General features: G+C 48.2%; 4 protein-coding genes across 4 annotated transcripts; 3 read left to right on the forward strand and 1 right to left on the reverse strand.

The window, feature by feature from the left end:
* Positions 1-25793: 25793 nt before the first annotated feature.
* On the forward strand, positions 25794-26605 carry LOC100277330 (uncharacterized). The gene has a single exon (NM_001150925.3). It carries the CDS (start codon positions 25907-25909, stop codon positions 26441-26443), a length of 537 nt encoding a protein of 178 aa, NP_001144397.2. The 5' UTR covers positions 25794-25906; the 3' UTR covers positions 26444-26605.
* A 1136-nt stretch (positions 26606-27741) lies between these two features.
* Positions 27742-29889, reverse strand: LOC100381805 (uncharacterized). The gene is made up of 3 exons (NM_001174601.1): positions 29665-29889; positions 28939-29565; positions 27742-28091 (listed from the first exon to the last, which is right to left on the reverse strand). Exons 1-3 carry the CDS (start codon positions 29737-29739, stop codon positions 27885-27887), a joined length of 909 nt encoding a protein of 302 aa, NP_001168072.1. The 5' UTR covers positions 29740-29889; the 3' UTR covers positions 27742-27884.
* Positions 29890-33625: 3736 nt separating this feature from the next.
* LOC103648573 (beta-glucosidase 12) lies at positions 33626-43403 on the forward strand. Its single transcript, XM_020548270.1, has 10 exons — positions 33626-33692; positions 33815-33892; positions 33975-34062; positions 34257-34512; positions 34626-34741; positions 34877-35097; positions 42565-42596; positions 42695-42797; positions 42882-42990; positions 43094-43403. Exons 1-10 carry the CDS (start codon positions 33641-33643, stop codon positions 43260-43262), a joined length of 1224 nt encoding a protein of 407 aa, XP_020403859.1. The 5' UTR covers positions 33626-33640; the 3' UTR covers positions 43263-43403.
* Positions 43404-45210: 1807 nt separating this feature from the next.
* LOC109943987 (polygalacturonase inhibitor) lies at positions 45211-46503 on the forward strand. The gene has a single exon (XM_020548269.2). It carries the CDS (start codon positions 45217-45219, stop codon positions 46276-46278), a length of 1062 nt encoding a protein of 353 aa, XP_020403858.1. The 5' UTR covers positions 45211-45216; the 3' UTR covers positions 46279-46503.
* Positions 46504-71313: the final 24810 nt, after the last annotated feature.

Here is a 71313-nt window from a genome sequence, read left to right on the forward strand (position 1 = left end):
AAGGTCGGGCGAGGCGAAGACTTCTCCTGAGGCCGAGGCCGTGGTCGGGCGAGGACGCGATTCCTCCCGAGGCCGAGGCCGAGGCTGAGGCCGAGTCCTGGGGTCGGGCGAGGCGGAGACCTCCTCGCGAGGCCGAGGCCTAAGGTCGGGCGAGGCGGAGCTTCCTGTTGCGCCCGAGGCTGAACTCGGCTGTTGTCAGTCTTACCCCGGTGGGTGGCATAGCAGTCGGAGCGGGGCGAGCGGTGATGTTTTCCTGTCAGGTCGGTCAGTGAAAGGGCGAAGTGACTGCGGTCACTTCGACCTTGCCGACTGAGGCGCGCGTGTCAGGATAAGGTGTCAGGCGATCCCCGCATTAAATGTGCATGCGATACAGTCGGTTGGTGAGGCGATTTGGCCAAGGTTGCTTCACAACGAAGCCTGCCCGAGCTGGGCTTCGGGCGAGTCGAGGGTACGCCCACTGCCTGAGGAGGCCCTCGGACGAGGCGTGAATTCATCCGGGACTACTGTTCCCGCCCGAGGCCGGGCTCGGGCGAGGCGAGATTGCGTCCCATGGTAGACAAGGCCTTGACCTGAACCGTGCCATCAGTATTTGCGGTTTGTGCTGAGGGTGGTTATCAGCCGTGTTTAGGAGTGTTGGGGGTACCCCTAATTACGGTACCCGACAGTAGCCCCCGAGCCTCGAAGGGAGTGTTGGTACTCGCTTGGAGGCTTCGCCGCATTTTTTGTGAGGGGACCGGCCTTTCTCGGTTATACTTTGTTCCGGTGGGTGCGCGCGAGCGCACCTGCCGGGTCTAGCCCCCGAGGCCTCGGAGGAGTGGTTTGACTCCTCTAAGGTCTTAATGCTTTTCGTGATGCTTCGGCCGGCCTGGTTGTTCCCTCATGCGACCTGGCCGTAGCCCGAGTGCATGGTCAGGTTCTGAGTTTTTAGGCTGGTCTGTTGACGCTGTCAACAGTTTGGCCGTAGCCGGGTTGCGAGAACAGCCCCTGAGCCTCTGCACGGAGCGAGAGAACGATCAAGGACTGTCTCGACTATTATTATACGCCCCTTCGTCGCCTTTTCGCAAGGAGGAAGGGGGGAAAGCGCCATGTTGCCCTCGGGGGGCGCCGAACATGGTGTTTCCAGTGAGTTGCTAACGGGTGATCCGAGTGGACGCCCGTGCCCCGTTCGATAAGGGTCGGCTAGTGGCCCAGAGGCGCGCTCCAAAAGTACCTGCAGGTGATTTACCGGACCCGGTCCCATTCGATAGGGTCCGAGGGCTCGATGCCTCCCTCCGGTGGGATTCCGTTACAAAATCATTCCCACTGGTCTCGGAAATGTCCTAGGGTACCTCGGGAGCGTAGCTCGAGCCTCGGCCATGTAACGTACGCACGCAGGGTCATCCCTGACTCTACGTGCTCTGGGGCGGCTGTCGAACCCTTTCGAGGGGCCAGCCTTCGAACCCCTGATCAGTAAAGGGCACGGAGCCTGAGTGCTCTGGGGCGGCTGTCGAACCCTTTCGAGGGGCCAGCCTTCGATCCCCTGATCAGTAGGAGGGCTCGGGGGCCCGTTTCCTTCGCTGAGAAGGATCCCTTTCGAAATATCCTCTTTCCCGGTCCCTGTAGCAAGAGAGAGAGAAAGAGGAAGAGGAAAAGGATATGAATTTAAATGGTGTGGCGCACCTTTTTTGACGCGGTCATCATGGCGGAGGTGAAACGACGCTCGCTTCGCCTGCCAAAGGTGTCGCTTGCCCTGCCGAGTAGTTAATGCGACGGAACGGGCGATTCGTGGGGCGGCCGCGTGCGCGAGTCGTTCGAGGAACGGAACACGGGCGCGTCGTCTTCATGCCGTGGGAGAGGGCTCTCCTGCCGCTGCAGGAGGGGACGCGAGCCTGCAGGCGATTTGACCGCTGCTTCCGCTCGTCTGTTGCCACAATTACTGCCGGCCCTCTTTTGACCATATCAACCGCCGTGCCTATCCCTGCGGCTGACTGACCCATGATCGTTGCACTTAATTGGTAATGTTGGGTCACACGCAGGGCTGCCTCGAGTCGCGGCACTGGTTCCATAGTCAAGAAGACGCGGCATTGGCGCAAGTGGCGGTGCGGTTTTTCGCACGTAGTAACCGGCGCGTCGGTTACATGACATGTGGGCCCAGGCCTTCATGCTGGACCGCCAGATGCGACGAAGCCGAAAGGGTGCACAATCGCGGTGCGGTTGCACGCCACTTGCATGGCGGTCCGCCCTTTCGACCGCTGGTTTCGGCGAGGATGGAGGAGTGCTTATAACCGCGGGGCGGTTACATGCTACGCGTGCGGTGGTTTGGCTTCTTCCGTTTCGGGTCAGCTCGCATGACGTGTGGGACCTAGCCCCCGCGTCGCAGGGTGGGAACCCTAGAGCACGTCAGTGGAGACTTTGCCCGTGACGCTTGAGGATGTGAGTGGGGAGAGCCGCCTTTGAAAGGGGGTCGATCCCCCGGGCAGTAGCCATGCCTTCATACTTCTCGCATTCATCACGCCCTTCCACCTTGCGAGCCCCTAGATGGGGTGCACCTGCGTTGCCTTCTCCTTGCCGGTGTTGGAGGAGCGCGACCTCGTGGGGGTTGGCGCTCTTCAGACATCGCTCGGCTTCAGGATTTTCATCATGCAGCCCGGCTACAGTCCCTCACCAATGGTCATCCGTAGGGATGACCACCAGCCTTGTGGTGGGGAGAAGCAAGCCGGGCTGCGGCCTCTACCCCGCCCTCAGCTTCAAGGATGTTCATCATCCGGGCTGGGGAGGAGGGTGTACCGAGTTGGGGCCTGCCTCCGCGTGGGCCGGTGACCCGCTTCTTCCTTCCGCATTCGAGGGAGAGGGGCATCCTCCAGCTGTGCGAAGGAGGCGTCCTCCAGCCATGCGGGGGAAGGCGAACTGCTGCTGCCTAGCCAGGGTGCAGCTGTTCGTCCTCCATCCGGGCAACGGTCGCGCCGTGCGCAGGCGGCTGCTGTCGCTGGCGCTGAAGCGGCGGCCGCCGCTGGAGAGGCTTCCCACCGCAGCGGTGGTTGCTTCCGCCTGACGAGACTGTCAGTGCCACCTATGCTTGGGGCCTCCGGCTCTTTGGCTTTAATGGCTGGTTCTCGTCCCCCGTGAGGGGACGTGAACGAGGGCCCTTCAGCAGTAGCGTTTGCCCTGAGGCCATCGCTGCTGCTGTCTAGCCGCCCGAGGCGGAGGTCGTTGTCGCGCTGCTGGTGCGGTGGTCGCTAGCGAACCACCTGGAGTTTTTATCCCACAGGCCTTCCGGTGTGGAGGTTGTTCATACCTGCGGGAGTGGAACCGGAGTCCCATTTGTAATGGTACCCTGGGTATGGGTGTTTGTTCTTTGCGGCTGCTAAGGCCTGAACATTTGGGCATTTGAGCGCGATGTCGTGTTTCTTCCTCATTTCGAGCACTAGGACTTGCCTGTCGGCTAGCTGAACCACTTAACCGAGTGTGAGTTGCCTTGTGCAGAAGGTGACGAGTGAGGTATCCGTATCCCGGAGGCGTAGGAGTCCCTCGGCTCGGTCGACCTTGCCGCTCAAGGCCTCTCTCGCTCAGCTTTAAGACCTTCGGCCGCTCTTCGATGAGCTGAAGCCGGAGGCGGCGGTGTCAGCGCGGACGGAGGCGGTGTCAGCTCGAATAGAGGCTTCGTCAGCCCAGGAGCAGGTGGCTTCCCAGGCCGAGGAGGTGCAGCAGCGGCGGCTGGAGCTTGGCCAGGTCGTCCGTGAGCGGGACCAATCCCGGAGTCACGCCGCCGAGGCCGTGAGCCGGACTGAGGTCCTCGGGGGACAAATGGCTGAGGCTACAGAGCGGCTAGCCGGGGTGTCTGCTCGGGCCGGGGCCCTTGCGGAGAGCCTGGCCGTGAGGGTCCAAGCGCGGTGCTGGCATCCTCCTTCGAGGTGGAGATCCTTCCGTCCGTGTCGCCGTCCGAGGCTGGGCCAGGTTCCGCCGAGGGTGGAAATGTCGCCAAGGGTGCTGCTGCTCCCCCTGCCTATGTCTGAACCTACAGGAACAGTTTGTCTGTAGTATGCGTATGTTTTTTGTGGCCGTTGAGGCCTAAACATCTTATTATCGTGTTATAAAGTTGTGTTTCCTTTCCTCTCGTTTCGAGTATCAGGACTTGTTCGTCGGTAGAAGAATCGCTTATCCGAGCGAGAGTTACTTTTCGCGGAAGGTGATGAGTGAGGTATCCGTATCCCGGAGGCGTAGGAGTCCCTCGGCTTGGTCGGCCTTGCCGCTTACATGCACTCTCACTCGTTTGCAGGATTCTGTTATCGATATAGTCGAGAAGTCACGAAAGTCGTTTTCTACCCGAGCGTTAGGACTTGTTCGGTAGCAGGATCGCTTATCCGAGCGTGAGTTACTTTTCACGGAAGGTGATGAGTGAGGTATCCATATCCCGGAGGCGTAGGAGTCCCTCGGCTCGGTCGGCCTTGCCGCTTACGTGTACTCTCGTCGTTTTTAGGATCCCGCTATCGATATAGTCGAAAGCACGAAAGTCGTTTTCTACCCGAGCGTTTAGGACTTGTTCGATAGCAGAACCGCTTATCCGTGCGTGAGTTACTTTTCGCGGAAGGTGATGAGTAAGGTATTCGTATCCCGGAGGCGTAGGAGTCCCTCGGCTCGGTCGGCCTTGCCGCTCATGGTCCCTCTTGTCGTTTTCAGGGTTCCGTTATCGATATAGTCGAAAGTCGTTTTGGTAGAAAACTTTTCCTTTGGTAGAAAACTTTTCCGAGGAAAATTTTGACGCAGAGGGGGTTCCCCCCTTCTAGCCCCCGAGGGAGGGTCGGGCTTTGCCAAGGCAGGGCTGATCCTTCCTTGACGGTTAGACTTTATTTACGTATGTAAAGAAAACGAGGTACATGAACGACTTGAAACATTTTAAGGGTAGAAGCGACGTAGCTGTTGGATGTTCCAAGCGTTGCTATAGACCTCGCCTTGATCGTTGGCCAGCTTGTATGTCTCGGGCTTCAAAATCTTGGCGATGATGAACGGCCCTTCCCAGGGAGGAGTGAGCTTGTGGCGTCCTCGGGCGTCTTGCCGCAGCCGAAGTACCAAGTCTCCCACCTGGAAGCCTCGGGGCCGAACCATTCAGGCGTGGTAGCGTCGCAGAGACTGCTGATACCGCGCCGAGTGTAGTAAGGCCACGTCCCGAGCTTCTTCGAGCTGGTCCAGTGAATTTTCTCGGCTGGTCTGGTTGCTTCGGTCGTCGTACGCCTTTGTCCTCAGGGAACCGTATTTTAAGTCCATGGGTAGGACGGCCTCGGCCCCATAGACTAGAAAGAACGGCGAGAAACCCGTGGCTCGGCTTGGCGTCGTCCTCAGACTCCAGACCACCAAGGGTAGCTCTTTCATCCACCGCTTGCCAAACTTGTTGAGGTCATTGTAGATCCTCGGTTTAAGTCCCTGCAAAATCATACCGTTGGCACGCTCCACCTGCCCATTCGTCATGGGGTGAGCTACGGCGGCCCAGTCCACACGGATGTGGTGGTCCTCGCAGAAGTCCAGGAACTTCTTCCCAGTGAACTGCGTGCCATTGTTGGTGATGATGGAGTTCGGGACCCCAAAGCGATGGATGATGTTTGTGAAGAACGCCACCGCCTACTCGGACCTGATGCTGGTTAAGGGTCGGACCTCGATCCACTTGGAGAATTTGTCAATGGCGACGAGCAGGTGCGAGAAGCCCCCGGGTGCCTTCTGCAAGGGACCGACGAGGTCCAGACCCCACACGGCAAACGACCAGGTGATGGGTATTGTCTGCAGGGCCTGAGCAGGCAGGTGCGTCTGTCTTGCGTAGAATTGACACCCTTGGCAGGAGCGTACAATCCTAGTGGCGTCGGTTACCGCGGTCAGCCAGTAGAAACCTTATCGGAAAGCGTTTCTGACGAGGGCCCGAGGTGCTGCATGGTGACCGCAAGCCCCCGAGTGTATTTCTTGCAACAACTCCTGTCCTTGGGCGACAGATATGCATCGTTGGAGAATGCCCGAGGGGCTGCAGTGGTAGAGCTCCTTTTCATCACCCAGTAAAACAAACGACTTGGCGCGCCATGCCAGTCGTCGGGCTTCGGCCTTGTCGAGGGGCAACTCTCCTTGGAGGAGATATTCCAGGTACGGGGTCTGCCAGTTCGGGTTTGGCGTGACCCCATTCCGCTCCCCCTCGATGCGCAGGGTTTCACCCTCGGCGGCCGAGGATGCCTCGGGCTGGGCCGAGGTCTCCTCGGGCTCGGGCGTGTCGTCGATCTTGACGGAGGGTTGATGTATGTCCCTGGAGAAGACATCCGGGGGAACCGTCGTCCGCCCCAAGGCTATTTTCGCCAGCTCATCCGCAGTCTCGTTGTACTGTCGAGCGATATGGTTGAGCTCCAGCCCGTAGAACTTGTCTTCCAAGCGCCGAACTTCGTCACAGTAGGCCTCCATCTTCCAGTCGCGGCAGTGGGAGTTCTTCATGACTTGGTCAATGACAAGCTGCGAGTCGCCACGAGCGTCGAGGCGCCGAACCCCTAGCTCGACGGCGATGCGCAGCCCGTTAACCAAAGCCTCGTACTCGGCCACATTGTTTGACACCAGAAAATGGAGGCGCAGCACGTAGCACACATGTTTTCCGAGGTGTGAAACGAAGAGCAAGCCAGCGCCTACTCCGGTTTTCATGAGCGACCCGTCGAAGTACATGGTCCAAAGTTCGGCCTGGATCGGAGCTGTTGGCAATTGGGTGTCGACCCATTCAGCCAGGAAGTCTGCCAAGACTTGAGATTTTATGGCCTTCCGAGGGACGAATGAGAGTGTTTTGCCCATGAGCTCCACTGCTTACTTTGCTATCCTACCCGAGGCCTCTCGGCACTGGATGATCTCCCCTAGTGGGAAGGATGACACCACAGTCACCGGATGAGACTCGAAGTAGTGTCGCAACTTTCGCCGCGTCAGAATTACCGCGTATAGTAGCTTCTGAATTTGCGGGTAGCGGATCTTGGTCTCGGATAGCACTTCGCTGATGAAGTAGACCGGCCTCTGGACGAGCAGTGCATGCCCTTCTTCTCGTCTCTCGACTACGATCGCGGCGCTGACCACCTGAGTGGTTGCGGCTACGTAGATCACGAGGGCTTCTCCTGCAGCGGGGGGCACCAAGATGGACGCATTGGTAAGGAGTGCCTTAAGGTTTCCGAGGGCTTCTTCGGCCTCGGGGGTCCAAGTGAAGCGTTCGGCCTTCCTTAAGAGGCGGTACAAGGGCAGCCCTTGCGACGGAACCTCCCAAGTAATTAGGCCCACCTACAGTTGTCCTTGTCTAACAGACATCAGACACCCTGTAGATGTTCCTAAGACACTTGACAAGTTCGGTATCTTTCCTTACCTTACCAGGAACGTTTCACCCATCTTGCAGACATTACAGAACATCGGAGATAAAGAAATGCGGAAGCGATTACATTTATTTTAAAAGCAAGCTTAAGTTATTTTATTACAGACCAGAACTAAAGCGAGTGCAGAGTAGTAATATTATACAAACCAAGGAAGGCACAAACTCCTCCCGATAAGTTCAAGCAAAAGATCCTATGTGGAGGACCAAGTCCTCCCGCACTTCAGTCTTGTTTTTCTTCATTTGGTACCACCTTGGAGCAAAAGCAACAAAAATTTGTCGCTTCCTCACCTAAAAACAACAAAGGGATAAACCCTGAGTATGGAATTACTCAGCAAGTCTTACCCGACTAAGGAAAAGACTCTCAAGGGTATGCTGGATAAATAGGAGTCAAGGAGAGGCTTTAGCAAAAATCAACTTATACTTTTGCAAAAATAGCTTACTAAAGTGAGTCCTTACTTTCAATCTTTTAACGCCATATTAAGTATTAATAGACTCTATTTGCATCTAGTCTAATTTCAACATCTCATCAATACAACATCATTTTTATCCATAGTGTTCACATCCTGACTTTAGGTTGTAGGAAAGTGACCAAGTCTTCATAACCGCGAAGGTACGGCGATCCGAATCGATTATACTCAGCTGAGGATCTCCAATCACACGACATATGTAGCACTTAACCCTTGCATATGTCAACCCGCCACCGGGGTTCTTAAGACCAGATCAGGTTCACGCAAACCGAGAGCACAGATACACCACCGTCCAGCCTCTTGCCACGGAGGGTACACGCTACTCTCGCCACCGCTCCACGCCCATTTCGTGTTATCTATTCTGGCCTTAGTCTGCCCGAGGCAAGGCTTACCCATGACGAGGCATGTGACCAGTTAAAGGGTCCTCGGTCAGCACACCTACATACGCATCAATCCTTAATCAACCTGGGTAGAACATCACCTGTTCCTAACCCAAGTCTCAATTTAAGTATTTCCATCCTTAGGATTGTTTTTGTTCCTTAGGATGAAAGAGCATCACAGGGAACTTTGCAGTAAGATCCCACTATTGCTCCAAATGAAGAAAATATTCTTGCAGGTAGAAGCCATCCTTTCCCGGGTTAGGCTATGGACAACCTCTATCCACAAGATCTAAGCAAGGCTAAGCATTTTTGTAAATCATACTTTTGATACTTCACAGAAGTATCTATAAAGGTATGGATATCAAGGAAAGCAATGCATCAAAGGGTTCCAAGCAACTCCTATGAACCTAATGCACATTTCACTAGACTTAAAGTGTGCGAAAATTATTTAAAAACTCAAGGAAAGGGGTTGCATGCACCGGGGCTTGCCTTCGTTCACAGGTGAGTCAGGCTCGGATCCGCAAATATCGAAGTAGAAGCAGTTGCCTGCTTGAGAATCCGAAGGTGGTGGTGTCTTCTCTTCAGTTACTTCAATTTCTTCTTCACGTTCTAATCATAACCATACATAGGTATAAGAATGGATGCCATGGGATGCTCATGAGGATGCAAAGATAATATAAACTTATTATCTATGTCTTGAATACAACTTTCCTTCACGGAACTCCGAGAACTTAGGGTTTCCGGAGTCGGTAAAGGAGCTCAAAGGGCAGGGGGGGTGGTTTTGGGTTCTAGTTATCAAACATGGTCCAAATCAACTTAAATCCTACCCAAGGCTTCTAAATATGTCTTTAAGTTCCCATAAAAAGTTTGGGCATTTTTGGACTTACTCATTATTTTCTAAAAATCCATAACTAATACTTTTAACTACTTTAAATACCCTAAAATTTCTTATTTCCACTAAAAATCACAAACTTATTTTTATTAAATTCTAGGGAAAATAAGGAGTCTAGGAAAATTGGTTTCACAATTTTATCATTTTTCTACTGTTTTCTATAATTGTTTTAACTCTGGAGTAAAAAGAAAAAGAAAAACTTATGAATAGTACTGGGCTGATTTCAGCCCAGTAGCCCAGCTAAGAAGGAGAAAGCGCCCGCGCCCGGCGACTTTGCACAAAGACCCCCGCGGTTTTGTCTAACTGCGAACGAGTTCTTCTGTTGTTTCCGTGAGTCATTGACGGTTTGCAGAAACGCCCCTGACTTTCTATTTCTTCACCCGACACATCCTCGACGGCGTTCATGCCCCGCCGAGCTCCGGCGAGCGCCTGAACCGGCCGATTGGGGCTACGGCTGGGTTCTCCGAGCAGCGGACACCAAATTAGTCTTACCCCGAGCATTTCCCCCACATCAATTTCAAGGATGGCTACTCAAATGCTCCTGACCATGGTGACAGCGGAGACTTCGAATAGAATCGCGTGTTCCCGGTCACCAATGGCAGTTTAGCTCGATCTAAAGGGTTGGGGAGTTTGAGAAGAGCTTAGGGATGTTAGAACAAGCAACAGAGCAACATGAACTGACCTAAGTTGGGCTGGCCGCGGTGAGCTTGACCCTGCGGTGTTTTAGAACCGAGTTGGGGCAAATTTGAAATTGGAGCTTATGGTTGGAAGCTTGGGGGCGATACTGGACGCTGGGGTACGTGATGAGGTTGCGGAGCCAACGGCGGGCTCAATTTATAGTTTCCAGGGACGGTGGCGCTTGAATTGAGGGTGGCACGGTGGCGGCCGGAGAAGAAGTGAGTCACCGGCATGGTAATTCGTGGCAGTTCACGGGATGAGAAGCCCCTACAGTCACTGGGGAATGATCATGGTTTACGGCGATGTGGTCACTGACCGGAAGCGTGGCACAATCGCGGCGGAGGAGGCAAACTCCGGTGACGGCCGCACGGCCACGTTGTCGATGCACGTGGTCGGGATACCGCGAGGCCACGGCAACCCGAAATTATCCACGACGCAATCCTATCCCCTCCCCGCCGTAGTTATCCGACCGCCAGTGAACACGAATCACGGCGGCGGCGTGAATTTTCGCGCAGGGAGGTCGCCGTCGACAAGCAAGCCGCGCTGGCGATCATATCCGTTCAGTTACTGTACAATGGCGAAGTGCAGTTCAGATGAACCTGACAGAGCAACTTGAAGCCATATCTTCTCTCAATTTCATGTGGTACCAAGCCCAAACACCTATAACAAAGTTATTCCTCTACAATAACTCTACCACTTTGTTATAGCAAACATAGGCAGATTCTCACTGGATCCTAGTGGAAATAGTTCTCAAACTCGGATCAATGTCACTGCCAACTTAAAGTTCAGACTATATCAGTGTGACAGTCCAACTTCGATTGGGTTTTTCTCCCAATTTCTCATAAGATCATGGCTTGAACCCTTAAACAAAGTTGTCGTCCTATGTTTGGTCTTCAACTTTGATGTGGTCACCTAACCTGAATTCTCACTATTTTGAAAGCTACACAACCCCAAAGTTGGGCCTATAACCTTGTTTTCAGACTTAGCCTAGGAATCAAAATTGAGGTCCTTTTTGCAAATGAGTCCAAAACTTAGGGTTTAACTTGCAAACTCACATATTTGTGACCCAAATGATTTAAGATACTTATTTAACTTGGTTTTTGCACTTTGGTCTAAATGTGCATCAATTTTGCACATAAGTCCCTAGGGTTTGGTTTTAGGGTTTTCCAATTAGGGTTTCTAGTACCTTAGGGGTATAAATGTGATTCAACTTTATTTTTGGGAACATTTTATGACTCTTTCCCTAAAATATTTAGGTTTTCTCATCTTAGATTAAGTTTTACCCCTTTAACCTCTATTTAGGGTTAAGTTCCTTAACCAGGGTTCTATTTGCAAAACATTAAAACAATACAACTTGTTTGAAATTTTTGCCTAGTGAATGCACTCTAGGTGTATCAAGCATATGCAATGCCAATGCTTATGATGTCATGCTCAAGTTTTAGTTATAGTAACACCAGGGATGTTACATCCTTCCCCCCATAAAAGAATCTCGTCCCGAGATTAAAAGTCCTAGGGTAAGTAATGGAAAAGGAAACGCGGAATACTTTTATTTCCTTATTTCTGGTACAAGGCAGGGGTGGTGTGGGGGTTCATTCCTTTGCAATAACTATATACACTTTACAAATTACATGAGGCTAGAAAGCCTGGGAAATTCTTATTCAAGAAGTCTTGAGTTTCCCAAGTAGCTTCATCTTCAGAATGTTGGTTCCACTGTATCTTATAAAACTTGAGAGTTTTTCTCCGGGTAATCCTGTCCTTTTGATCCAAGACTCGTATAGGGTGCTCAGAGTATGTCAAGTCTGGTTCAAGGACAACATCTGTCACTTCAACGGTTCGATCAGGAACCCGAAGACACTTCTTCAATTGTGACACGTGGAACACATTATGCACAGCAGACAATGTTTCGGGTAGTTGGAGTCGGTATGCCACTGGTCCACATTGCTCAAGCACCAGAAATGGACCAATGTACCTGGGTGCCAGCTTCCCTTTAACCCCGAAACGTGATACACCCTTCATTGGTGAAACTTTCAAGTAGACATAATCGCCTACCAGAAAGCATAAGGGTTGTCGTCGTCTGTCTGCATAACTTTTTTGTCGAGTCTGAGCTTTCTTCATATTATGAATAATTTTCTGAACTTTTTCTTCAACCTCTTTCACCATATCAGGCCTAAAGAAGTACCTTTCTCCAGGTTCAGACCAATTTAGCGGAGTTCGACACCGTCGCCCATATAAAGCTTCAAAAGGTGCCATCTTGATACATTCTTGATAGCTATTATTATATGAAAACTCCGCCAAAGGCAAACATTCATCCCATTTCTGTGAGAAGTCCAGAACACATGCCCGCAGCATATCTTCAAGTATTTGATTGACTCTCTCAGTCTGTCCACTGGTTTGGGGATGATAGGCCGAACTGTGGAGTAATTTAGTACCCAAGGATTTGTGAAGTGCTTCCCAAAACTTGGCTACAAATTGAGGTCCACGATCCGACACAATGGTCTTCGGAACACCATGCAGACTGAGAATACGGGCAATGTATAATGCTGCATAAGTGGCTACTGTATATGTGACCCTGACAGGTAAGAAGTGGGCAATCTTTGTGAGTCGATCAAAGATAACCCAAATAGAATCATACCCTTTGGCCGTCCTGGGCAGTCCCACAATAAAGTCCATACTTATGTCTTCCCATTTCCATGTTGGGATCGGCAAAGATTGTAATGGACCAGCAGTTTTCATGTGTATGGCCTTGACACGTCTGCGAGTGTCACACTTAGCCACATAGCGTGCAATTTTGATTTTCATCTTTGTCCACCAGTAATGTTGCTTTAAGTCTTGGTACATCTTAGTGCTTCCGGGATGAATAGAATAACGACTAAGATGTGCTTCATTAAGAATTTGCTGGCGGAGTTCTTCGTTCTTTGGCACTACTATGCGGTTTTTAAACCATATCACACCTTGATCGTCTTCCTTGAAACATTTGGCTATTCCAGCCCTTAACTTCTCTCGTATGTGCTTCATACCCAGATTATCTTTTTGAGCATCAATTATCCTTTGTAAAATGATTGACTCAAGCTTTAGCTGATTTAGAGTCCCATGTTGGATTATCCCCAGGTTTAGCTTCTCCATTTCTTGACATAAAGTGTTCTCGGAGGTCTTCACCATAAGACAGTGGCAAGAAGTCTTACGGCTCAGTGCATCTGCCACCACATTGGCTTTGCCTGGGTGATAATGGATCTCCAGTTCATAGTCTTTAATAAGCTCAAGCCATCGTCTTTGCCTCATATTTAATTCTGACTGGGTAAAAATGTACTTCAAACTTTTATGATCTGTGTATATGTGACAGATATTTCCCAGCAGATAGTGACGCCAAATTTTCAGGGCATGAACCACAGCAGCTAGCTCCAGATCATGAGTTGGGTAATGCTCCTCATGTTGGCGCAACTGCTGTGAAGCATACACAATTACTCGGCCCTCTTGCATTAATACACAACCGAGCCCACTGCCAGATGCATCACAATATACATCAAAAGGCTTGGTGATGTCCGGTTGAGCCAATACCGGGGCAGTGGTCAATAATGTCTTCAATTGCTCAAAGGCTTCATTACACTTAGAAGACCAATTGAACTTAATGTCATTCTTCAATAAACTTGTGATTGGCTTCACAAGCTTAGAAAAATCTGGTATGAATCTGCGATAATACCCAGCTAGTCCAAGAAAACTCCGGACTTGGTGAACAGTGGTTGGGGGTTTCCACTCCAGAATATCTTTGACCTTGCTAGGATCTACCGCAATCCCTTTAGCTGATAACACGTGCCCCAAAAATTGAATTTCTTCCAACCAAAACGCGCACTTGCTGAACTTGGCATACAACAGATGTTCCCTCAGGCGCGTCAATACAATCCGTAGATGCTGAGCATGGTCCTCTTCATTCTTAGAATATATCAAGATATTGTCGATGAAGACTACCACGAACTTGTCCAACTCAGGCATGAACACCGAGTTCATCAAATAGGTGAAGTGGGCAGGAGCATTTGTGAGCCCGAAAGACATTACCAAGTATTCAAACAATCCATACCGCGTAGTAAACGCGGTCTTCGGTATATCCTCGGGCCGAATACGGATTTGGTGATAGCCCGACCTGAGATCAATTTTGGAAAATACCCTCGCCCCAGTCAGTTGATCAAATAAGATGTCGATCCTTGGAAGAGGGTACTTATTCTTGATGGTGACCTCATTCAGGGGTCGATAATCCTCGCACATTCGCAAGGTTTGATCCTTCTTTTTAACAAAAATGGCGGGGCAACCCCATGGGGACGAGCTTGGCTGGATGAATCCCTTATTCAGTAGATCTTGTAATTGAATCTTCAATTCCGCCAACTCACTAGGGGGCATACGGTACGATCTTCGGGAGATGGGAGCCGTACTGGGCTTTAACTCAATTACAAATTCTACATCTCTTTCAGGGGGCAGTCCAGGCAAATCTTCCGGAAATACATCTGGAAACTCACATACTACCGGAATGTTCTTGATCTCCGGTACAATGGCTTCATATACTCTACCAGAAGCTTTGGTTGGATTGGCTACGGGGAGAGACAAAAGAATCTCTTCTTGATTATAGCTCAACCTGACGGTTCTGAGTTCAGTGTTGAGAATTGCCTTGTGTTGGGTTAACCAATTCATACCCAAAATTACATCTATATCCTGGCCTTTCAGAACAATCATGTTCGCAGGAAAGTTCCGTCCGGCCATTGTTACTGGCACTTTATAGGCCACTTCTCTAGTAAAAATGTGTCCCCCAGGTGAATGAATTTTAAATCCCTCTTTTGATTCATGGCATGCAATGTGATGTTGCTCCACAAATTTCTTGCTAATGAACGTATGCGAAGCACCAGAATCAAAAAGAATAATTGCAGGGTGACTGGCCACGGGAAACGTACCCATCATCACCGGCTCTCCTTCCGGTGTAGTGGCCACTTGAGTGTAATATACACGCCCCGTCTTCTTTGTATTTTTCCCCACAGCATTTCCTTTGGGCTGAGCTGATCTCCCAGATCCTTGCGGAGCATTTGATTGATTTTGCTTAGGATATGGGCAGTCTTTGATGAAATGTCCCGACTTGCCACAATTAAAACACCCAGTTGAAGAACTAGGCAAGGCAGGGAATCGAGTGCCTGGGGCACCCGGCTGATTTGGGGTAGTGGGGGTATTGTTGGGGCGAATAATGATTGGTTGTTTGAAAGGGAATGAGGGTGGACGAGAAAAAGTGCGATTTTGGCTTGAAGGCCGGATCACAAACCGTTGCTTCTTCGCCTGGCCCTGATTAGGCCTCTCACCACCGAATCCCTTGTTCTTCCCAGAACTTGCGTATTTTGCTTCAACGGATAAGGCCGTGCTGACAGCCTTTCCATACGTCAAGTCAATACAGGCAGCCATTTTCCTCTGTAGCCGATCATTTAAACCCCGCATAAAACAGTTCTTCTTCTTAGTTCATTGATTCTATCTCCGTCGGCGACCCAAGCATCGGTCCTGTGTTGCAGCGCTGCTTGAAGTCGACTCACTCGGGCTTCAAGATCTCCTATGGGGTCATTACTCCCACTGCTACTGCTTTCATGTCGAGGGGCCAGTTGATGCCGGGGTACTCCAATTGGTCCCGTTGACTTGCGTGCCGTTAGCCTTGTGCGTGGCAGCATCTTTCTAAGGGGGAAAATGTTATTAGTATGATTCTTAGCATGATGCATGTGTAAGTACAGAATCAACCTTAGTCGATTCAACCTTCTATACATTGCACTCTTCCTATCTGGTCTTTAAGATAGACTCTTCAGAATACTTAGGTAAGAAGAGAAAAGAATTTTTAGGTAAGACTTTTGAAAATCCTTTTGAAGATGCCTCATAATATCTGCAAAGAAGGGCTACGCTCCGATACCAGCTGCGACGGAACCTCCCAAGTAATTAGGCCCACCTACAGTTGTCCTTGTCTAACAGACATCAGACACCCTGTAGATGTTCCTAAGTCACTTGACAAGTTTGGTATCTTTCCTTACCTTACCAGGAACGTTTCACCCGTCTTGCAGACATTACAGAACATCGGAGATAAAGAAATGCGGAAGCGATTACATTTATTTTAAAAGCAAGCTTAAGTTATTTTATTACAGACCAGAACTAAAGCGAGTGCAGAGTAGTAATATTATACAAACCAAGGGAGGCACAAACTCCTCCCGATAAGTTCAAGCAAAAGATCCTATGTGGAGGACCAAGTCCTCCCGCACTTCAGTCTTGTTTTTCTTCATTTGGTACCACCTTGGAGCAAAAGCAACAAAAATTTGTCGCTTCCTCACCTAAAAACAACAAAGGGGTAAACCCTGAGTATGGAATTACTCAGCAAGTCTTACCCGACTAAGGAAAAGACTCTCAAGGGTATGCTGGATAAATAGGAGTCAAGGAGAGGCTTTAGCAAAAATCAACTTATACTTTTGCAGAAATAGCTTACTAAAGTGAGTCCTTACTTTCAATCTTTTAACGCCATATTAAGTATTAATAGACTCTATTTGCATCTAGTCTAATTTCAACATCTCATCAATACAACATCATTTTTATCCATAGTGTTCACATCCTGACTTTAGGTTGTAGGAAAGTGACCAAGTCTTCATAACCGCGAAGGTACGGCGATCCGAATCGATTATACTCAGCTGAGGATCTCCAATCACACGACATATGTAGCACTTAACCCTTGCATATGTCAACCCGCCACCGGGGTTCTTAAGACCAGATCAGGTTCACGCAAACCGAGAGCACAGATACACCACCGTCCAGCCTCTTGCCACGGAGGGTACACGCTACTCTCGCCACCGCTCCACGCCCATTTTGTGTTATCTTATTCTGGCCTTAGTCTGCCCGAGGCAAGGCTTACCCATGACGAGGCATGTGACCAGTTAAAGGGTCCTCGGTCAGCATGCCTACATACACATCAATCCTTAATCAACCTGGGTAGAACATCACCTGTTCCTAACCCAAGTCTCAATTTAAGTATTTCCATCCTTAGGATTGTTTTTGTTCCTTAGGATGAAAGAGCATCATAGGGAACTTTGCAGTAAGATCCCACTATTGCTCCAAATGAAGAAAATATTCTTGCAGGTAGAAGCCATCCTTTCCTGGGTTAGGCTATGGACAACCTCTATCCACAAGATCTAAGCAAGGCTAAGCATTTTTGTAAATCATACTTTTGATACTTCACAGAAGTATCTATAAAGGTATGGATATCAAGGAAAGCAATGCATCAAAGGGTTCCAAGCAACTCCTATGAACCTAATGCACATTTCACTAGACTTAAAGTGTGCGAAAATTATTTAAAAACTCAAGGAAAGGGGTTGCATGCACCGGGGCTTGCCTTCGTTCACAGGTGAGTCAGGCTCGGATCCGCAAATATCGAAGTAGAAGCAGTTGCCTGCTTGAGAATCCGAAGGTGGTGGTGTCTTCTCTTCAGTTACTTCAATTTCTTCTTCACGTTCTAATTATAACCATACATAGGTATAAGAATGGATGCCATGGGATGCTCATGAGGATGCAAAGATAATATAAACTTATTATCTATGTCTTGAATACAACTTTCCTTCACGGAACTCCGAGAACTTAGGGTTTCCGGAGTCGGTAAAGGAGCTCAAAGGGCAGGGGGGGTGGTTTTGGGTTCTAGTTATCAAACATGGTCCAAATCAACTTAAATCCTACCCAAGGCTTCTAAATATGTCTTTAAGTTCCCATAAAAAGTTTGGGCATTTTTGGACTTACTCATTATTTTCTAAAAATCCATAACTAATACTTTTAACTACTTTAAATACCCTAAAATTTCTTATTTCCACTAAAAATCACAAACTTATTTTTATTAAATTCTAGGGAAAATAAGGAGTCTAGGAAAATTGGTTTCACAATTTTATCATTTTTCTACTGTTTTCTATAATTGTTTTAACTCTGGAGTAAAAAGAAAAAGAAAAACTTATGAATAGTACTGGGCTGATTTCAGCCCAGTAGCCCAGCTAAGAAGGAGAAAGCGCCCGCGCGCGCCCGCGCCCGGCGACTTTGCACAAAGACCCCCGCGGTTTTGTCTAACTGCGAACGAGTTCTTCTGCTGTTTCCGTGAGTCATTGACGGTTTGCAGAAACGCCCCTGACTTTCTATTTCTTCACCTGACACATCCTCGACGGCGTTCATGCCCCGCCGAGCTCCGGCGAGCGCCTGAACCGGCCGATTGGGGCTACGGCTGGGTTCTCCGAGCAGCGGACACCAAATTAGTCTTACCCCGAGCATTTCCCCCACATCAATTTCAAGGATGGCTACTCAAATGCTCCTGACCATGGTGACAGCGGAGACTTCGAATAGAATCGCGTGTTCCCGGTCACCAATGGCAGTTTAGCTCGATCTAAAGGGTTGGGGAGTTTGAGAAGAGCTTAGGGATGTTAGAACAAGCAACAGAGCAACATGAACTGACCTAAGTTGGGCTGGCCGCGGTGAGCTCGACCCTGCGGTGTTTTAGAACCGAGTTGGGGCAAATTTGAAATTGGAGCTTATGGTTGGAAGCTTGGGGGCGATACTGGACGCTGGGGTACGTGATGAGGTTGCGGAGCCAACGGCGGGCTCAATTTATAGTTTCTAGGGACGGTGGCGCTTGAATTGAGGGTGGCGCGGTGGCGGCCGGAGAAGAAGTGAGTCACCGGCATGATAATTCGTGGCAGTTCACGGGATGAGAAGCCCCTACAGTCACTGGGGAATGATCATGGTTTACGGCGACGTGGTCACTAACCGGAAGCGTGGCACAATCGTGGCGGAGGAGGCAAACTCCGGCGACGGCCGCACTGCCACGTTGTCGATGCACGTGGTCGGGATACCGCGAGGCCACGGCAACCCGAAATTATCCACGACGCAATCCTATCCCCTCCCCACCATAGTTATCCGACCGCCAGTGAACACGAATCACGGCGGCGGCGTGAATTTTCGCGCAGGGAGGTCGCCGTCGACAAGCAAGCCGCGCTGGCGATCATATCCGTTCAGTTACTGTACAATGGCGAAGTGCAGTTCAGATGAACCTGACACAGCAACTTGAAGCCATATCTTCTCTCAATTTCATGTGGTACCAAGCCCAAACACCTATAACAAAGTTATTCCTCTACAATAACTCTACCACTTTGTTATAGCAAACATAGGCAGATTCTCACTGGATCCTAGTGGAAATAGTTCTCAAACTCGGATCAATGTCACTGCCAACTTAAAGTTCAGACTATATCAGTCTCACAGTCCAACTTCGATTGGGTTTTTCTCCCAATTTCTCATAAGATCATGGCTTGAACCCTTAAACAAAGTTGCCCTCCTATGTTTGGTCTTCAACTTTGATGTGGTCACCTAACCTGAATTCTCACTATTTTGAAAGCTACACAACCCCAAAGTTGGGCCTATAACCCTGTTTTCAGACTTAGCCTAGGAATCAAAATTGAGGTCCTTTTTGCAAATGAGTCCAAAACTTAGGGTTTAACTTGCAAACTCACATATTTGTGACCCAAATGATTTAAGATACTTATTTAACTTGGTTTTTGCACTTTGGTCTAAATGTGCATCAATTTTGCACATAAGTCCCTAGGGTTTGGTTTTAGGGTTTTCCAATTAGGGTTTCTAGTACCTTAGGGGTATAAATGTGATTCAACTTTATTTTTGGGAACATTTTATGACTCTTTCCCTAAAATATTTAGGTTTTCTCATCTTAGATTAAGTTTTACCCCTTTAACCTCTATTTAGGGTTAAGTTCCTTAACCAGGGTTCTATTTGCAAAACATTAAAACAATACAACTTGTTTGAAATTTTTGCCTAGTGAATGCACTCTAGGTGTATCAAGCATATGCAATGCCAATGCTTATGATGTCATGCTCAAGTTTTAGTTATAGTAACACCAGGGATGTTACAGCCCTCTCTCGCTAAGGCGCGAGATAAAGCGGCTCAGAGCCGCAAGGCATCCCATGACCCTCTATACTCCTTTCAAATCTTTGATCGGTCCCATGTTGGTGATGGCCGCGATTTTCTCCGGGTTGGCCTCGATACCCCGCTCGGAGACGATGAACCCCAGGAGCATGCCTCGGGGGACTCCGAAGACACACTTCTCGGGATTGAGTTTCACGCCTTTCGCTCTCAGAGACTTGAATGTCGTTTCAAGGTCGGAGAGGAGGTTGGAGGCTTTCCTCGTCTTGATAACGATGTCATCGACCTAAGCCTCGACCATTCGGCCGATGTGCTCTCCGAACACGTGGTTCATGCACCTTTGGTATGTCGCACCTGCATTCCTCAAGCCAAATGGCATAGTAGTATAACAGTACATGCCAAAAGGTGTGATGAAAGAAGTCGCGAGCTGGTCGGACTCTTTCATCTTGATTTGGTGATAACCTGAATAGGCGTCGAGGAATGAGAGGATTTCGCACCCAGCAGTGGAGTCCACAATTTGATCGATGCGAGGCAGAGGGTAGGGAACCTTCGGACATGCTTTATTCAACTCGGTGTAGTCGACGCACATCCTCCATTTCCCACCTTTCTTTTTCACAAGCACAGGGTTAGCTAACCATTCGGGATGGAATACCTCTTTGATGAACCCTGCGGCCATTAGCTTGTGGATCTCCTCGCCTATGGCTCTGCGCTTTTCTTCGTCGAAACGGCGCAGATGCTGCTTCACGGGTCGGGCACCGGCTCAGATGTCCAGTGAGTGCTCGGCGACATCTCTCGGTATCTGGGCATGTCCGAGGGACTCCATGCAAAAATTTCGGCGTTTGCGCGGAGAAAGTCGACGAGCACTGCTTCCTATTTGGGGTCGAGCTCGGAGCCGATCCGGACTTTCTTGTCGGCGTCATTGCTGGGGTCGAGAGGGATGGACCTAACCGCCTCGGCCGGTTCGAAGTTGCCGGCGTGGCGCTTCGCATCAGGCACCTCCTTGGAGAGACACTCTAGGTCGGCGATGAGGGCCTCGGACTCGGTGAGGGCCTCAGCATACTCCACGCATTCCACGTCGCATCCGTACGCGTGGCGGTACGTGGATCCGATGGTGATGACTCCGTTGGGGCCTGGCATCTTGAGCTTGAGGTACGTGTAGTTGGGGACAGCCATGAACTTGGCGTAGCACGACCTTCTCAACACCGCGTGGTAGGTCCCTCGGAACCCGACCACCTCGAACGTGAGGGTTTCCTTTCGGAAGTTGGAGGGAGTTCCGAAGCAGACAGGCAAATCGAGTTGTCCAAGGGGCAGGACACGCTTTCCGGTGACGATCCCGTGAAAGGGCGCCACACCGGCCCGGATCGTGGACAGATCGATCCCCAAGAGCCTGAGGGTCTCAGCGTAGATGATGTTGAGGTTGTTGCCTCCGTCCATGAGGACCTTGGTGAGCCTGGCGTTACCGATGACGGGGTCGACAACGAGCGGGTACCTTCCTAGGCTCGGCACGTAGTCGGGGTGGTCGCCTTGGTCAAAGGTGATGGACTTGTCGGACCAGTCTAGGTAGACTGGCGCCGCCACCTTCACCGAGCAGACCTCCCGGCGCTCCTGCTTGTGGTGCCGAGCCGAGGCGTTCGCCACTTGCCCACCGTAGATCATGAAGTAGCCGTGGACCTCGGGGAACTCCTCTGCCTTGTCACCCTCCTTCTTGTTGTTGTCTTGGCCTTTGCCATCTCCCGCTGGGGACCCGACTTTATGGAAGTAGCGCCGAAGCATGACGCATTCCTCAAGGGTGTGCTTGACGGGACCCTGGTGATAGGGGCATGACTCCTTGAGCATCTTGTCGAACAGGTTGGCAACTCCGGGAGGCTTCCGAGGGTTCCTGTGCTCGGCAGCAGCAACAAGATCTGCGTCAGTGGCGTCGCGCTTCACCTGCGACTTCTTCTTGGCCTTCTTCTTTGTGCCACGCTGGGCGGACGCCTCGGGGACGTCTTCCTTCTGTCTTCCTTGAGGCTGCTTGTCCTTCCACAAGATGGCTTCGACCGCCTCCTGACCAGAGGCGAACTTGGTGGCGATGTCCATCAATTCGCTCGCCTTGGTGGGAGTCTTGCGCCCTAGTTTGCTCACCAGGTCTCGGCAAGTGGTGCCGGTGAGGAACGCCCCGATGACATCCGAGTCGGTGATGTTGGGCAACTCGGTGCGCTGCTTCGAAAACTGTCGGATGTACTCTCGCAGGGATTCCCCTAGCTGCTAGCGGCAGCTTCGGAGATCCCAGGAGTTCCTAGGGCGTACGTACGTACCTTGGAAGTTTCTAGCGAAGGCCTTGACCAGGTCGTCCCAGTTGGAGATCTGCGCAGGAGGCAGATGCTCCAGCCAGGCCCGGGCGGCGTCGGAGAGGAACAGGGGGAGGTTGCGGATGATGAGGTTGTCGTCGTCCGTTCCTCCCAGTTGGCATGCCAGCCGGTAGTCCGCAAGCCATAACTCCGGCCTTGTTTCCCCCGAGTACTTGGTGATGGTAGTCGGGGCCCGGAACCGGGCCGGGAACGGCGCCCGTCGTATGGCCCGGCTGAAGGCTCGTGGACCTGGTGGTTCGGGCGAGGGACTTCGATCCTCCTCACTGCCGTAGCGTCCTCCACACCTGGGGTGGTAGCCTCGGCGCACCTTCTCTTCGAGGCGGGCTCGACGGTCGCGGCGGTGGTGCTCGTCACCGAGGCGATCCGGGGCTGCAGGCGTCCCGTCCCGCGTGCGCCCGGTGCAGACCGAGGCCTCCCGCACGAGTCGGGAAGTCGTTGCGCGATGCTCCGAGGGGCACTCTTACCTTCAGGAGGCAGAGCTTTCGGCCCGTCGGACCACGGCATCCTCCAGGAGATTCTTGAGTTCTCCCTGGATACGCCGCCCGTCGGTGGTGGATGGCTCCAGCATTGCTCGGAGTAGCATTGCCGCTGCAGCTTGATTCTGGCCGACCCCGCTGGAGGCCGGGGGCAGCCTTGCCCTGGCATCATCAACGATACGACGTTGGACGTCTCGGGCCCGATGACGCTCTTCTCCGGCGAGTGCTCGGCCTTCCCACTCCTACTCGATGTTTTGCCGGAGCTGCACAAGTTGCCCTGCTTCCTCATCGAGCTTGGCCTGCATCTCGTGGATTTGCTCGAGCTGTGTGTCCTGACCCCCCGCAGGGACTGGGACCACAGCTAGCTCCCGCGGGATGTCAACGCGAGACGCAGGCCCAGGGGGATCGTCATCCTCCGGCATACCGAGGTGGTTGCCTTTGTCGCGACCCCCCAGATCAACGTGGAAACATTCGCGACTTGGGCCACAACCCTCGTCGTCAAGGTTGTGGCCATCGTCAGAGCAACCAGAGAGGAAGTAGACACATGCGGTCATGAAGTCTCGCATGGCACTGGGATCACGGAGCCCGGAGAAATCTCAACCGGAGTCGGGATCGTCTTCTTCCTCGGAACCCGCGGGTCCGTAGGTTGAGACGGCCGTCAGTCGGTCCCAAGATGACCGCATAGGATACCCTGGAAGGTCAGGGTATGCCCTTGCGAAAGTGCTCACCGAAGCAGGGTTGCTTGGTGGATCGAGGCTGAATCTAAAAGGGATAGGGTGGAAAACAAACGGTACCTCTTGATCGATGGACGGTGGTGAAGTCGCGTCGGGGGCGGAATGCACTGTCATCTCAGGTACGAGGCTAACGTCCAGCAAGTTCTTCGTGAGAGTGCTAGCGTCATCAGTCCGCTTGGGGTTGGCACATCGTGGGGAAACGACATCCGTCATTGTCTCAGGTGCGAGGACAACACCCGACATGTCCCCCGCTGGGGTGCCGGCGTCGTCGACTCGCTCTGGACCGACAGCCACGAGGTGCCGCATCCTGCCTAGCCACGGTCGCCCCGTCTCCTCCTCCTGCGGCAAGGAGGGTGGCAGGGCAAACCCGGATGCTGCTCTTCCGCCACGGGGGGGAGACGTCATCGAGTTCGCCGCCGCCGGGCGAGCTGACGACCGTCGTTGTTGTAGTGCTGCAAGGGGAGGAGTACCATGTCGTAGCTACCGTCGAGGGACATGAACTCGAGACTCCCGAATCGGAGCACCGTCCCGGGCTGAAGAGGTTGCTGAAGACTACCCATCTAGAACTCAACAGGAAGGTGTTCGTTAACACGCAGCAGGCCCCTACCTGGCGCGCCAACTGTCGGCGTTTCGGACCCGGGGGACCCTCAACCGAGCCGACCAGTGAATTTTATCGCTGCGTGCCCATGCCTAGATGGGTTGGCGCAAGATGGAACACAAGGGGGAATGTATTATCTCGCACCGGGGGATGCTCGTAGTAGGGGTTACAAGCGTCGCGCGAGAGAGAGAGAGCCTGTTCGTTTGCTCGTCCCCGCGTGACCCCCCCCCCCCCCCCGCAGGAAGGCCCTGGACCTCCCTTTTATAGATGCAAGGAAAGGGTCCAGATGTACAATGGGGGGTGTAGCTATGCGCTAACGTGTCTGGCAGAGAAGTGCCTGAGCCCTGTGTACATGCCAACGTGGCTATCGGAGAAGTGCTTGAGCCCTGTGTACGCGATAACGTAGCCGTCGGAGAAGTGCCTGAGCCCTGTAGAAGCACAGCTGGCGGTGCGGCTGGGATCCTGCTGACGTCTCCTTGCTTCCGTAGGGGGCTGAGAACCACCGACATCATGGACGCACGCGGGGAACCATCATTACCTGTTACCGGGGTGAGCCAGATGGGGCGCCGGTCTTGTTCCCTCGTAGCCTGAGCTAGCTAGGGGTAGGGTAATGATGTATCCCCTGTGGCTCGATCGGTCCGAGCCCAAGGTCGGGCGAGGCGGAGACTTCTCCTGAGGCCGAGGTCGTGGTCGGGCGAGGACGCGATTCCTCCCGAGGCCGAGGCTGAGGCCGAGTCCTGGGGTCGGGCGAGGCGGAGACCTCCTCGCGAGGCCGAGGCCTAAGGTCGGGCGAGGAGGAGACCTCCTCGCGAGGCCGAGGCCTAAGGTCGGGCGAGGCGGAGCTTTCTGTTGCGCCTGAGACTGAACTCAGCTGTTGTCAGTCTTACCCCGGTGGGTGGCACAGCAGTCGGAGCGAGGCGAGCGGCGCTGTTTTCCTGTCAGGTCGGTCAGTGAAAGGGCGAAGTGACTGCTGTCACTTCGACCTTGCCGACTGAGGCGCGCGTGTCAGGATAAGGTGTCAGGCGATTCCCGCATTAAATGTGCATGCGATACGGTCGGTTGGTGAGACGATTTGGCTAAAGTTGCTTCACAACGAAGCCTGCCCGAGCTGGGCTTCGGGCGAGTCGAGGGTACGCCCACCGCCTGAGGAGGCCCTCGGGCGAGGCGTGAATTCGTCCGGGGCTACTGTTCCCGCCCAAGGCCGGGCTCGGGCGAGGCGAGATTGCGTCCCTTGGTAGACGAGGCCTTGACCTGAACCGTGCCCATAAGTCTTTGCGGTTTGTGCTGAGGGTGGTTATCATCCGTGTTTATGAGTGTTGGGTACCCCTAATTATGGTACCCGACAAGTATAGTGGCATTATTTATATATCTTTTTTGGGAAACGTTTGTTTTCACCGCTCTACCAAAAATAACAATTACATTTTAACCGTATTGGATCTATATTTGATTAGTCGTACCAATAAAACTATGAACAAGCAATTAAACAGTTTAATGTTAGGTCCGGTCCTAATATCTATTTTTTTCTATTCTCGGATATATAATACTCCCTCCGTTTCGTTTTAGTTGTCGCTGGATAGTGCAATCCAGCGACAACTAAAACGAAATGGAAGAAGTATTATCTTAGAACAATGGTTGACATCTATGCTATAATCTCCTTTAATTCTGAAAGGAATTTAGGTTTCTAAACTAGCTTTTACACTGTTTTAAAAAGAGTGTATATACGGGTGTAAAATATTGTTTTGCATTGTTTACGTAAAGTGGAGTTTATATATAGAAAAACCAGTTTAATTTGACAAGAAAAACTGGATGGGTAAGTACTCCGTGTTTTTTTGGTTTCGTGGCCATGCATGTTTATTTATCGGAACAATATCCAAAAACCAGTTTAATTTGACAAGAAAAACGCAGGAACACGGAGAAATTTGGCGACGTTCCAAACATCCTTATCCTGTCACCTCCGCTCCACGACCGCCCCAGCCTCCAGGTCCTAGCTCCGGCCTCCGCCGCCGCCTCTCACCTCCGCTCCCCTTCCCTTCCCACATGGCGAAGGCCGACGCCCGTACCCGAGGCCGGGCCGCCTCTCACGTCCCCACTCCCACATGGGCGCAGCGCACTGAGGCCCTGACCCACGTCCTGACCCACCCGTCCCACGCGCCGTCGCTCCAGTCGCAGCTCTTCCTCGCCTCCCGCGTCCCGTGCCCGCCGCGGGGCCTCGGCTCCACCACGTCGTACCCGCCGTTCCTCTGCCCCGGCGCCTCGCTCCTCCGCTGGGCTCTCGCCTCCGTGTTCCTCCCGCGCGCGGCGAGCCTCTGCCTCCCGCCCTCGTCCTGGCGGTCCCGGTGCCCCTTCCAGCTCCCGCCGCCGGTCGTGCCCTCCGCGGCCATCGAGCCGGCGCCCGAGCGGTGGGCCGACTCCGAGCTCAGGGCCTACGCGCGCCGGCGGCGGGAGCGGAGGGGCCCGCTGACGGTGCGGCCGCCGGTGGCCGTGGTGGGAGTGGTGCTCACCACCGTGCCCAACGTCGTGATCGTCGTGGCCTTCGTGAAGGAGTACTTCTGGGGCAGGACCAGCCGTATCTGAGGCGTGGTGTCTGATGCTTGTTTTGCTCTTGATGTAAAAAAAAGAAGCAGTAACCCCAGTGTAATCGGTGCTGACTAAGACAGCTTCTTGAGCTTTCCCTTCTATTAAAAGTTGGGTTTCACCTCCAGAAGCCATTGTCTGATGCTTCTTTTGCTCTTGATGTAAAGGAAAAAGAAAAAAGAAGCCATTGTCTGACATTGTTGCAGAAACCGTGATGACTGATGAGCATAGCAAATTTGTGGTGAAATGTGCCTGCAATCTGCAAATTTGTTGCTCTGGTATGGTCAGGAATAATGATCTGCTGGGCCTGGGTAATTGGCTGCAGCATATGGCGTGCACCAGACTGAATACATTACTAGGGTGTTTGGTTGCCTCTGCTAAAGTTTAGTCCGGGTCACATCAAGCGTTTGACTTTTAAACAGGAGTATGAAATATAGACCCAACCAACTGGACTAGATTCGTCTCGTCTTTTAATCTTCGGCTGACAAATTAGTTTTATAATCCGACTACATTTAATACCCGGAACGGAAGTTCAAACATTCGATATGACAGGGGCTACATTTTAGTTTGGGGTAACCAAACACCCCTTGCATAGCTGGAGAATGAAGAGTGCCTGCAACATACAGTAGTATGCTGCTGCTGCTGCTGCAACATTACATTAGTTTCTGCTATCCGTTTTCAGACGGCTGCTTTAGTATTTATGAGAGCATGCTGCATTGCTGATCTTAATTGAGGATCCAGGGAACACAGGGATCTCGGCAGCTCCATCAAACACCCTGGGTGGGCCTATTTATTTTATTTATTTATTTACACATGAGCGCCACTGACACCGAGACCACTCTACTGCTCTGCTCCTACCCCCTTCATGTCAATCGAAGCCTCCTCATGGACCACCAGCAAATCAATCCGCCCGAGCCGGTATAGCGGTTCATTCACCACCAGCATTTGCCCTTGAAGAAACAAGTCCCAGGAGGATCAGACTACTTTGCACAACTAGTGCAAACTGAACTTTGTGTTTGGCCTAGACCAACCAACCATATCAAAACAGGTTCCTTTCAAGTGCCTTTTGTTTACCTGGAAAACTGTACGAACCGCTGTCTGACAAACAATAATATTTGGTCTGTACCTGTGTTAAGACTTGAGAGTTGAGAGTGCTTATAGGAATGCTTATGCCACGCAACGCAATGCATTACTGATTCTCTGGCCGATGTGTTTTCCTCTTTTTCATCTATAAAGTCTGAATAGTCCATAGGACCAAGGAACAACAACTAAAAAAACAAGGCCTGTTTCATTGGATTGAGCTTCTGAAACATTTTGAATTTTGAGCCAAATACTGTACATTCCCAGCAAACAACCACTCACCTAAAAAGTTAAGCATTGTAAAAACTGTCAAACAATGGTGTAAGACGGGCGAGCAAGTATATTCGTGAGTGTCACACTGTTATTGTCCCGTTGCCGTATGGCTGTGCTGCGGCCGGGCTGTTCTTGTGATGCTGTCGGCCTCGGTGACGAGGCCGAGAATCGGAGAGTCCACCTTGTTGGCAGACCCGCTGCCGCTGCCGCTGGACGGCCCGGAGAAGTTGGAGGTGGAGCCTCCCGACGCCGACGCCGAGCACGACGCCGAGTAGTCCAGGTCCCCAGCCCCATCCTGGAAACCACACACGATGCACCTCTCGATTACAAATGTAAGAGCAGCTCTAAGACATTAGCCAAAAAGTTTAGCGACACTTACTGATTTAGCTACTCTCTAAATTAGATTTTACAAAAAAAAAAAGTAGACTAATCTAACCGAGACTCTGTAAACCAACAAACTGAATAGCAGCAAGTGAAGTAGATTAGAAAGTAAAGGTGAAGGTGAAGAGATAGAGAGCTACTAAATTTGAAGAGCTATTACAAAGTCGGTTGGAGATGTTTTTTTCTGATAATAACCAAATTTACCTTTACAAAATGATTTGTCTAGTCTCTTATGTCTCTTATGGTTGCTTTAACACTCTAACACCATGTCAAATAGAAGTGTGTGTACCATACTATCTCCAGACCCAGAAAGTGGTAGACACACATATTTGTGAGGTGAAGGTAGATACTTTGGGTATAAATTAAAATGCGGCGGCGAAGTGCAGCGAAACTAGATTCTATGAAATTTGTGCGCACGGATGTGGAAGTTTAATTTTCTACAGGAAAACTTGTTGGTACACTGCCGCCGTATTTATCACCAATTCACCATGTGTACAGCTGCGAAGAAACGGCACCCCATCACCGAAAAGATGGGGACAGTACAGGACAGGAACCAACGATCATGCAAGCATTTGAACCGAGATGCGCCATTGATCGTGATGGTTCATGAAGGTACTGGTGCTGCCTTGTCACACCAAGCCACTAGCTGCCTGAGTACGGTGGAGGTAGGTGGCCACACCACAGCGCGAGCGATCAGAATAATTCAGGAGCAGCGGGGGACCCAACCAGATCGAATCAGAAGAACGAGGATGATCGTGTACCTGCCGTTGGTGCTCGTCGTCCTCGGACTGGCACGGAGTTACGGGCGCAGCCGGATCGTCGTCGTCGTCATCGTCGTCGCCGTCCTGCGAGGGGTGTTCGGGCTGGACGACGACGCTGTAGAGCTCGACGATGCGGTCGCAGTTGTCCGCCCACCAGGTCTGCGCCGCCCACGCGTCGCCGAAGTACTCCTCGCTGAACCGGATCCTGCGGAGGTAGTTGGAGCCGTCGCCGCGCGGCCACAGCGTCATCAGCACGCCGGGCTCCGGCTCCGCCGCCCACTCCCCGTCGCCTGCCGCGTCCGCCGTACCCGCGGCGGCCTCCTCGTCGTCGTCTTCCAACGGCGAGCAGCACTTGTCGCAGTGCCCGTGTTTAGCTCCTCCTTGCCGCCGCAGCTCCTCGTCCTGGGGGAGGCGGTCTCTCCGAAGGTCACCGTCGGCGGCTTCGTGCGGCTGCGCCGGCGCGATCTTGGCGGACGAGGACGCGGACGACGATGCCGCCGCGACGTCCTTGTCCTGCAGCTCGTCTGCCTCGGGGGAGCGCCTCCGATGCCGCCGCCGCCGACGACGCGGCGCGTGCGGATGGCCGTCGCCCGCCGTCTTCACTTTTAGGAGGGACAGGGCCTTCATCTGCGCAAGCAAGCGACGGACACGACGTTACGTTAACATCACGCGCGGGCGCGCGCAGAGCAGAAGCAGGGGAGCGATTGGGGATGTCGGGCGGCGTACGCTCTTGACGATGAAGCCGACGGACTTGGTGATCCTGCTGTTGCCGCCACCGCCGCCATGGAAGCACGCGTGCATCGGGAAGAGCAGTGTCGCCTCTGATCTCCGTTGATTCTAGTCGTTTCCAGAGCCACTGCTCGCCCCGCGCTCGTGCTGGTTTGGAATGAAAATGGAGGGGGCGTGGAATTTGAAAGAGGCGAAGGGCGGCACGGAATTAACGGGCTAGCGTGTCCGTCGCGCAATCAATGCCTGCGGGATTGGCGTATTTATGGCAAGCGTTCGGGATTTCCTCCTTCCAACTCGCCCAGCCGGCGGCCACCGAGGACGGACGAGTTTGTCAGGGAGCTGCCTTTACTCCGGCGCACGTACGCGCCGCACGGGGGCTTCGAATTTGTCCCGGATTTCGTTGGAGGACGTCCAGTGTGACTGACGGAGCACGAAATTACCGTTACATGACAACGATGATGCCACGAGGTTGTGCGAGACCAGGGGGAAAATATCTCGGCGAAAGAAAACCAAAAAATCCCGTTTATCGATGAGAGCTGGTTTTTTACTTATGGACCGAAATTTTCATCTGTCTTTAAATTCAGTTCGTCCAAACATACGGTTATGCATTTGGGCTACAAAGAATAGATCCAAAACGCTACCATTTGCTCCTTCTAGCCATTACCTACAAATAATCTACATTTTTCTGATTAAATTAAACTATTTTTTTTTCTAAAATTTGTCCGATTTTTTTGAGAAAAACGTAAAAAAAAACGAGAAATCCAGGTTATGAGTAAAATGCAAGATCTTTAAACTTAACGGTGCCACTTAGGTCCCAGATTTAAAAAAACATAAAACTAAGTTCTTGAACATAGTCTACCCGTGCAAATAGACCAAAACCGGATTTGCTCAAACCGGTTACGGATGTGGAAATACCATGCTAGAGAGCAATAATGAAAGTTAAGGGACCCAAATAACATATTATGCCAAATTCGAGAACCTAAGTGATATATCATGTCAAGTTCAAGGACTAGACGTATCAAGTGGCGTCCTCACAAGTGTGAGGAGGCTGCCACGTCGTCATCCGGTTTTTGATCAAATCTGATTTTAGACGATTTTGCACGGGTTGGGAAAGTTTAAGATATGTTTTTTTTTGGTTTTATAAGTTTGGGGCCTAAATGTGATACTGCGCCAAGTTTAAGGACCAATGCAGCATTTTACTCTGTACGGTGCTGGACGGATTTATGGCACTGGGCTGTCGCTGAGGGTCCTATTTTATGATGGGCTCGAAAACATCACTGGCCCATCAGTTTGGTTGCAAATGTTTATGAAAGGGAGGGGGCCGATGTCCGGCCCGTTTCAGCCCGCGCCTGAGTTTCAGCTTCCAGGTGAAAAAAAAAATGGATTCGGCCGGCCACTACAGCCCGCCTAATCCGTGGCGATGGCGAAGGGGGGGACACGGACGCGGTCCCGCCGTACTGCTTTGGCCAGAGCCATGATGGCCTTGGCATACCAGCTGTTTAATTTTGTCCACACTCATTTTCTGATATTATTTGGCATACCAGCTTGTTTGAAGTAGTAATCGCTTTGAAGATCTCTCCGGTTTTTAGACTGTGCTTGCTTTGGGACAGCAAAGGCAGCCGCCATACATCCAACAACCTAGCTAGCATGCATGTGTTATATTTTTTTTTGGGGAATCTCTGACCGTAAATACATTGAGTTCATTATATTTCTTGTTCCAAATTTCAAGTAATTAAGTATGCGGATAGGTTATTCTGGTTGAGAATACGATTCATGTGCATATACGACGGCTATTTTATCGCACGTTGCCAGCCTACTTCTATTTTTATGACACGTTGCCATCCTACTCCTATTCCTATGCAATAGAGCAAGCGATAAACAATTGCATGCAGTATATGATTATCAAATACTAATTTGGGGATGTTTCCCACACAACTAATGGACCGTATCACTATTGGTAAAATCTACCCTTTTTATTCTCAAGGACACAAAACTTGCATGCGAGGAGAAAACAAAGGAGACTTCGTAACCTCTTAATGACCAACAAAAGGGAACACTCCATTCTCTAATGTCTACCAGAGCAGGAGCAAAAAAGTGTAATACAATCATTACCATCAAACTTGGGCAGCACAGGCTAACCAAAAGATAGGCCCCTAACCAGGAAAATTACCATTTGTTCTTCACAATGCCATAAACATATGAAAATGGGGTATCAATAGGAGGCCGAGGAGCTTCTATTGCTCCATCAAGCATCTTGGCCACTTTAAGCACCCTTTTGGTTCATTCTGTTAGTTTGATCTTTTGGAGGACGTAGTAAAAATATAATAAGATACTTGTAGAGGGAATGGTTGGAGATAGCTTTAAAGGTTGAAACATTTGCAGAGAAGACCCTAAACGCCTATTTATTTTAGACAACCAAAGGCTTAGAGTCAAACTTCAAACCCAGCGTGTTCAGGCAGTTCTGCTGAACGCTATGTTGTCTCAATGCCTCTTGTTGCCTCCTCCTTGCCACTTTGTTTCGCAGCGTAAAAGTATAGACACATGGCATTCCTGCCGTCTTTTGTTGAAGCAAATTAATTATAGAAAGTGAGGCACCAACTCACTGTTACGACACAGATCAACGCGCTTAGATGCAGGCCTGCACGAGCCATATGTATATCTCTGTGTGTGTGTATTTTTCTGTTGTTCCACAGGTGTGTTGATATGGTACTCTATATATTATATGCACGAGAATATGACAACCGAGTAATGCTGAGCGCCCATGTCCCTGTCACATTACATGTATATGCATATGCATGGGGTGCCAAGCTAAGGGGAGCCTGCAGTTAACAAGCCCCTCCCTCTGTTAGTTCTCGCTCGTCACACAGACACAGTAATGACTCGTCTTCTACTCCTGTCTCTCCTTCTATCCGTTGCTGCTGGCGCCTACGACGGCGCTGGCCAGCCGCCGATCAGCCGGAGGAGCTTTCCTGAGGGGTTCATCTTCGGGGCATCCTCTGCTTCCTATCAGGTGAATGTTCTGTTCACCATAACAAGTTGGCAACACAAGTTGATAAGGGTATAAACATCAGAATCTATATGAGGATCGTTGTATGATCCGGAGCTACTCACACACCACGAGGTATCCTGATGTCTGCTCTGCATGCAGTATGAGGGCGGGGTGACGGAGGGGCGCAGAGGACCAAGCATCTGGGACACCTATACTCATCAGCACCCAGGCATGTTTTGTTTTTTTGAGAAAAAAAATATATTTCTACCTCCTTCCCACGCTAGTATGTTTCTAAATCTTGTTCCAGATTTGCTCGTATAAACAAATTGCCCGTTTTATTGAGCTTTATCGCTGTGGTCCGGCGAGGAAGATTACATTTGACGTAGTCTATGGAGTGACATAGAACATACTCTATAACAACCAAAAAAAATATTATTTTAAAAAATGTTCAAAAAGGAGATTTGATGAAAGATACAACAATACAAAATACAATAACCGGAAAAGGCCAAACCATCTTTTTAATTTGCAATGTGAGCGCCTAATACTTATATCTCTCCTAAAATTCTAGCCCGTTTGAGAGGACGAGTTGATAGGCTAGTTTTCTTAGTCAGAATGGTAAGGGGCAATAATTAAGGAACCCACTTTGGAATTTGACACTTTTTGTGATATCTTGCAGATAAAATCATTGACAGAAGCAATGGAGACTTGGCCATAGATTCCTACCATCTCTACAAAGTATGTAGGACTTCAATGCTTTTAATCTGGTCCTCTGTTCTTTTTACTAAATATTTCCTTTCAAAAGAAAAATTAAGGAATTAAACTCTCCAAGGCGTCCATGCTCTTTAACTATGCCACTAAAATTACAACACTATCTGTACATTTTAATCCTAACTTGCAACAAAAAACATGTTAGTACTACACCACTGATCCATGGGGAGGACTACTTGCAAATAAATACAGGAAGATGTGCGCCTGCTGAAGGATATGGGAATGGATGCGTACAGGTTCTCCATCTCATGGACAAGAATTCTTCCGAGTACGTAGTTCAGTATTCAGACAATTCTAGGTCGCACTACCTAGCTTGGACATATTTACAGAGTCCAAGCAAGTAGAATGGTTGCATCAAACTTAGCTATATATATGAATCTAATATGGCAGATGGAAGTCTCAGTGGTGGAATCAACAAAGAGGGAATCAGATACTACAACAACTTGATCAATGAACTCTTGTTGAAAGGTATTCGTTCATGCCTTCATTATTATCAGCCCTCTTTCCCTCTTCCGATCTAAATGTTAATCTTATTCTCATGCATTTGTAGGGGTGCAACCATTCGTGACCCTTTTTCACTGGGACTCGCCTCAGGCATTAGAAGACAAATACGGAGGATTTCTTAGTCCCAGCATCATGTAATTAAGTCCCCACCTTTTTACCCCTTTATAGCATGTTCATTTGGCTTTAATCCGTATTGGTTTCTAATAATTCTACAATGTTTATGTCTCTAATATGGATGATAGCTGCAGCAGTCCAAACAGCTGGCTTTAATGACACTACTTACCTCCATATATGACTATGTCTTCCCTTGTTTTTGTAACTGTTGTAGAAATGACTACAAGGACTACGTTGAAGTCTGCTTCAAAGAGTTTGGTGATCGAGTGAAACACTGGATAACGTTCAACGAACCTGCAGCGTTCTGCTCAACTGGGTATGCATCTGGGGTGCTTGCACCAGGCCGGTGCTCGCCGTGGGAGCAGGCCAAGTGCAGCGCTGGGGATTCAGGAAGGGAGCCTTACACCGTATGCCATCATCAGCTGCTCGCCCATGCAGAAGCAGTTCACCTGTACAAAGAGAAGTACCAGGTCAGAGATGGACTAGGATGACGAAGAACATGTGCAAAATGAGCTTGTTGATACATCCACACCACACACTAATGATCTGGACTCATTAATTGCTCACGTACACTTGCTTGCAGGCTTCGCAAAGAGGGAAAATCGGAGTAACTTTAAACTCCCTATGGTTTCTCCCTTCGTCCCCATCCAAATCCAATGATGATGCAGTGAGGCGTGCCTTAGATTTCATGCTTGGATGGTAAATTCTCTGTGACGTACTGTGACTGTGAGGCTGCGGCGCCCCTAACATGCATCTTTGTCGTTTGAAGTGCACAAAGTTACGGATGAAACATAAATCTTACTGACTATATATCGTCCATGCATCCTATCCCAGGTTTATGGACCCACTTGTTAGTGGTGACTATCCGGCCAGCATGAGAAGGCTGGTGGGAGATCGCTTGCCACGGTTCACAAAGGAACAATCTAAGCTAGTCAAGGGTGCATTCGATTTCATCGGACTCAACTACTACACCACGTACTACGCTGATAGCCTCCCCCCATCGTCAAATGGCCTCAATAGTAGCTACAACACTGATTCTTTAGCTAATCTTTCCGGTGAGTCACAATGCCAAGTTTCACCCCTATAATTTTGTTGTAAAATTAGAGAAATAAGTGACATGCTTTCTACATATTTAAATAGATTAAATATACTAATTCCGAATAAAACAAGCATATAACTCAGATAAATGCCATATGTAATTATAACAGCAATGAACAGTAGCAATTCCAGGACATGAAAACATGTAATATAGCTACTCAAATCCATTTGCAAATTAAACATGGCAAGTAGATGAAGAAGGCAGATTAAACAAATAAACATGATTGTTTATATTAAAATATTGCTCTCAAAATAGCGGGTTGCTGCAATAGACAGCCCTCCAACGCTAAAGGGTGATCAAAGATCCTCGACTAACGTGACAGTCCTATCTTACCAAATCAAGGTTTTAGATCAAATATTATGAGCCTAGAAATCAAGCATGAATATTAAGATCAAAACAGTGTGCATAAGAATTAAGAAACAATAATGAACTTAAATAATCAGCTTGCACAATAGTAAGAAATAACTAGGCACAAATAATATCAATGCTGAAAATAACAACACACTAAAATCCAGACTGTCACGTCGTCTCACTACACCGCTATCATCATCGAGCACATAATCCGCCCACAAATTGTGCAATCACACCCAAGTAAATAATACTAGCAGATTGCACAAAATTATTCAATAAATAAATAGAGGCAACGGGTAACTCACAGCACGTAGATTGTCTACGTGGGAAGACCAGCTCAGCGAACACGAGGTTCTGTCCCAGAAAACCAATTCCGCCGCCCACGTCCGGACCTGCACGGCGGGAGGTTGACGGAGATACTGGAGCCGCTGCCGGAGCCGAGGGAGACGTCCTCGGCACCAGCCCGAGAAGAGGAACACCGCGCAGCAGGGAGCCCAAGCACCAGGCCACGGTGGACAACAATCAGAATGGATGCACGACACCTCACAGGTGCTGTAGCAAATCAACAGATCACGAACGCAGCACCACTCCCTTCCTCTCTCAATCAGTACCAGCTAGAACCACCACCGGTTGACAGCGATGGAAACGAACCAGAGTAGAGAACAGAGGAGAAAGAGCAGAGAACCAGCCGCTGCTTCACCGTCTGCCAGGGGATGCTTTTAAGGAGACGAGAAGCGGGCGGACACGCAGAGGGACGCGCAAGCCACGGCCGCCCATCCGCTCAAACCGGAGTTGCAGTTGAGCTCCGCCGCCGCCGCCCAATGCCCCCTGCGCTCCGCTCTATCTGCGTTGGCGAGCGTGCCCTACGCGCAAGCGCTAAGCTCCGTTGGATCCTGCGCGAGCACGCCCTCGTAGCATCAGCCGCTCGCCCAGAGCCGGCCGCTGGGCTGCTCGGCCGCTGGGCCTTGAGCGGCCCAGTTGGCTGGCCTCTCCTTTTTTTTAATGTGAAAATAAAAGGGAAAATCCCTCCAATGAATAGCAATCCCCACCATTTTCACTCTTATTTTCTGATCAATGTCATTGAGCTCCCGTACTGTTTATATACTACTTTTCGGCAGAGGTACTTGTTAGGTTTGAACCAAAGCCTATCCCAGTGTGTTCCAACCCTGCACGAGTAAGCGGAGGACTACGCCTTGATCCATAAACCCTAGTGTGAGAATCTTCGCACAAAGGGCACATAGTACTAGGCAGATAATCTGCTTCTCTTACGGGGCAGGGCGTTACGGTCATGCCCTTTAATATCTATTCATGAGCTCACTAGAGAGAAAACCCCATTCTCTCCTGGACTGCGACCCCACAGTCAACTCATATAGGTGAAATCATTAAGGAAATTCTGTAGGACAATTTCCCTGCTTATAGCATTGACTTCATTAAGAGCATATCGCTCAACCTGCCATACAGACAGAGCACAGCAGCTCATGAGACTCTTTATCTTTTGTGCTCTTGGTTTCACAGTGCTTCGTTTCCTGGAGCCTGGATCTCGGGATCTCCGGTCACACAGGACAGTTATCCGCAGTTGAAACCGCTAATAGGGTACGAGTCCCATTCCCATGCACGCTGCTTGGATTGGCTTTTGAGCCAGCCCTTTGGTGAAAGGATCAGCAAGGTTCCTTTCAGACTTGATGTAATCTACGGTTATTACACCCGTCTCTCTAGCATGCCGACATGAATCAAGTCGTCTTCTGATATGCCTCGAGGATTTTTGGTTGTCCTTTCTACTGTTCACTTTTAGCAACACAGAAGTGTTGTCACAGTATACTAGGACAGCCGGTATCGGCTTTGCTAGCATTGGAAGGTCTGACAACAGGTCTCTCAACCATTCAGCCTCCAATGCTGCTGAATCAAGTGCAACTAATTCAGCCTCCTTGGTGGAACGTGTCGACACTGATTGTTTAGACGATCTCCATGACACGGCCCCACCAGCTAAAGTGAACACATAGCCACTTGTAGACTTCATTTGATCCGAGTCAGAGATCCAGTTTGCATCACTGAATCCTTCAAGTACTGACGGAAATCTGGTATATTTAATACCAAGATTCATCGCTCCCTTCAAATACCGAAGCACTCTGTACAAGGCTACCTAGTGTCTATCTCCTGGACTGGCCGAATAACGAGCCAGTCTGCATACTGCATATGAGATATCTGGTCTAGTTGCACTGCTCAGGTACATGAGAGATCCGATGATCTGCGAATATAGTAGCTGGTTCACAGGCTCGCCTTCATATTTACTGAGCGTGTAGGATGGATCATAGGGCGTGGTGACTGGTTTACAGTCCATATGTCCAAAGCGAGTCAGGACCTTTTCCACATAATGGGATTGTGACAAAGTAATCCCATCCTCACCCTTTATCAGCTTGATGTTCAGTATAACATCAGCTTCACCCAAGTCCTTCATATCAAAGTTCTTGGAGAGGAATAATTTTGTCTCCATGATAGCCTCCAAGTCGGTCCCAAATATCAATATGTCATCAACGTATAAACACATGATGACACCTTTGCCCCCAGAGAAGCGATAATACACACACTTGTCGGCTTCGTTTACACAAAACCCGGCAGTGGTCAGAGTATTATTAAACTTCTCATGCCATTGTCTGGGAGCTTGTTTAAGACCGTATAAGGATTTAATCAAGCGACACACTTTGCTCTCTTGTCCTTTAACCACAAATCCTTCTGGTTGCTGCATATAAATTTCCTCTTCCAGCTCTCCATTTAGGAATGCTGTCTTTACGTCCATTTGATGGACAAGAAGTTTATAAGCAGCTGCCAGCGCTAAAAGCACATGGATTGTGGGCAATCGAGCCACCGGAGAATAAGTATCAAAATAATCCTCCTCTTTCTTTTGAGTAAAACCCTTAGCCACAAGACGGGCCTTGTACTTTTCAATAGTACCATCGGGTCTCCTCTTCCTCCTAAAGATCCATTTGCAGCCCACAGGCTTGCAACCAGCTGGGAGATCAGTTATCTCCCAAGTTCCGTTCGAGATGATTGAATCCATCTCGCTACGGACAGCCTCCCTCCAGTACTCTGCATCCGGAGATGTATATGCCTCTGTGAGGGAGCGTGGTTCTTCATCTACTAGATAGATAATATAATCATCACCCAGAGACTTTTCAGTCCTTTGTCTCTTACTCCTCCTTAACTCCAAATCTGGAGTCTGGTCATTGACACTCGAGGGCAGAGAATATGTCCGAGATGGACCATCTGGGGCTACTACTTCCTTATCCCGCATAGGGAAGATGCTCTCAAAGAATGTCACATCCCGAGACTCCATTATTACATTTACAGCGATTTCGCTTGTCTCGGAATGGACCACTAGAAATCTATAAGATGCACTGTTATGTGCATAACCCAGGAAGACACAGTCTACGGTCTTAGGGCCTAGCTTTCTCTTCTTCGGCAACGGGACATTCACCTTTGCAAGGCAACCCCAAGTCCGAAGATGCGAAAGATCTGGCTTCCTTCCTTTAAATCCTTCATAGGGCGTGGCCTCACGGTTGCGAGGCGGCACCCTATTCAGGACATAGCATACCGTGAGTACTGCCTCGCCCCACCAGATGTCAGGCATCCCCGAACTTTGCAACAAAGCATTAGCTAAGTCACACACTGTTCGGTTCTTCCTTTCAGCTACCCCATTTGACTGAGGTGAATAAGGAGCAGTGGTTTCATGAATGATTCCACACTCTTTGCAGTACTCATCAAAAAGGTTGGAAAGGTATTCACCTCCTCTATCAGACCGTAACCTTTTAATTTTCTTGTCTAGCTAGTTTTCAACTTCAGTCTTATAGATCTTAAAGTGTTCTAGTGCCTCATCTTTAGTTCTGAGTAAGTAAATATAACAGAACCTGGTAGCATCATCTATCAAGGTAAGAAAGTATCTTTTACCGCCTTTTGTGATTATACCATTCATCTCACAGATATCTGAGTGAATTAGTTCTAAAGGAGTGGTACTTCTGCCTTCAACCGTATGAAACGGTTTTCTAGGCTGCTTGGCTTGCACACAAATACCACATTTTACACCTTTAACATGTTTATATTCAGGAATTAAAGACATGTCACTTAATCTCTTAATGGCCTCAAAATTCACATGACACAAACGGGAATGCCATATATTATTAATGGAATCGTTATTACAGACCACATTAACATGGTAAGAAGAATGATTGTTCAAAACAGAAAGACGGAACAAACCGCCTGACTCATATGACTTTCCAACAAAAGTACCAAACTTAGACAGGACCACTTTATTAGACTCAAACACTAATTTGAGACCCTGTCGACATAGCAGCGACACTGAAATGAGGTTCCGGCTCATCGAGGGCACATAGAGTACGTCCTTCAGCACGAGCGTCTTTCCTGAAGTTAACTTCAGGTAGACCTGTCCAGTACCTCGAACTGCTGCCGGAACACCATTTCCCATCAAGACTGGTGCGCTGTTGAATCCCTGGAATGAAGAGAACATGGATCGATCAGCACAAATATGAACAGTAGCACCGGAATCCATCCACCAGTCATCTGATGGACTTGCCATAAAGGCCTGAAGTGCATACCCTGGGGTGGAGTTAACCACCACGTTCCCTTCTTTGCGCTGAGGTGGAGGACCTTTTCCCTTCCTAAGTTTGCACCTCCGAGCTGTATGCCCGGAGACACCACAAACGTAGCAGATAAAGTCCTCCTTTTTCTTCTTCATCGTTTTGGACTTAGGTTGGTTCATATTCTTCTGTGGAGAGTTCTTCTTCTTCTTATGGAATTTTCTATCTCCACCCTTCTCAACAACGTGAGCCTGGAGTTGCTGGGATGGCTTGTTACTGGACCTTGCACGCTCTTCCACATTAATCGCAGCTGACAACTCAGTGAGAGTCATTTGCTTCTTCATGTGGCGGCGTGAAGTCACAAAGTCTCGCCAAGAAGGCGGGAGCTTTGCCAGTATTGCATTCACCTGAAAACTGTCTGGTAGGACGCAGCCATATTGGACCAAGTCCCTAACAAGGAGTTGAATCTCCTGTAGCTGCTCCATAACAGACCTTCCCTCAACCATTTTATAGTTGAGGTAGTTTTCCGTTGTGAATGACTCATTGCCATTGTCAACTTCAGAGAACTCGTTCTCAAGATCAGTCCATAGACTCTTAGCGGAGGTAAAAGCAGAGTATACGTCAAATAAGCGGTTCGACAAAACGTTCAGCAGACGAGACAAGCATGCCTCATTGGCTTCGTCCCACTTGGCCTTCTCCGCTAGTGCGGCGGCCTTCGCTGCATCATCAGAATCATCTGATGCAGCCTGGGGAACAGCCGATGTCACTACCCAAAATAATTTTAGGTCAGTGAGCCACATGCGAGTCTTAATCTGCCAGCGCTTAAAGCTTGCGCCGTCGAACGCTTCAGGCTTAATGACATCAGAACTGGAGGCCATAATACGTATTGGTTTTCTGGATTGTTGTAAAATTAGAGAAATAAGTGACATGCTTTCTACATATTTAAATAGATTAAATATACTAATTCCGAATAAAACAAGCATATAACTCAGATAAATGCCATATGTAATTATAACAGCAATGAACAGTAGCAATTCCAGGACATGAAAACATGTAATATAGCTACTCAAATCCATTTGCAAATTAAACATGGCAAGTAGATGAAGAAGGCAGATTAAACAAATAAACATGATTGTTTATATTAAAATATTGCTCTCAAAATAGCGGGTTGCTGCAATAGACAGCCCTCCAACGCTAAAGGGTGATCAAAGATCCTCGACTAACGTGACAGTCCTATCTTACCAAATCAGGGTTTTAGATCAAATATTATGAGCCTAGAAATCAAGCATGAATATTAAGATCAAAACAGTGTGCATAAGAATTAAGGAACAATAATGAACTTAAATAATCAGCTTGCACAATAGTAAGAAATAACTAGGCACAAATAATATAAATGCTGAAAATAACAACACACTAAAACCCAGACTGTCACGTCGTCTCACTACACCGCTATCATCATCGAGCACATAATCCGCCCACAAATTGTGCAATCACACCCAAGTAAATAATACTAGCAGATTGCACAAAATTATTCAATAAATAAATAGAGGCAACGGGTAACTCACAGCACGTAGATTGTCTACGTGGGAAGACCAGCTCAGCGAACAAGAGGTTCTGTCCCAGAAAACCAATTCCGCCGCCCACGTCCGGACCTGCACGGCGGGAGGTTGATGGAGATACTGGAGCCGCTGCCAGAGCCGAGGGAGACGTCCTCGGCACCAGCCCGAGAAGAGGAACACCGCGCAGCAGGGAGCCCAAACACCAGGCCACGGTGGACAACAATCAGAATGGATGCACGACACCTCACAGGTGCTGTAGCAAATCAACAGATCACGAACGCAGCACCACTCCCTTCCTCTCTCAATCAGTACCAGCTAGAACCACCACCGGTTGACAGTGATGGAAACGAACCAGAGTAGAGAACAGAGGAGAAAGAGCAGAGAACCAGCCGCTGCTTCACCGTCTGCCAGGGGATGCTTTTAAGGAGACGAGAAGCGGGCGGACACGCAGAGGGACGCGCAAGCCACGGCCGCCCATCCGCTCAAACCGGAGTTGCAGTTGAGCTCCGCCGCCGCCGCCCAATGCCCCCTGCGCTCCGCTCTATCTGCGTTGGCGAGCGTGCCCTACGCGCAAGCGCTAAGCTCCGTTGGATCCTGCGCGAGCACGCCCTCGTAGCATCAGCCGCTCGCCCAGAGCCGGCCGCTGGGCTGCTCGGCCGCTGGGCCTTGAGCGGCCCAGTTGGCTGGCCTCTCCTTTTTTTTAATGTGAAAATAAAAGGGAAAATCCCTCCAATGAATAGCATAATTTGTGCGAGGTTGTGCTATGGAAAACACAATACGACGATATGTGACTCCATCCGTCCCAAAATATAATTCGTTTTAAACTAATCAGACATTCATTAAGTAACTATTATTTTTGAAGTTAGATTTATTTTGAACAACAATTATCTGTATTAAAATTTCCTGACTTTATGCTTATATTAGGTATTCGAAATGGTGTCCCCATTGGCCCTCAGGTAACTTATTATTTTCCAACATAAGAGACAAAAAAAAACGCCATTGATTTTCTGCCCACTTTCTGTGCATGTGAGATGGTTTGTTTTAATATATGTAGGCAGCTTCGTTTTGGCTCTTCATGTACCCTGATGGCTTCCGTGAGCTCCTACTTTATATTAAGGAGAACTATGGGAACCCTACTATCTACATCACCGAAAATGGTAACTTATTTGTATTATTTACAACGAACAAACTTTTTTTTCTTCTCAAGCAATCAAAAACATTAATTTTTCTCTTCAGTACAGGCTTTGATGAAGCTAATAACATGAGCTTGCCACTCCACGAAGCCTTGAAGGACGACACTCGGATAGAGTATCACCACAAGCACCTCCTTGCCCTGCTAAGTGCTATAAGGTCAGACGATCTCTCTCTCTCTCTCCTTCTATCTGATTAGCTGACATGCATGACACCTGACCTGACAGCATTAATACGGTTGATCGACCTTTTCAATTTACAGGGACGGAGCAAACGTGAAAGGCTACTTCGTGTGGTCGCTGCTGGACAACTTCGAGTGGGTGAACGGCTACACGGTCCGCTTCGGGCTAAACTTCGTGGACTACAACGATGGGTTGAAGCGGTACCCTAAGAATTCAGCCCATTGGTTCAAGGAGATCCTGCGGAGATGAACATGGGCTTGGCACCAGCACATATGAGTGTATTTGAATTATTTCTTTGAGTTTCTTTGCTTGGGCTTCAATAAGTTTTTAAAGTCCTTTACTTGATATATGTTGATCCTCTGAATCATTCTGCACATACGTTGTCCAAGTTTATGCCGTATCCTTTAAATTATACAAATTAACTAGGTGAGTACCCGTGCGTTGTAACGGGAACATATAATAATATAATAACTTATATACAAAATGTGTCTTATATTGTTATAAAAAAATATTTCATAATTCATTTGTAATCCTAGCCATACATAAATTTTGTTATTTTAATTTAGCTGTTTCACTACTACATTGCAACTATCAGTATCATGCAGGCTTCGATATATGCCACGATTTGCATGGTCTCATCATTGAATAGCACGTGTCACACCTGCCGGTAGAAGTTCCCTCGTATATTGTCAGTCATCAGGTACGCACCACCATACACGCTTGCTTAAACAAAAAAACAAGTGTATGTGTTTGCGAAGAGAATTAAAGGCAGGCCAACCGACGATGGCGAGTGGTCATTGCCGTCGGTCCTCCTCTGCGTCACCTCTGTTGCCAAGATGACGCCATAGTCCTTGATATAGTAGTCGTCGAACGCGCACGACATGACGAGTACCGATGACTCTTGGCTGAGCTGCCAAACGAAGTGCATCCCGGGCTCATCAGCGAGGTAGTACACCTAGCCGTTGCACCACCGGATGTGCTACTCCTCTGCATAAATCTTGTTCGAGGATACTCACACAACGTCAGCAACGGTCGTCGTCCCAGCGCACAAGAATTCATGGTCAGTCAGTAGTGACTTACGTGGGAGGTTGAGCTTCAGATGGATGATGAGCTGGACGGTGTGACGACGCAGTTGTCGGATGCGGTGCCCAGAACAACCCGAGAGTCGTCGGCGTTGGCGACGACCATGAGGTTCCCCTATTTGAAGATGGACAGCGCGGTGCAGCCGCTCTGGACCGCGTCCAAGCGGCGGCTGCGGCGGAGCTTGCCGAACACAGCGACGCATGCGGCCACGTAGTACTGCTTCCAGAGGTCAAACTGGCAGTCGCCAAGCTTCTTCTCGTCGTCGATGAGCGACGCCAACGCGAGCGCCTCCTGCCAGTGGTGTTTATTCGGGGTTTCCAAGTAAGAAACATGGATTCATCTTTGGTGTTGGTTTATGAAAATGACTCAAAGATCAGATCCATGGAAAAATTATTACGGAGAATAAATGTCACACATATAAAAAAGAATTTAAGTTGAAAACATTATTCAAACAAAAGAAATTGCATGCAAGGCTCTTTTTTAAATACTACTCCCTCCATCCAAAAATATAATTTAGGAATCTCGTTGATAATTATCTACTAGCAAAGGTAGCAGGTGAGCTTTGGGAGAGATGTAGTAGATATTTTTATTATAACAGATATTGACATAAACACACATGTGGTGTAGTTGTAGCTACCACTGGCAGAACACTGAATGGCAGCAGGGAATGGGAAACACCAGAACCACTAATAAAAATGGACCAAGATCTATTTTCCTTACCATCTTACCCTTTTTGATGACAACATAATCAATACAGTAGCAAACAAGAATTAATATAAACTAGAGGTCTGGAGACCTAGAGTGTATGGAATTTAGTCCCTAGCATGGAGGACTTGGAGACCTAGAGGGTCTCGGAGTTTGATCCCCTAGACTTAAAAACAGTTGCTTTGTCAACTAAACTGACCTGCGCCAAACATGCACCTCATGAGGCAAGCTAGCTGGTCCTATCGCTACGAGAATATAGGTTCCGCTGTTGCACGAGTGCATCTAAAGCATCCATCCACGTTCTCTTCCCTTGCGGATTCATCAAACCATGACTCAGAAATCCTTGACCAAAACCCGACTTCAAGACCACTTCACTACTAGAGTTGACCTCATCGCTTACATATCCCACTCATGCATGGCAGTGCGCATGATCACTCACGCAACTATCAGATTCAGACTGCACGCCATGGCAAGCAACACAGCTGCTCTCCTCCTCCTGCTGCTGCTATCTTTCCAGCTCATCGCCATGTCGCTGTCTCAAACTCAGCTGTCCACTCAGGACCTCCCGGCTCTTATCAAGATCAGGCAGCAGCTCGGCAACCCGGACGCGCTCGCGGGATGGCGGCCCGACTCGCTCTGCTGGGGGTGGTGGCCCGCGGCCTGCAACGAGCAGGGCCGCGTCACCAAGCTCTTCCTCGAGCGACTCAACATCACGTCCACGCTCCCGCCGGCCATCGGCGAGCTCGACCAGCTGGAGACGCTCAGCATCATCGAGATGCCGGGCCTGGGCGGGCGCATCCCGGACTCCTTCTGCAACCTCCGGCACCTCTCACTATTCAACCTCATGGTCACCTCCGTGTCGGGCCCCATCCCGGCGTGCCTCTCCCGCACCAACCTCACCTCCGCCAGCTTCTTCCGCAGCAAGCTCAACGGCATCATCCCCGGGTCGCTCTGGAAGCTCCCGTACTTCACCTACTTCAACGCCGCCTACAACAACCTCGTCGGGCCCATCCCGCCGCTGCTGGTGCACGGCGGCACGCCCGACCGGCCGCTGGGCCTGATGCTGGACGGCAACCGGCTCAGCGGGCCTATCCCCTGGACGTTCGCGCTCGAGAGGCACCTGCTGCAGTTCAGGGTGGCCAACAACAAGCTCACCGGCGACCCGTCGTTCCTCTTCGGGCGGCGCAAGACGGTGACCGGCACCATCGACCTGTCCGGGAACAATTTCCGGTTCAACCTCACCGGCGTGGAGATGCCCATGCAGCTGTCTTTCCTGAACCTGAGCCACAACCGGATCTACGGCGGCGTGCCGGTGTCGCTCCGGGACACCAGGGTGGCGGTGCTGGACCTCAGCTACAACGACCTCTGCGGGAAGATACCTACCGGCGGGCATATGGTGCAGTTCAAGGCGGCGGCGTACGAGCACAACAAGTGCCTCTGTGGGACACCGCTGCCACCCTGCGCGAACGGCCGCTGAGATGAAGATGTCCCTTAGATCCTCTGGGCTGTGGGATTAACATGCATTAGAGGCTAAGATAAATAGGTAATGTTGGTCCCCTCGGTAAAAATAGTACCACTGTTATCTTTTAGTTACCAGTCAAATCTGTGTCTGGGCAAATCCAATAGGTTTGGCCCAATTAATCTTCGTAATGGTGTACGTCTGAAGCAAATAATGGAAAAGCGGTGGCGTGGTTATTTTTATTTTATCCTAAAAACATAAGTATATTAAAAAAGATATCCTAAACTAAATTATTCGAAACTATAGCATATTTAAATCATGCAACACCTCGTGCGACTGTTAACCTTGATCATCTCTACTACATAAAACGTTGGTCATGCCATACCTTTAGGGTTTGTTTGGGAGCAAGTGAAATGGAGAGAATTGAGGGGCTATAGTCCCTTGTTATTCAAAATTGAATAGCAAGGCATTATAGCCCTCTCAATTCTCTTTATTCCACTTACTCCCAAACAAGCCTTACTCACTGTCCTCCACATAATGGGCGAGCACAATAGACCCGAGCAACCCACGTGCCGCACTTTCCTAATCTCGTCGGCTGCATCCTCCCATTACTAAGATTTGAAGTTATGGATCTTGATAGAAGACAAGACCCTGATCTTCCGTGACTTGATTGTATAGAGATCTCGACGTTGATGATCCAATGCTCTGAGCGAACGGATCCTCGCAATCACTACACCACTGATCCATTGGTTATCACCCGTGACACATGAGTGACATCGCCACGAAGGCTTATCCCTGCAAGCGCAATCAAGAACACAAGCAAAAAAAATGAAAGAACACAATCAAAACTGTATTGATCACGAGATGGGGTCTCACAAACCGATGAACGATGATACTATTCGATGACCTATATGATCTAAGCAAAATCCAAACCCTAATGTGGTGGCAGTTTCTGATAAAATAGAGGTTAGGGGTGTGCATGAACCCTGGTCACACCCTAATGGGCTTCAATATGATACACCACCCAATTGCCCAACAGTGTCGCAGCACCGAAACAGAATCTGAACGTTGACTTGTTTCAACGATTCCTGTTGCCTTCGGATGAATTTTAAGGTGGTTTCAGTTGGATTGGAAAGCTTATCTCCTTAGCTTTCCATCCATATAAAGTTGAACCTAATCGGAGTTCGGATGCATCATAGGCGTCAGTTTTAGTCCAGACTAGTCCTAGACTCTAAGGTGGAGACGAAGTTGAGCCAGACTTGGTTTTTTTATGAACGTTCTAGCTTCTCCTCCTTTACATCTTAGCCTTTCCTAAGTCCTTGTTGGTCTTCTCCAAGGTTTCTAATCATCAAAACATCCATGACACCAAGCGTAAGCTCTAAAACACAATTGACTAGGTAAAAATGAACCTAGAGATTTAGCTATCGGCACGTGCTCGTGTTGTTGGTCGATGCATCGTTTGAATGAGAGTGATGTCCTCATCATCACCCCCACTTTAATTGGAGTCGTCTTCGACTCAGGTGGTGGCAAAGGGTGTCCGAGCAACTCTAGGATGTACAAGGCCTTTATGTCCAAAAACAGGCGTCATAATATCTGGCAGATTCTATACGTCATCTTGTTATGACGATTCTCATCAGCTCGAAGCATATTTTGACATGGGACCAGTTGGGTTGGAAAGCTTATTTCCTTAGCTTTTCTAATGGTATCTAGAACGTCGAAAACGGAGTCTGTATGTGGTCTGTGCGTCCATTTTTTAGGACCACTCCTGCATTCCTAACCTGATTCGTGAATAAACTGGACTTGAACTCCCCTTGAGCTTGGGAATATATGATTGATTGGACCTTGACCATATAGCAGACGTTCATGTACCCATCATTCTCCCCTTCTTGGTTTTGAGTCGTTCTCGACTCAAAATCATTGGTGCCTGCAAAAGGTATTGATGTAGTGCTTGATGTCGTCCAACCTTGCTCCCCTTCTTGAAGTTGACCCTGTTGTTGTAAAATATACAAGGAAGGACAAGTGGAACTAGACGTCAGGGGTGGAGCCAAGGGGGGGGGGGGGGCGGCAGGGGCCATGGCCCCTCCCAAGGCTGCAACACATACAAGAATATATATATAGTCTAAATTTTGTGTATATAAATATATATACTCTAAATTTTATGCAGCACAATTAATCAAATGTGTAATAAAGTGGTTAGTAATACATGATCCATAACTATGTTGTAGTATGCCAACCAAAGTCTAAAAAAGACAAAGAATATAAGATAAAATATTCGTTGAATGACCAATCGATGCATAAAACGTTAAACCTAATTCGCTTCAGACGCTAATATCTAAACCTCACCCCTTTATGATTCATTCTATCGTCTGGCTAGGCAACTGCGATTACCGCTGACCACTTGACTTGCCTCTGCCATAGCCCCACAACCAAAGTCCAAAGAAGGTGATCACGCAAAGCAGCAGAATGAGCGCTAATAACTTATAAACATACTACATTAGATCTCGTGGATAATAAAATCTACAAATTTCAACTAAAGTTGTCACCTTATAATTGGTGTGTACACGACAAATTTGACGTGTACCTGCGCAGTTTGACGAATTTTCATGAATCCTCGAGGCTAGTTGGATTTTTGAATTCTCTCAGAAAATTGTTAGCTGCCTCATGAATATTAGAGTCATTATATAAAAGTTGAATCTCATCAGTCGAATATTTATCGTTATATCGTCTTTATTATTTTAGTATTGTTCTTGCGTCACAACTTTAATTCAATATATCAATTAGCTAGAAAATAGACTCATCCACTAAAATAATTTATAAAGATCTAAAATTCTTATTCATGTTGAGTGCTTAAACTTGATAACATTATACGATATTTTTTTATCAGATTGTATTGATGAATTGATCGGCTCCCCTTATATTATATTCCTGGCTCTGCCCCTGTTAGACGTGATATGGTCAGCTTTAACACAACACTCTAATTGATCATATTGTTTCATGACAAAATGAGATTTTATATTTGAATATATATATACTCGATGTACCATATACTCTCATTTCCAATTATATCTTCTAATAACATGATATGTTTGTTTAGATAACCATGCAAATGAGCACTAAAAGAAAGTTTCTCCTCTAAATTATTTAGATTACATAGAACATCAAATTCAATATAGGCCAAAGTATTTAAAGAAGACAACAATTTTAGCTCATTATGCACACTAGTTATAGGATTGAATGTTCTAATTTTGGAACAATTAACAGGATCAGAAGCAACAACATCAAGTTTGTTATCTAGATGTGTCATAAAAATAATAGTATTATCATACAACTCTTATGTATCATAAGGAACAATAAGACAATCCTCTTATAACAAAGGCAACTCAGATTTATCTGAAGGAATGACATCAATAGAATTACTCAAATTATTTTAGTATCATCCATAGAAATAAATTGTTCTCTCACAAGTGCTCTCATGTCTGTCCAAGTTTGTGGTTTTTTATAGCCATGCAAATTAATCCACCAAACTAACGCATCATTCGTTAAAGTACTAGCCACAATTTAAATTTTTCGTCTATCACATATACGATATACGACGTCATGCAAAAATCTTATCATTGATACTTCCCATTCATTATACTCATTTGCAATATTTTCATCAAAAGAAGAGAAGGATGGATATATCAACATGAGGAGAATCAACAATAATTGTGTGGACTAGTTTTATGAAATTATTTCTGAAATGATTTTGTAGTTCTAAAAGGTATATGATCAAAATTAGAGAATTTTAATTCGTTATAAAACTAAATTTGCTTATAGTTTGTACTGGACAAAGTGGTACGTTTCTAACCCACGATCGATGTATATATATATATATATATATATATATATATATATATATATATATATATATATATATATATATATATATATATATATATATATATATATATATATATAGGCTGTTGGTAATAGAAGCCCTGGGCTTTCGATAGACATGGGAAGCCCCAGCCATGGTAGTGGTCACGCGCGTGGTTAGGTCGGGCCAGTGGGACGCGTGAGTCCGCGCGATTGTGGAGCACGTTTATGCATGCGTAAACATGTGTTATATTTTACGTAAACAGAAGGTGCGCACGTGGTGGGGTCGAGTTGGGATATACGAAGGTGGGTCAGCGTCGTGTTCGCTGGTCGGGTAGTTGGTTCCTACTCGTGTTTATGCTAGCATATTTAATGGTTCAGACTTGCATAACATGAGAGCGGCAACGAACTTTTCATTGGTTCGTTCAGGTGGGTCCACACACCATCGTGATTAGCGCGCCCATGAAGCTAGAAGTTACCGTATATATCGGAACATAAGATATAGAGCTGATCGTGCGTGGGAGTTAAGGCGGATTTCAGCGTAAAACGTGAACCAAAACAACATAAATGGGTATAAATTTTAGTGTAAACCATCGATCTATTTCATAACGAAAACATGTATGGAAACAAAAAAATCTAATTTAAATGCTTTATTTACTCCATAAATATAGGACTCTCCAACATCCGTGCATCAAGGCTCATTGTAACCAGTTTATGATATATACTAATACTAGTTATACAACACGGTGAAGTTATTTATGCCCTACTGTGGACTGCGTAAAAATCAGTTTTCTACTGCATGTGTACAAATTTAGGTTGACAATAATGTGAGTTCAAAAAGAAATGATCAGCATACGCGAGATTTATGGAATCATGGCAAATGATCTCATTTTTTAGATCAGTTACCTTTTCCTAAATTTCTATTTTGTTGCATAAATGTGTGGGTCGTAAATATATCTTATACATATGGCATAAAATGGTAGGAACCCAATACACACTGGATTAAGTAAACGAGATAATGCATAAAATCAATAAATCGTTTGCGTAAAATATGAATAGAAATATCATAAACAGACAAATAGATGGAAGTGGAGCCATGAACTGAAATATATGTCATAAAATTCTATTGACATTGACATAAATATGTATATAAAATAGCATAAAAATAGGATCGCCGCCCTGCGGAATCGGCGCCTCGCATCTGGGATGCGCCACCACTTCGTGCTAGGGGAGGATGCCGTCGTCGCTTGCGCCTAGAGAAATCCGCCATCGCTGCTCCCACCTTGGATGGCATCGCAGTCGTACGCGCTCAGGGGTCGACCCTCGCGCGCATGAATCCTGACCCATTGCACCAACCGCTCCCACCTCGCCGTCATGAACGCCTTACGGATGTCGTCGTTGCTCACATGCCCCCGGGATCCACCGTCGCGCCGCCGCAGTCGCTCCCACGTCACCGTCGTGCGCACCTCAAGGGGTCGCTACCGCGTGCACCTCAGGGAGACGTTGTCGTGCTCGAGCCCCATGGGATCCGCCGTCGCGGCCGCTGGCACATCGCCGTCGTGCGCACCTCATGGGGCCGCCGCCGCGTGCGTGCCCTTGGGATCCGATGCCGCAGCCGCTCCCACCTTGCCGCTGTGCGCGCCTCAGGGATCCGCCGTCGCGAGCGTGTCCCCAGATCCGCCGTCGCGCCATAGATGCTGGAGCGGCAGCAACGGTGGCCATCGCAGAGACGGACGGGACAACCGTCGTTGTCACCGGGCCTAGGGTGCGCTGTCGTCGTCCGTTCCTGGTGGAGCGCCGCCGTCGGTCGCCTGCCTCGAGGTGACACCGCTGCTGGCCCCCAGGATCACCGCCGCTCGCACGCCCGAGAGAACCGCCGCCGCCGCTAAAACCTAATCCCTAGCGGCGTGGGGTGTTTTTATAGTGGCGGCGTGGTACTGGATAATTGTGAGCGCGTGGGCCGAATCGTGGGCCCGATGCACGTAATATGCGTAGACTATATTTGCATAAACTGATACACACATCAGCATAACTCGTATTATAATTTGGCGTAAGCAGTTAGGTACAATAAGCCAAAAAGGGTCCGGTGCGGTCCCGCACCTAGTCGGTACGTGGTCGGGGCTTCCTATAGTTAAATAGAGCCTAGGGCTCTAAATACATATAATATATATATAGGAAGATGGTCGCATCATGAAGGGTATGGGGATGGACGCCGCCTACAGGTTTTCAATCTCCTGGAGCAGAGTTCTTCCAAGTAAGTAAAAAGTGTGACCCAATACCCACATATTCTACAATCCATATTGTTGGCACCTTTTTGGAGCACCAAACACTCAACAAGAACATGCGGCGGTGCTCTCTGGTCAGGCGCGGACGGTTCGCGACCCGGCGCAGGGGCTAGGGTTTCCTGCCTGACGGCCGGACGGTCCGTGCGTGCGTAGGGGCGGCGGAAGATCGCCGGTGGCGCTTGCATCTCGCTCCCGGGAGGGACCCCGTCAGGGAGGAGAGATCCTAGGAGTTGTCTAGGCTCGAGCAGGCCAACCTAGACTCCTCTAATCGATGTAGAGTCGAAGAGAAGCGGAGAATTTGGGGATTGAGAGGCTAAACTAGAACTAGACTAGAACTACTCCTAATTGTATAGGAAATAAATGCGAGATAGAAGTTTTGTTGATTTGATTCATTATTCCAAATCGGCCGTATACCTCTCTATTTATAGAGGAGGGGGCTGGACCCTTTACACAACTGATTTCCGAGCTAATTCCACGAATCTAGCTAACAACCGTAGCATAAAACTCGGAACCCTAATCTGCTCTACGCACGCGCGGACCATCCAGCCCATAGGCGCGGACTGTCCGGACCGCGAACTGTCCGGCCTCAGGGCCGGACCGTCCGCACACTCATTTTGGTGCCAAACATATGCCCCCCTGCCTTTTGGTGGAGCTGAGCAAACCAAAAGCAACTAACTCGATGTGATTACATCGGTTCTCTTAGGCATCTTGCCACATACTAGGATGGTACTGTTTGAGGAAACGCCCATTCAAAGCCTTAGGTAAATCCTTGCCTTGTAATGTTTGTAGTAAATAGGCGTTACCAGACATTACCTGTTTTACTTTATAAGGACCCTCCCAGCTTGGCGACCATTTTCTAAACTTTCGGTCTTTATTCCTTAGAGGCAGGATGGTCTTCCACACCAGGTCCCCTACTTGAAATGACTTTGCTTTGACCTTCTTGTTGTAGGCCCTGGCTACTATGATCTTGTCCTTTACTATTGCTCCCAAAGCTGTCACCCTCTTGTCGGTCACCTCATCAATATTATCCATCATCGAATTATAATAATCAGTGATGGTTAGATCATTTTGTCTGGCGAACCTGATAGCATTCAAACTTATTTCCATAGGCAACACTGCTTCCTGCCCATAGATAAACTCAAAAGGAGATACTTTAGTAGCACTATGTTTAGATATTCTATGAGCCCATAAAGCTTCGAACAAAATCTTATGCCAATGCTTAGGATTATCAGATATCTTCTTTTTTATCAAGTTAAGCAATGTCCTATTACTAGACTCGGGTTGTCCATTGGCCTGAGTATAATATGGAGATGAATTAAGCAACTTAATTCTATATAATTCAGCAAATTCATGTACCTCCTTTGACATAAAGGAAGTCCCTTGATCTGTAGTCAAGGTCTGGGGAATGTCGAATCTATGAATAATATGCTCAGTTATGAACTCAATTACCTCCTTGTGTGTCATGTCCTTCATAGCAACGGCTTCAGTCCATTTGGTAAAGTAGTCAGTGGCAACTAACGCGAACCGATGCCCCTTTGATGATGAAGGATGAATTTCTCCAATAAAGTCTAATCCCCATCCTCTGAAAGGCCAAGGCTTGATAATAGGATGTAATTCGGCTGCAGGGACCAACTGTAGGTCGCCAAATTTTTGACACACTTGGCAACCCTTGTAGTACTTGAAACAATCAGCTATCATGTTAGGCCAATAAAAACCAGACCTTCACAACAACCACTTCATCTTTGGAGCCGATTGATGGGTACCACAAATTCCTTCATGTACTTCAGCCATGGCTAATATAGCATCATCTAGGCCCAAGCACTTAAGCAGGATGTCGTTGACTGTTTGGCGGTAGAGTTCATCACTCATCAAGACATGCTTGAAAGCTGTACGCCGAATGTTCTTATCTGTCCTGATATTGGGATTTCATAAATAATTAGTTATAGGCGTCCTCCAATAACTTGCATCGGCTTCATTATCAGCCGAATCAATTAGGAGAACTTTCCTGGTAACCCCGGACGGTCCGGCGTCTTTATGCGGACGGTCCGCGACCTAGGGAATTAGCCCTGCACCGGTTATCATATTTTTAGTGTTGTGAAATCTCCCTCGCTTTATTCGATAACCTGATGCATCTTGTGCCAAATTGTTAGCTCTATGATCCTCAACTCTAGATATATGCCGAATACTGAATTCGTCAAAAGAATGAATTATGCCCCAACATTTTTCAAGGTAACTATTTAGAGTACCATCAAAACATTGATATTCTTCTAACAACTATTGGACGATCAGCTGAGAATCACCAAATGCCTTCACATGTTTTACTCCCATACAACTTAATAGTTCCAAGCCGAACAAAAGGGCCTCATATTCGGCTTGATTGTTAGTGCAATAAGTTTTCAATCGGCTAGAGAAGTCAAAGGAGACATTGCTTGGTGAAACAAGTATGATGCCAATTCCTTGCCCTTCATTGCAAACCAATCCATCAAAATATAAAGTCCAAGGAGTAATAGTGAGGTATGACATGTCTAGTTTATGAGTATCATTAATCCGATGTTCTACAATAAAATCCGCTATGACCTGGCCTTTCATAGATTTCAATGGTTCATAGGCCAAGTCATATTCTATGAGTGCATAAGCCCACTTACCAATTCTACCACTCATAATTGGGTTATGCAACATGTATTTGATCACATCGGCTTGACTAGAAATAGTGCAATGACTAGACAGTAAATAACATCTACACTTGGTGCATGCATAAAATAAGCATAAGCATAACTTCTCAATAAAAGTGTACCTTGTTTCCGCATCCACCAACCTCTGACTTAAATATGTCACCACATGCTCCTTTCCCTCAGTCTCTTGTGTCAGAACAACCCCAATAACCATATCTTCAGCTGCAATGTATAATCGAAATGGTACTCCTACTTGTGGTGCTTTTAATATAGGAGCTGAAGACAAGTATTTTCTGATGAGATCAAATGCTTCCTGCTGTTCTGCCCCCAAGTGAATTCGGCATCATTTTTAAGCCGAAGGATAGGGGTGAAGGCATCAATCTTCCCGGCTAGGTTAAAAATAAACCTTCATAAATAATTTACCTTGCCGAGAAACTTTTGCACTTCAACCTTACAGGTCGGAGGTCCCACATTCCGAATAGACTTGATTCGGTCAGGGTCTATATCTATACCATGTTCATGGATGATAAATCCTAAAAACTTACCAGCTGATACTCCGAAACCACATTTACGTGGGTTCATTTTCAAACCATACCGACACATTTTATCAAAGGCTTTACGCAAATCAGCTATATGAGAACTAAACTCAGCCGATTTTACTACAATATCATCAATGTAGACTTCCACAGTGTTTCCTAATAGCTTGTGAAAGATCAAATTCATAGCCCTCTGATAAGTAGCACCAGCATTTTTCAAACCAAATGTCATGACAACCCACTCAAATAAACCGATGAAGCCTGGACATATAAAGGCCATTTTAGACGCATCTTCTTCGGTCATAAAAATCTGATTATATCTGGCATTACCATCAAGAAAGCTAATAATTCTATTTCCTGACGCATTATTGATTAATGTATCGTCTATGGGCATGGGATATTCATCTTTAGGAGTTGCTCTATTTAAATTGCGAAAATCAATGCATACTCTGAGCTTTCCTGACTCCTTCTCCACCGGCACAACATTAGATACCCACTCTGCATATCTGCAAGGTCTAATAAAATTGGCTTCTAGTAGCCGGTGAATTTTGTCCTTGATTCGTGGGAGAAGGTCTGGACGAAATGTTCTAGCTCTCCGCTTGAAAGGTCTGAAACCAGGCTTAATGGGCAGCCAATGCTCTACGATCTCACGGTTTAATCCTGGCATCTCAGTGTAATTCCAAGCAAAGCAATCCGAATATTCTTTTAATAGACCGATCATTTCATTTCTAGGATCGGTCTCCAGGGTCTTGTTCATAAAAGTCGGCCTTAGAGTTTTACCGTCTCCTATGTCGATCTTCTCCAAAGGATCGACTGATGTAAACCCCTGTCCTAGTTTATCGAGATCTCTGAATTCCTCTATCATATCTCCCACAGAGGAATCATATGATCTTTGTGTGATGGCGGACTCTCCGGTCTCGAAGGCCGGATCATCCGTAATACTGTATTTATGCTATGGTAGATGTTCGGTCTTACAGACCGAACTGTTTTGTGAAAGACCGGACCATCTGGCCTTAGAAGCCGAACTGCCCGTGACCAAAGACTCATGAATTTTGTGTGTACTCATCATTTAAACTTTATTTAGGATTTAGCTGATTCTCCATCGGCTCTAGCATTACAGGAATGAAACCCTTCTTATCTATACTTATGAACTGGTAATTAGAAAAATCTACTCCTATAAGACATGTAGCAGTCTCATAAGTGCAGAGTACAGGGGCATCGGCCACAGCGATGCAGGCCGATACATCAGCATGTACTTGTTCTACATCATCGCCTACCCATTGTACTAACATTTGATGTAATGTAGAAGGTATGCATTGGTTGGCATGAATCCAATCTCTGCCTAGGATTAGACTATAATTTCCTTCTACATCGGTGACGAAGAATGCAGCAGCAAGGGTCTTAGTCCCGATGGTTAATTCAACGGATGTGACTCCCCTGGCTTTGATCGAACTATCAGTTCCAACACCGCTGAGGGTCATGTTGGTTTTGACAAGTTCGTCATCTTGTTTACCTAATTTTTTGTACAATGAATAAGGCATTAGATTCACAGCCTCCCCTCCATCTACCAACATTTTAGCAATCGGTATCCCATCAATGTGACCGCACACGAAGAGCGGCTTTAAATGATTTACCGATTCTTTTGGTTTAGTAAAGGCGACTTCTTTAGGACCAAAATCAAACTGGGCAACAACAGGTTCATCGTCGCCGACAATAGTACAATCGGCGGAAAATGTAATAATATTTACATCCATACCTGGGCGCTCTGGAGAAGCCTCATAGTTGACTAGGTCTTCTCCCAGTAGGTCGTCCTCCTCCATTGGTGTTGGTGCGTCGTCGGAGTTGTCCTGGCATGGCGCGGACGGTCTGGACTCAGGGGTCGGACGATCCGCGCTTGGTGCAGATGGTCCAGCCATACCTGCAGGATGCTGCACAAGTGTTGTTTCATTTTCTATTTTTGTGGTCGTTTGCTTTTCCTCAACGGCCTTTGGTCTCCATTTCTTTTGTGGTGGCGGGTATTGTGGATGTGTGTCATTGAATATCTTTTCCGCCTCCTTTACCTAGTTTTCTTTTGCTCTTAGGCATTGTAATTTTCGCTTTTGGGACAGTGTCAATCCCGCTGGGCACTATCGAGGCATAGAGTATTTTGGATCAGCTGTTTTGATGGTAGCCTTATCTTCTTTTTTGGCCGATTCCCCAAAAATCATCGGCCCTTCATTATCTTCCTGTATGATGACATCTGCAGTGCCTATTTTGATGATATCCTTTTTTGTTGCTCTTTCGGCCGCTGCAGGTATATGCCCCCCTGCCGGATTGGTCGGCCTTTGAGGCCGAGTACTCCGGCAATCTTGTTGGGTCTATGTCTGGTGACCGGATTGAGCGGCGCTCAATCAGTCTTGTACTGGAGGTGCCAACCTATTGAATACAGATGTTTGGGATGCCCCCCAAGCGGGGTACTGTGGCATCCCAAATGGATATGGTGGCATGCCCCACATTTGATTTGGGACATATGGCGGAGGTATGTATGCGTATGGATATGGCATAGGTGGATATGGGGGTGGAGGTGTCCATGTAGGTATGTTAGGTCTCAATTGTACAGTATGACCTTTCATTTCTTCCGATTGGTGGGGTGGTCCAATCGGCCTTACCTGATGCTGCTCATGAATGGGTGAGCGGGGTCGCTTTGCTGGCCAGTCACTGGGACCGGCCTTCTTTTTTACATATTTGGACAATAATTGATCGAAAGTCGAGCCAGATTTGACCATCCGACTAGCTGCTTTAAATGTATTTGTTTTCCACGTACCTATCTCTGGTCGTTGTGGTTTGAATGTACATGGTTGTTGAGTGTAGCTGGACTGTCCGCCTAAAGCCTTCGGACCATCCGTGTCTGGATGGCGGACCGTCCGTGATGCGCAACACGGGTTCCCACGCCTGCCTCCCTGTCTGTGCTTGCCCCCAGTGCTAGAGGCTGTGATGGTCACCTTCAGGGTCTTCCCTCCATCAAGAGTCTTTTCTACCACTACTTTCCTGCAAGAATCTTTATTATTTTCATCGGCCTCCCGTGCGTTGCCGATAATGACTTCTTTGCCTTTTCCTTTATCGGTTGTACTGGGCGAATCAGGACCTTTTGCCCTCGAAGTCGATCATGTTCATTGGAAAGGGCTCTGTATCCACCTGCATTTTCTGAAATTTCAATTGTCCCTCGTTAATGGCCGATTGAATCTATCGACAGAATACATTACAATCATTAGTGGCATGAGAAAATGAGTTATGCCACTTGTAGTATGCCCGACGTTTTAGCTCGTCGGCAGATGGAACAGTGTGATTTATTTTAATGTTGCCATTCTTGAGTAATTCATAAAATATTTTATCACATTTACCAACATTAAATGTAAACTTAACCTCCTCTTGCCGTTTCTTTTCAACCGGCTGTAAGGAGGAACAAGCTGAAGATTTGGCCTGCTTTGGCCAAACCATTTCAGCAGCATAAATTTCTGTTGATTCGTCGTCCGAGCTACTTTGGTCACACTCTACTATATGGACATTGTGACGAATAGTTTTGGCAGTCTCTTTGCTTTGGCTTTCACAGGCCAAAGCTCTTTGGTGTAATTGCGCTAGCGTGAAAAATTGAATGCCTTCTAATCTTTCCTTTAAATAATATCGCAATCCATTAAAAGCAAGTCCTGCTAACTGTTTTTCTGCCAAATGAATTTGGAAGCATCGGTTTCTGGTATCTCGGAATCTCCGGATATAGTCATTAACCGATTCATCTTTCGCTTGTCGCAAGGCCACTAGGTCTACTAAATCTAACTCATAATCACCGGAAAAAAAGTGATCATGGAATTTTTGTTCTAAACCCCCCCATGACAAAATAGAATTAGGAGGTAAAGTGGCGTACCATGCGAGCACGGTTCCTGTTAAAGAAAATGAAAATAAACGCACGCGAAATGCTTCTATGTCGGTCAATTCTCCTAATTGTGCTAGGAACTGGCCTATGTGTTCGCGCATGCTCTTTCCCTGGTCACCCGAAAATTTTGAGAATTCGAGTATCCTGGTTCCCTGTGGGTATGGGTGGTGATCAAATAGGCTGACATAAGGTTTCCGATATGATTGCCCCCCAGGGATCATGCTTACTCCGAGCTTACCTCAGAATGCCCCAGCTATTTCCTCCCTCACTATATCAATGGCTGAAAGGGAAATGTGCCCTTGGGCCATTTCTAAAATGTTTTGATGATTAAGTGCCCAACACATATTCTCTAAGTGTCAAATTGTGCTAAAGATTGAAGAAATGCAAATCATGCAACAAGGTACGTTTCTAGACTTAGTACATTGATTTGGGTACTAAGGTATTGTGTCTAAGTGCTAGAAACAGGAGAAAAGCAATTGGAAAATAGTTGGCTGTGTACAGCCAACTGCTGCTCGGTCTGGGTGCACCAGACTGTGCGGTGGTGCACCGGACAGTGTCCGGTGCGCCAGACCAATCTCGGTGAACAGGCCACTCTCGGGACTCAACGGTGGCGTACGACTATAAATCACTGGACTGTCTGGTGGTGCACCGAACTGTCCGGTGAGTCGTCCGCGGCGAAGTCGTCGCTCTCGGGAAAATTTAACGGCGTACGACTAAAATTTACCGGACCGTCCGGTGGTGCACCGGACTGTCCGGTGAGCCAACGGTCGACTACGCCAACGGTCAGCCGCGCAATCTTCGCGCGACGCTTGGCAGTGCCAACGGTCGGTAGGGGGCACCGGACTGTCCGGTGCGCCTACTACCACGAATCTGCAACGGTCGGATGCGCCAGGAAAGGAAGGAGAACGCGCACCGGACAGCTACAGTGACTGTCCGGTGGCGCACCGGACTGTCCAGTGCGCCACCCGACAGAAGGCAAGATTAGCCTTCCAAGATTGCCTCCAACGGCTCCTAGCTGCCTTGGGGCTATAAAAGGGACCCCTAGGCGCATGGAGGAGTCACCCAAGCATACTCTAAGCATTCTATGTCTTCCACACTCCATCTCCACGCACTTGATCGACTGTGTTAGTGATTTGAGCTCCGTTCTAGTTGTGAACTCGTTGTGCTTCATTTTGAGCTCAAGTCTTGGCTTGTGTGCGTGTGTGTTGCTGCGGATTTGTGTGTGTTGCTTCCCACCCTTACTCTTGTGTTTTCACTGTGATCTTTGTTGTAAGGGCGAGAGACTCCAACTTGTGGAGATTCCTCGCAAACGAGAAAAAGAGATAAGCAAAGAAAAGCCGTGGTATTCAAGTTGATCATAGGATCACTTGAAAGGGGTTGAGTGCAACTGAAAGTCGCCTAGAGGGGGGGAATAGGCGGAATCTGAAAATTATAAACTTAATCACAACTACAAGTCGGGGTTAGCGTTAGAAATATAAACGAGTCCGAAAGAGAGGGCGAAAACAAATCACAAGCAAATAAGAATGGGTGGCATGGTGATTTGTTTTACCGAGGTTCGGTTCTTGCAAACCTACTCCCCGTTGAGGTGGTCACAAAGACCGAGTCTCTTTCAACCCTTTCCCTCTCTCAAATGGTCACTTAGACCGAGTGAGCTTCTCTTCTCAATCAAATGAGACACTAAGTCCACTACAAGGACCACCACACAATTGGTGTCTCTTGTTTTGATTACAAGTGTTATGGAAACAAGAATGAGGAAGAAGAAAAACAATCCAAGCACAAGAGCTCAAAAGAACACAAAAGTCTCTCTCTCTAGTCACTAATTGGTTTGGAGTGATTCCGGACTTGGGAGAGGATTTGATCTCTTTGTTTGTGTCTTGTATTGAATGCTATAGCTCTTGTATGAGGTTTGAAGTCTGAAAACTTGGATGCAATGAATGTGGGGTGGTTGGGGGTATTTATAGCCCCAACCACCAAAATGGTCGTTGGGGATGGCCTCTGTCGATGGGCGCACTGGACAGTCCGGTGCGCTACCGGACACTGTCTGGTGTGCCAGCCACGTCACCCAACCGTTAGGGTTCGACCGTTGGAGCTCTGACTTGTGAGGCCACCGGACAGGTCCTGTAGACTGTCCGGTGCGCCTTCTGGCGCCTGCTCTGACTTCTGCGCGCGCAGGCGCGCACTGTAGCGCATTTAATGCCTTCTGCAGACGACCGTTGGCGCGAAGTAGCCGTTGCTCCGCTGGCACACCGGACAGTCCGGTGCTACATCGAACAGTCCGGTGAATATATAGCGGAGCGGCCTCCCAAATTCCCGAAGCTGGCAAGTTCAGCGTCGATCTCCCTGGTGCACCGGACACTGTCCGGTGGTGCACCGGACACTGGGCACACCGGACAGTCCGGTGCGCTAGACCAGGGCTGCCTTCGGTATAATTTGCTCCTTAGTTTTGAACCCTTTCTTTTGACTTGTATTGGTTTGTTGTGAACCTTTGGCACCTGTAGAACTCATAATCTAGAGCAAACTAGTTAGTCCAATAATTTGTGTTGGGCAATTCAACCATCAAAATTCATATGGAAAAGGTTTGACCCTATTCCTGTCAATCTCCCTCTTTTTGGTGATTGATGCCAACACAAACCAAAGCAAGTATAAACGTGCAGAATTGAACTAGTTTGCATAATGTAAGTGCAAAGGTTGCTTGGAATTGAAACCAATATACTTATTTCAATAGATGTGCATGGATGGTTTTCTTCTTATTAAAATTTTGGACCACATTTGCACCACGAGTTTTGTTTTTGCAGATCCTTTGTAAAATTCTTTTCAAAATCATTTTGCAAATAGTCAAAGGTATATGAATAAGATTGAAGAAAGCATTTTCAAGATTTGAAATTTTCTCCCCCTGTCTCAAATGCTTTTCCTTTGACTAAAACAAAACTCCCCCTAAATAAAATTCTCCTCTTAGTGTTCAAGAGGGTTTTGCAAGTTTTGAAGATACTACTTTCTCCCCCTTTTGAACACAATAAGATATCAATTTGAAAAAAAAACTTCATTTTTAAAATTCGGTGGTGGTGCGGTCCTTTTGCTTTGGGCTCATACTTTCTCCCCCTTTGGCATGAATCGCCAAAAACGGATACTTGTGAGTGAGATATAAGCCCTTTTTTCAAACTTTCTCCCCTTTTGGCAAACACAAAAATATGAGTGAAGATTATACCAAAGTGGAGAACGATGCGGAGTACCGGCAAATACAATTGGAGTTGAGTGGAAGCGCTTTCTTTGCCGAATACTCCATTTCCCTTTCAATACCTATGACTAAGCATAAGATGACACTTGAAAGCACATTAGTCATGGACATAAAAAGAGATATGATCAAAGGTATATAAATGAGCTATGTGTGCAAAGAATCAATCAAAATTCCTAGAATCAAGAATATTTAGCTCATTCCTAAGTTTGGTAAAGGATTGCTCATCTAAAGGCTTGGTAAAGACATCGGCCAATTGATCTTTGGTGTTTATATAGGCTATCTCGATATCCCCCTTTTGTTGGTGATCTCTCAGAAAGTGATACTGTCGGCGTCTCGGACCCAGGGGGTGGGGTCCCGTGGACCGACGAGTGAAATCGTTGCATGCCCCTGCCCAGATGGGTTGGCGCGGGATGGAACACAAGATGTGGGGCAAGCCTTGTATTATCCTGCACCAGGGGTGCCACTCGTATTAGGGGTTACAAGCGCGTCGCGAGAGGGAGAGAGAGAGAGTTCGTCCGCTCCTTCCCTCGCGTGAACCCCCCTCAGGGTGGCCCTGGACCTCCCTTTTATAGACGCAAGGAGAGGGTCCAGACGTACAACGGGGGGCGTAGCTATGCGCTAACATGTCCGACAGAGGAGCGCCTAAGCCTTGTGTACACTGCCAACGTGGCCGTCGGGGGAGAGTTCAAGCCCTGTACACGTGATGGCGTGGCTGTCGGAGGAGCGCCTGAGTCCTGTAGGAGTACAGCTGGCAGTGCGGCAAGGGTCCTGCTGTCGTCTCCTTGCTGCCGTAAGGGGCTGAGAGCCACCGGCGTCATGGTGCACGCGGGGCATCATCATTACCCGTCGTCGGGGTAAGCTAGATGGGACGCCGGTCTTGTTCCTCCTATCCTGAGTAGGCTAGGAATAGGGTAATGATGTATCCCCTGTTGGCGCGGTCGGTCCGAGCCCAAGGTCGGGCGAGGCGGAGACTTCTGTCGAGGCCGAGGCCGGGGTCGGGCGAGGACGCGATTCCTCCCGAGACCGAGGTCGAGGCCGAGTCCGGGGGTCGGGCGAGGTGGAGACCTCCTCCCGAGGCTGGAGCCTGAGGTCGAGGCCAAGTCGGAAACCTCATACCGAGGCTGGAGCCTGAGGTCAGGCGAGGCGGAGCTTCCTGTTGCGCCCGAGGCCGAAATCGGTGGTTGATCGTGACTTGTTGTCAGTCTTTGCCTGGGTGGTTGACACGGCAGTCGGAGCAGGGCGAGCGGTGCTGTTTTCCTGTCACATCAGTACAGTAAAGAAGAGGCACTACCGGAATCAATCGCTTCGCCGAGTGCCTGAAGCACTCGGCGAAGCCTTAAAAACACTCGGCAAAGGCTTTGCCGAGTGTAACACTCGGCAAAGAAGGCTCGGCAAACAGTGCATCGACAAAGACTTCTTTGCCGAGTACTTTTTCTCGGGCACTCGGCAAAGAAAAGCGACCGTTACGGCGCCGGGTGACGGAGACGGCGGCTTTGCCGAGTGTCAACGGTGACACTCGGCAATGAAGATATCTGTGCCGAGTGTCTTCCTGGCAGCACTCGGCAAAGCCGCCTTCTTTGCCGAGTGCCAGTTGGGACACTCGGCAAAGAGCCCGCCAGGGAGGGTCCCCATGTCAGGCTCTTTGCCGAGTGTCCCAAGTGGCACTCGGCAAAGCCGACCTCTTTGCCGAGTGCCAGCGACATAACACTCGGCAAAGAACCTAAGCCGGTGCCCAGGTCTGTGTTCTTTGCCGAGTGTTATGACCCAGACACTCGGCAAAGAGCCTCTTTGCCGAGTGTTACACTCGGCAAAGTGACCAGTATATACCTTTTTTATTTGTTTTTTGTTTGCCATCCACACAAACAGAAGATATCACATATATATCACATATATACATCACAGATATCATCACAGACATAAATAGCCAACACAAACATAAAACCGTCACCACAAACATAAATATCCATCACAAACATAAGTGTTCAACACAAGTATTAAACACAAACATAAGTCTCAAACGTCGCAAGCTCTCACATAAGTATCAAACAGAAACATAAGTATTATACATAAGTTCTGAAGTCTAAAACAATGACTCATGGAGGTGGGCGGTTTGGCCGGGGCTGCGTTGGGCTGAACCCTTCCGGAGGGTTGTTGGATGCCGCCCCAGATTGGCCCTGCACAGAGAAGAGATAGCATGTGTTATACCAGATGCATTACAAACATCTAACTACAATTTTGATACTCACAGGAGTGTGGAAGAGAGTAGGGTCAACTGGGGGGAACAATGGAGGTGGCGGAGCGAAGCCCTGTGCGGCGCCAAGGCTCTGCATGTACTGGAACATCTCCGCCATCCTCTGATCAGCCGCCGCCCGCTCCGCCATTATCCTTGCCTCCATCTCTTGACGTTCCCTCCTCTTTTCTTCTAGTTGGGTCTGTAATATTACAAGCCAACGTTATAGTAACTCAAAGACTAGGTATATAACTAAAGGAAGGACGAGTTACAGAAGCACTAACCTCGAGTTGTTGTATGCGATGCTGTGAGCTATCGTGCCGAGGTCGAATGGCTGGGCTCGAGCCCGTGCTCCTTGCTCTCACCTGAGACAGAGTGGGAGTGGAGGACGAGTCGATTGCCCCGTCGGCAATCCAGTACCGCCCATGTCTCTTGCCTCCTCCGACCCTCATGAGCACATCGGGGTCGATAGGCTCGGTGCTCGGATCATAGTCTGGGCGATGGACCTCCTGCGCCATGGCGGTGTAGTCATGGAGGCGGCTGTAGACGGCGGGGTTGGTGTAGGCCTCGGGCCCGTCATCCGGGTTGTAGGTGACGTCGGACGTCGCCTTACCCTTATGGGCCATAGCATAGGCCGAGAAGGTGGAACAAGGCCTGCCACCATGTGACGCCGACTGCAACAAAAACCAACGAGATAGTTAGAAATAATATCTAACTTAGTGCTATATATCTAAATAAAAAAGGTGGCGTACCCATGCTTCGGCATATTGGCCCAGGCTCCGGCTGCCTTGGTGGTGCGAGGGGCATTGCATCTGCAAACGCCGTTCCCGGCTAGCTGTGTGCGCCTCGTCCCACTCAGCCGAACACCACCTATCCACCATCTGCTCCCAGCACAGAGGATGTGCGGCGCACCAATGTGGAATCACCTGCAAAGTAAACACATAAAGTGCATATCAGAAGATAAAATAAAATTCATGCATGGAGTACTGGTACCAAACATGCATGACTTTACCTGCAGGTACTGCTCCCTGGTCAACGACATGGTTCGAGCTTGAGGTTTGGTCACCTTCTCCCCAAGGACGGAGCCGTGGTAGGTGATGATGGCCTAGATGCGGGCCTCATAGTGCATGTCCACGACGAGCTTCTTACAGCACGTGGTGGCCACCACATCCGCCCTAGCCTCGTATCCAGCATCGCATCTAAAGAAATCCTGCATACAAAAACGATGTATCCATACATTATTTCAAGAATTTGCAACGAATGCGACATATTTTATATTATACTAAGACTTACCCACAGCTCTTGCTTCACCCGCTCCGCCTTGTTATTGAATTCCCTGCCGTCCCGACCTACTGCATCGGGGGCGACGGCGTAGTGGTCGAAGGTGAAGGCTGGGCCCGTCACTCCGGCGTACTCCACAAGTCCAGGGAAGTGTTCCCTGCACAGCAGGCCGAGGATGTTGTTGGGGGGGCGACGATGACCCCCAGCATAATCCAAAACCGTCCAAGACCTGTCCAAGTGATAAATAAAAAGTATTAGTTTATATTATGATTTTGAACACATAATATGAACAAGAATGAAGAACATCAAGTTACATACCTCTCCCCTTCCGGCCGAATCAACGACCGTCTGTCCCGAAGTATGGGACGCGGCGGGAGACTCGCGGGGCCTCGGAGGTAGATGCTCCTCGAACTAGAGCCGCCTGAACCTGAGGCGTCCTGCTGCTGGTCGTCGTCGTCCTGAGGCGCCGCCTGCTGCTGCGCTGCCTGCTGTGCCTCGTGCTGCTGCGCTGCCTGCTCTGCATCGTCCGCCGTCCTACTCCTCCTCCCCCTCCTCCTCCTCAGGAAACCGCCCACCATATTTGTCCAACAACCTGGAATTAAGAGTAAACAAATAAGCACATATAAAAAGATGTATTTAAAAACAGGTGCGAAATAAAAAGTCATATAGCATTACATCGATTAAAAATAATCTTCATATGTGTCGGGGTTAGCCGGATCATAACTCTCATCATCACTATCAAGCATTTCAATCTCAACACCATCGGAAGACGCAACCTCATCATTGCCTTCAAGGATTACTAAGTCATTATCATTTTGCACCTCATCATCCTCCTCATCAACAACCATTTCAATATCTACGTCCATTCCGATAGCTTCAGTTAAGTCTATCTCAAATCGCCCTTCTAGCCCATCTTCTCGAATGCGTCTCTACTCATGCTGTACTGCGACTTGAACGCCATTACACGCCCAATGGCATCCAGTTGAGAAACCTTTGTCTGGCCGTGAAGGGGCTTCTGTGCCGCGTCGAACATGTCGTAGAACGCCTTTGCAGTCGGCTCTGGCTCGTCATCCATACATCCTCTCGTGTACTGTGCCTCCTGATAGTCGTTCAACATATCCGCTACCCCCGCATCCGCGTCATAATCCTCGACACGTTGTCTCAGCACCTCCTCTCTCATACGATGCGCTTCACCATGAAATATCCACCGAGTATAGCCCGGCGTAAATCCATTCTTCCAAATATGTTCTACCATGGTCTTCTTTGGTTTTCTTTTCCGGTTGTCACATTTGCTGCACGGGCATGGGACTAGACTCGCTCCTTTAGCAGCTTCGCCATATGCCCGTTCCACGAAATCATCGGTCTTTCTAATCCATTCAGTAGTGACATCTGTTGGGCCTATGCTTCGTCGCCGAAGGTCTTCTAGGAAGAAGCGGTTTTCGGCTGAAGCTGTTTGTATAAGATGGCCGAAGGTCCCTCTTCATGAAGCTTCGGTATTACAAACCGACTTAAAGATAGAATGACCTTTTAGTCCATAAAGGTCTGAGTCAATGTTGTAAACTTTCATAAGGGGCATACTTGTAATCTCTCACAGGCTGCGCCCTGTGCCTATAAATAGTGAACAGTATTCCTTTACTGTTCACGCATTCCTGTATTGACAATCGTATCATTCGGGAACCAATCTTTGCCAAGGCAGAGGTATAACTGTATTCAATGATTAAATGTACTGAGTAAATATAATGTGGTTCGTTTATGATTCGTTTACCTTTGATACTCTATATTTTATGTTATTTTATACAATCTATTAAATTACAATTACGAAGATTTAATCTTCGTAATCGTATTGTCATCAACCTTCGTCCAAGGTCCATTAATCCCCAAAGGAATAATGCTTCGTTGGACGAAGGACATTAACATTTAACACTTTATGTTGCCTTGTTCTTGATTCATAGCATTTGAGAACAAGTCCCCAACATTGGCGCCCACCTCCGGTGAACTCACTTCCACTTTTTGAGCTGATGGCTTCGTTCAATGATCAAGCTGGAGCTGCTTCGGACCCGAAGCTGGTACTCCCGATTACAGGTGGTTCGTCCTCAGAGCCAGCCAACAAAAAACAGAAGAAAGAAGCACAGAGAAGGGTACAACATGTTGGGGTGCAAGGACCCTTCATCAAGTCAAGATGGTCTCACATTCCTATTACCTTCTCTCAAGAGGACCTTCAGCTCAAGGATTACCCACACAACGATGCCATGGTTATCTCTTGTGTTATCAAAGGATTTCTGGTCCACAATGTCTTGGTTGACACAGGCAGTGCAGCTGACATCATATTTGCTAAGGCCTTCAGACAAATGCAAGAGCCAGAAGATAAGATTCATGATGCTACCCATCCTCTCTGTGGCTTCGGAGGAAGACAAATTGTAGCACTGGGCAAGATTACCATGTCAGTGACCTTCGGGTTCATCAACAATACTAGAACTGAGCAAGTTGTGTTTGACATTGTTGACATGGAATACCCTTACAATGCAATTATTGGTCGTGGCACCCTCAATGCTTTTGAGGCAATTCCACACCCTGCCTATCTTTGCATGAAGATACCTTCGGATCAAGGACCCATCGCTATTCATGGAAGCCAGGAAGCTGCCAGAAGGGCCGAAGGAAACTAGACTGATTCAAAAGCAATCCATAACATAGATGGAGCTGAAGCTTGTGAACAGTACAAATTCAGAAGGGAGAAAGCAGCTTCAGCAGACCAGCCGAAGCCCATGCTCTTATGTGAGGATATAGCAGAGCAGAAGGTGCTGTTGGGTTCTCAGTTATCCGAAGAACAAGAGAAAACCTTGATAAGGTTTTTGTTCAACAACAAAGATGTTTTTGCATGGTCAGCCAATGATCTCTGCGGAGTTAATAGGGATGTTATTGAGCATTCGCTTAATGTCGATCCATCCTTCAGACCCAGAAAGCAAAGGCTTCGGAAAATGTCAGATGATAAGGCCGAAGGTGCTCGCAACGAAGTCAAAAGACTCCTCAGTGCAGGAGTTATCAGAGAAGTAAAGTACCCAGAATGGTTAGCTAATACTGTTATGGTAAAAAAGGCCAATGGCAAGTGGCGAATGTGTATCGATTTTACAGACCTTAACAAGGCTTGACCGAAGGATGAATTCCCATTGCCAAGGATAGACTCTTTAGTTGATGCAGCAGCTTCTTCAGAGCTCATGAGTTTGTTAGACTGTTATTCAGGCTATCATCAAATCTGGATGAAGAGGGAAGATGAGCCAAAGACTAGCTTCATAACTCCAAGTGGCACATATTGTTATCTTCGGATGCCTGAGGGGCTCAAAAACGCTGGAGGAAGTTTCAGCAGAATGACTGCGAAGGTTCTCCAGTCTCAGATAGGCAGAAATGTGCTAACTTATGTTGATGACATCATTGTAAAAAGCACGAAGCAGGAGAATCATATTGCTGACTTGCAGGAGACCTTCGCCAGTTTCAGACAAGCTGGCTTAAAGTTGAATCCAGAAAAATGCGTCTTCGGAGTAAAGAAGGGGAAATTTCTAGGATGCTTGGTTTCAACAAAGGGAATTGAAGCTAATCCAAGTAAGATTGAAGCTATACTTCGGATGGAGCCACCAACTACAAAAAAGGGGGCTCAAAGATTGACAGGAAGGTTGGCATCTCTCAATAGATTCATATCCAGATCAGCAGAGAGAAACTTACCATTCTTCGAAGTGCTGAAGTCAGCCGAAGTCTTTCAATGGGGACCAATCCAGCAGAAGGCCTTCGAAGAGCTGAAGCAGTATTTAATAGATTTAACAGCACTAACTCCACCTATGCCAGGGGCTCCTTTATTATTATATGTGGCAGCTTCGCACTCAGCGGTAAGTGCAGCACTTGTCCAGGAGAAGCTTGATGGCCAAACCAGGAAACAGGTCCCAGTATATTTTGTATCTGAAGTTCTTAGTATATCAAAGAAAAACTACACAGAATTAGAAAAGGTGTTATATGCTGTTTTGATGGCATCCAGGAAGCTTCGGCACTATTTTCAAGCTTACAACATAATTGTTCCTTCTTCACAACCTCTGAAGGATATTATGAGGAACCGAGAAGCTACTGGAAGGATTGGAAAATGGGCTGCAGAGCTCAATGAATTTTGTATTGAATATGTTCATAGATCTTCGATTCAGCCTCAGGCGTTAGCAGACTTCATTGCTGCCTGGACGCCAGGGGCTCAGGAGGAAGAAGCAAATAAAGACACCGAAGCATGGACAGTGTTTTGCGATGGGTCCTGGGGAACCTTCGGAGCGGGAGCGGCTGCTGTGTTGGTTTCACCTTCCAAAGTTAAAACTTGTTATGCGGCAAAGCTTGATTTTAGTTGCACAAACAACATTGCCGAGTACGAAGCCCTGCTTCTGGGGCTTCGGAAGCTAAAAGCAATGGGAATCAGAAGGGCTGTTCTTAAAACTGATTCCCAAGTTGTTTCGGGTCATATCGACAAGAGTTGCAAGGTTAAAGATCCGAAGCTTGAAAAGTATCTGGACATGGTTCGGAGAGTTGAAGCTTCCTTTGAGGGATTTTCTATCAAAAATATCCCTCGGGGACAAAATGAGCATGCTGATTTGCTAGCTAAGTCAGCAGCACAGGGGCTGCCCTTACCTTCGGATGTCTTCTTCGAAACAATAAAAGCACCTTCGGTGGAACTTCTTGAAAGAGCAGTCCTCAGTATATCTCCTGTTTATAGCGAAGATTGGAGGACTGAGATCATCTCTTATCTTCAGAGTAAATTCCTTTCAGACGACGAAGCCTATAACAGGAGGATAGAGGCAAGAGCTCGTCCATATGTCATGATAGAAGGAGAGTTGTACAAGCATGGAGTTTGTGCTCCGCTACTCAAGTGTTTATCCAGAACCGAAGGTATAGAGTTGATGAAAGAAATACATGCAGGCCTATGTGGATCTCACATTGGATCTAGGCCGTTACATGGAAAAATTTTCCGCCAAGGATTTTATTGGCCGAAGGCAGCTTCGGATGCAGCGGAATTAGTCCAAAAGTGCGAAG

Source organism: Zea mays, chromosome 2, assembly GCF_902167145.1.
Source record: "Zea mays cultivar B73 chromosome 2, Zm-B73-REFERENCE-NAM-5.0, whole genome shotgun sequence".
Lineage (NCBI taxonomy): Eukaryota > Viridiplantae > Streptophyta > Magnoliopsida > Poales > Poaceae > Zea > Zea mays.

Excerpts from the sequence above, each read along its gene's own strand:
- LOC100381805 (NM_001174601.1), bottom strand. The coding sequence starts at position 29,739 with ATGCACGCGTGCTTCCATGGCGGCGGTGGCGGCAACAGCAGGATCACC. Across the intron at positions 29,566-29,664 it reads TCGGCTTCATCGTCAAGAGC|ATGAAGGCCCTGTCCCTCCT; the intron begins GTACGCCGCCCG and ends TTGCTTGCGCAG. Across the intron at positions 28,092-28,938 it reads ACGACGAGCACCAACGGCAG|GATGGGGCTGGGGACCTGGA; the intron begins GTACACGATCAT and ends TGTGGTTTCCAG.
- LOC103648573 (XM_020548270.1), top strand. The coding sequence starts at position 33,641 with ATGGGAATGGATGCGTACAGGTTCTCCATCTCATGGACAAGAATTCTT. Across the intron at positions 33,893-33,974 it reads CAATGAACTCTTGTTGAAAG|GGGTGCAACCATTCGTGACC; the intron begins GTATTCGTTCAT and ends ATGCATTTGTAG. Across the intron at positions 34,513-34,625 it reads TGTACAAAGAGAAGTACCAG|GCTTCGCAAAGAGGGAAAAT; the intron begins GTCAGAGATGGA and ends ACTTGCTTGCAG.
- LOC100277330 (NM_001150925.3), top strand. The coding sequence starts at position 25,907 with ATGGCGAAGGCCGACGCCCGTACCCGAGGCCGGGCCGCCTCTCACGTC.
- LOC109943987 (XM_020548269.2), top strand. The coding sequence starts at position 45,217 with ATGGCAGTGCGCATGATCACTCACGCAACTATCAGATTCAGACTGCAC.